The sequence below is a fragment of the Empidonax traillii genome, unplaced genomic scaffold (assembly GCF_003031625.1).
Source record: "Empidonax traillii isolate 1590-97213 ecotype Southwest subspecies unplaced genomic scaffold, ASM303162v1 scaffold816:size509043, whole genome shotgun sequence".
Classification (NCBI taxonomy): Eukaryota; Metazoa; Chordata; class Aves; order Passeriformes; family Tyrannidae; genus Empidonax; species Empidonax traillii.
Window position 1 is genome coordinate 417,020 of NW_020956009.1, and position 68,771 is coordinate 485,790.

The following is a 68,771-nucleotide window of genomic DNA, read 5'->3' on the forward strand; positions in this document are numbered from 1 at the left end:
CGGGCACCGGCACGAAGGAAAAAGAACCCGCACGTGTCTGGCAGACAATGAACCCTCCACCGTGCCGGGGGGACCGGGGTGTCCCCTGTCCCGGGGGTCAGTGGGCGTGAGGAGCTCTGCCCGGCGCCGCTGTCACCTCCGGGGCGCGGGAAGCTCTGCCCGGCGCCGCTGTCACCTCCGGGGGCGCGGGGACCTCTGTCCTGTCACCTCCCGCCCCCGGGCCCTGCCACCCGCGTCCCCTCACAGCCCCTCCCCGCTGTCACGACCGCCCGGGCCTGTCACCCCCCGGGCCCGCGCCCCATCCCCGGGAGGCGGCCGGGGCTCCCCCCGCGGGCCGGGCCCGGCGGGGCCGACACGGAGAGGGACGGGAGGGCCGGGCCCGGCCGGGCCGCGCTCCGGGAGGGGAAGAGCGAGCGGCAAAATGGCGACGCGGCGGGCGGAGCGGAGCGGAGCGGAGCGGGGCGCGGGGGGTCCCCGCCGCGGGGCCGGGCGGGCCGGGGGCCGCTCGGTGCTTACCTCGGCGGGCCGGGCCGCGGTGCGGGGCGCGCAGGGGTCGGCGCGCCCCCCGGCCGGCCAGGCGGTGCCGCCCGCCGCCCCCGGGCCGCCGTGCGGGGCTCCCGGCGCGCCCACACCCGCGGCGGCGCCGCGCTCCGCTGCCGCGCTCCCGCCCGCCCCTCGCCGCCGCCGCCGCGGCTCATGCGCGCTCCCCGCCCCGCCCGGCCCGGCCCGGCCCGCCCCGCGCCCCGCTCCGCCGCCGGCCCGCGCCGGCCTCGCCCGGCTCCGGCAGCGGCTCCGGCAGCGGCTCCGGCAGCGGCTCCGGCAGCGGCTCCGGCAGCGGCTCCGGCAGCGGGAGGGCGGGACGGGGCAGCGCTCCCCGGGCCGCCCTGACCTGCGCAGGTGCGGGCGGACCCCGGTGCGGGCAGGGCAGCGCTGCGCTGCCCGTGCGGGATGCGGGCAGGGTGCCGGCCTGCCGAGCCCTGCTCCGGGATGTCGCACCCTCCGGGGTGCAGGCAGTGAGCGTCCTGGCTGTCATCTGCCCCTCCGGGGTGTCCTGCCTGATGTCCTGCCCTCCAGTTTGTTGGCGGGATACCCTGCCCGTTATCCTGCTCTCCGGGGTGCAGGCAGGGTGACCTGCCCGTTATCCTCTCCTCCAGAGCATCCTGCCCATCATCCTGCCTTTCAGGGTGCTGGAAATGCCCTGCCTGTCGTCTTCCCCTCCAGGGTGTCCTGCCCATCATCCTGCCCTCCGAGGTGCAGGGAGGGTGCCCTCACCATCTCCATCAATCCATCTAACCCTGGGGTGCTCCAGGTTCCTTGTAAAGCCAATCCAGCCCCTGGGAATGATGCTGGGTGTGAGGCTGTCTCGATGCCCATGGGACATCACTGGACACTCTGCCTTTCCCAGCTCCCAGAGCCAGTGGCACCTGGGTAGGTACCACAGGGCAGAGCCAGCCTCGGTTAACTAGCACTGGGAATCCACAGCCGCACCAAGACTCACCAAAAACTCAGAAATGAGGGAAAACCACACAAATTTTGCCAGGTGAGAGCAAAACCCAGAGCAACCATTGCTGTTAGGGCCACCCTGCTTGACATCGCCAGCGCATGGCTTCTGTGGTGCCGCCAGGAATTGGGAGGTCCTGTGGCACCATCGTGCAAAAAAGCAAGCCCAACCCAAGTCGGGAGTTTCCCCGCGGTTTTCCCCTCTTTGTCTCCATTGTGGGGAAAGAGCTTAATTAATGTCTGCAGAGAGCAGGGAAAGCTTGCTGTAATTGCTAGGTATGATTATCGGTGGAGCGGAGGGTGCTCAGCGGGGTGGGAGGGACAGGCACAACCCACCTTCTTTGTATAAAATGAGGCATATCCGAGGCAGCTTCGCTTCCCAACCAGGGAGCTGCCTGCCCAGAAAGTTCAGCTGCCTGGAGGGGCTATCCCCCGGCTCCACATGCCCACTGGGACCAGGCAGCACCTTCGAGGTCTCCTCCTCACTGTGGACAGTGCCTATCACCCATCACTTGTTTCTGCAGCCTCCTGACAGCTGCTCCAGACACACGAGTGCAGAAAGTGCCACCATGTTAATATTCTGCATCTATAAAGCACAATTTTGCATCTCCAGGAATAGGATGAGAGTGAGGGGAGATGGGGTAGCCTGGCCACAGGGCAGGGGCAAGGGAGGGTGGCTGGCTGTGGGCTGGGTGAGGTAAGAAACTCTGAAATAACGTAGTTATGTTGCTATTTTCAGTCTCTGCTTAGCAGAGGGGGCCAAGAAATGGACTTGAAAAGAACAGCAAATGCTGAGCAGATGCTGAGGAGCGCTTTGTTTCACGTGCAGGGCTGTGATGGGATGGGCAGGAGGAGGAGGAAGAGCAGTGGGGGCAGCAGTGCTGCTTTTCTCTGTGTGCTCATGGGAAACCATCGCATCTCCTCTTGCATCATGGCATTGTTGCAGAGGTGGGTTGTGGATGAGAGCTCACGGTGTTGTGGAGGGGGCCAAACAGTGATTTCCCAGTGCTTTGGCCCTATTTGGGCCACCATTCCCGCCATTCCCACTGTTCCCACCGCTCAAGGCAGGAGGAGGCCAAGGAGCAGCAGCCCAGCAGAGACTGTGGCTGTAAATGCTGGAGAAGGTAGTTGGCAGCAGGGATGAAACAGTTCAAGCCACTGAGCATGTAAATTAAATTGATACGGACCCCAGGAAGAGGAGATAGGGGAAAAAACAATTACACAGCCAGGATCAGCGAGGTGCTGCCATCCTACACACACTCCTGACACTGCTTCTTCAGCCTCTTGTGCTGGTGTTGAACAGAAGATCTCCCTGGAGCTGCCCCATGTCTGCTGAGATGCAGCCAGTACAGTGACTCCCACCCTGACCCAGCAGCAATCTCAGGTACCCCTGACAAGAGTCAGTTCTGGCTTGTAAAGACCTGGCCAAAAATGAAGAAAAAACACCATCTTGCAGGAAAAAAATCTGATTTTCTGGATGCAGATCCTCACAGGATGTTGGGACCTAGGGGCAGGAATGTGCCCCTTGCCCAGAGTGGGACAGGCTGATGGGGCATTTACACTTTAAAAAGTAACTTTAATATACATATTAGAATCAAAGAATCATGAAATGGTTTAGGTCGGAAGGGACCTTAAAGACCATCTAGTTCCACTCCCCCTGTCATGGGTAGGGACACCTTCCACTATCCCAGATTGCTCCAAGTTCCCTCCAACCCGGCCTTGAACACTTGCAGGGATGGGGCAGCCACAGCTTCCCTGGGCAGCCTGTGCCAGTGTGTGACCCAGAGGCTGCAGCAGCACCTTTCAGACCCTTAGCACTGTTACAATAAAACAGATGCTGTGTCTGCAGAGCCTCTTCCAAGCGCCCCTGCTCTGGAGACCTCCCAAAAACTCCCACTAGCTGCTGTGCACATGGGACTGTGCCAGCAGCAGCATCTCCGCTGTCCGGGTGGTGGGATGCTCAGTACGTGGGAGCGCTGGGAGCCCAGACTTCAACCCATGTCTGCTGAGCCTCGTGCACCAGACACAGAGACAGGTGAGGAGGGAAAGGGCACAACCACAATGCCCAGACCTGGATGGGAGACTCAGCGTTCCCCGTCTCCCAGGGCTTTATCCTGGGATAAAGGATCGCAGCCCAGCTGCTCCGTCCCCTTTATCCTTGGAGTGGCAGGGGGGGACAAAGCCCCTTGGAGCAGCCACATGCTCACACATCCGCAGGACGGGCTGTGCAGAGGCTGGTCCGGCTGAGGCTCAGCTATTCCCGAACAAAGAGGGAATCACAGCTGGTTCGTGCGGCAGCATCCGGGCCAGCCCCAGCCTCCTCCCGCACGCGGCTCCGCAGCCTGGGCCGCTGATTGGAAACCCGAGCCCGCCATCACTCCGACAGCCGGGAATTATGCTGATGGCTTTTTTTATTATTTCCCCCCCCACCCCCCTCCCCCGTGCTTGAATGCACTCAGCAAATACAAGCCAAAGGGGAGGAAAAAAAGAGCGAGAGAAAATCCGAACAGGTTTAATTTTGGATATGGTGAGAAAGGAAATTGTTGCAGTGCAAAGAGGGAAGGTTTAGGGTGGGGAAATACTCCTGCCTCAAGGAGGAACGAAGCTCTCAGGAATTCCTGAGGCTGCTTTTTATGATTTACAAGGTCGTATTGACATGGGGGCATCTGGTCGTATCGACCCACAGGGTTCCATGGAGACCCATCCCAAGCCAGGGGTGCAGGTCTCTGGGGCAGCCACAGCCCCGTGGAGGATGGTGGGGATGTAGGGATGCGGGACAGGACTGGTAGTGAAGCTCTGTGGCCTCATCAAATCCTCCCTAATTTTTTGTGGCAGGTCCTGGCACTGCCACAGATCTGGCTCTGGCCCCGTGAAAGTGGCAGCACCACCGCCCTCCATCTTTGTCCCAGTGAAACCACAGCACCACAGCCCTTCCCACACCCACCTCTCTCCATCCTTCCCTGCTCCGTGTCATGTCCATTGACCCTGGGAGTGTTTCTGGCTCTGGGGAGGCAGAGCTCCCAGAGGGCATCCAGCAGCTGAGAACAGGGACCAAAAATGAAGGAAGTAATACGGGAGAACAAAATGAAATAAAGCAATTATCCCTGCTCTGATACTTTCTAATTAAGGGAACTGTCACCCTTATTAAGAGACCATTAATTCATTGTCATAAGTCACCACCAGAGTGCAAGTACCAAAAACATGCCTGGGCCGTGGGGAGTGGAGCAGAGTTGCCTCATTCCCACCCCCCTGGCTCCGGCACCAGTGAGAGCTGCTCCTTGAGGCCATGGGGCTGCTCGTGGCTTTCTGCAGGCAGTGGCTGTCCCCACACCCTGGGCTGTGCTTTGGGAAGCTGTCATTTGCCCCGTGGTGCTCAGGCTGTCCTGGATGTGGATGATCCCATCCATCTCCACCTGCATTCCCGGGACTGCACACCCTGCCCTGCACAGTCCAAGTACATTTGTCTGAAGGATGTAGCAACTCCTCAGCAGAGATCAGCTCTTGGCCACTCTGGGAGGACCAAACCCCCAAAGAACTCCTAAACTATCCCCAACCACATGGTCAAGGCCGGCGTTTTCCTCAGCACCACCTCCTGCTAACAGCCAACTCTGTCTTGGCAGCCTCTCATTACGTATTCTGCATGGAGGGCCCCACATCAGCTTAATTAACAAGGTAAGAAAAACGGGACCTTTGAGGAAATCTTAATTATATTATCCATCTCACCCTGAGTGGCACCTGATCCATCCCAACACTGTTCTCAAGTTCATTAGCAATGAATCAAGATTGATTAGTCCTGGATGTGCAGTAAGGACATGCTGGGGCAGAAGACTTGTGATGCTGTCGCTGTGATACCCTGCATGTCCACAAGTTCTGTCTTGTCCTCCAGCACCAGGCAGTGGGATGGGGACCAGGGCTATGGGATGGGGCAAACAGAGGTTTGCCAGTGCTGGGATGAGGCTGCTGGAGCATCCCAGGAGCAGCTGTTTCACTGTGCCCCTTGCAGGAGCTGGCATCTCATGCCTCTCAGGGTTGCCCTGATTCAAACCAGCACCTGGGCAGCCCTTCCAGGCTGCTGCTCACTTCCAGGGATGGGGCATCCACAGATTCTCTGGGCAATCTGTGCCCCAGCCTCACCACTCTCACAGGCAAGAATTTCTTTCTAATATCCAGGCTAACCCTCCCCTCTGTCAGTCTGAAACCATTCCCCCTTGTCCTGTCACTCCATGTTCTTGTCCAAAGTCCCTCTCCAGCTGTCCTGGAGCCTCTTTAGGTACTGGAAGGTGCTCATAGGTCTCGCCGGAGCCTTTTTGTCTCCAGGTTGAACAACCCCATTTCTCTCAGCCTGTATCCATAGCAAAGGGTCTCCAGCCCTTGAGAATCTTGGTGTCCCTATTCTGGACTTGCTCCAACAGCTCCACACCCTTCTGATGTTGAGGGACCCAGAGCTGGAGGCAGCACTGCAGGTGCAGAGCAGAAATGAAGAAACCCCCCTCACCCTGCTGCCCCCACTGCTGGGGAGGCATCCCAGGGTTGGCTTTCTGGGCCGCCAGCACACATTTCACACTCATGTCAAGCTTCCCATCCGATGATTTTGGGTGGTTTGTAATCCTCCCTGGGCACCTGATGGGATGACAGGGTCCTAATTGGACTGAGCGAGCAATCCGCTGGTGACAGGATTCCAATTTAAACTGGCTCCAGCTCAGCAGAGCCGGTGGCAGGAGCTGACACCCCCCTGCTCAGCACACTGTGTCCTCTCACCCCGTGCAGCCACGGACAGTGCAGGCTCCTCCAGCACCCGAGAGTGAATTTCAGTCTCAGAGGAATGGGGATCGTTTCCCGCATCAGAGCTGCAATCAGCAGCGTTTCAGAGCTGGAGGTGTCTGCATCATCAAGCCGGGCTCAGTAATTACTCAGACAAATTTGCATACATTTTCTATGGGCATCTCTGCTGGCTTTTTTATTTTCTGCTTGAAAACCTTGCTGGAATCTGCAAACCGCCTCTACCACTGGGAACGGATTGCTGGATTGTCCCTGTGTAAGACAGGAAGATGCTGAACATTATCCTTGATGCCAGTGATGCATTGTCCTGATCACTGTAAAAAATTTCCACCAAAAAAAAAGTGGTAAAAAAGTTTATCAGGGACAGGAATCACATGCTCTGTGAGTGGCCATTGCCCGACCCTGCGCCCTAGTGCTGCTGCCTGCATCCTCCTGCCTGCTGCAGGGGGCTGACTGATACTTGCTAGTGTTTTCTGTTTACTTTAATTGTTGTCTGGTTTTAATATTGCATGAATCTACGCCCAATTCATCTGTTTTTCATTGTCTGGCGCTATTTGTTTTGGGGCAGTGCCTGGAATACCGCTGGCAGATAAGAGCTGGACAAGTAGAAGGTATTTTTCTTGCTCAGCAAAAGCTGAGAAGTGACCGAGCTGTGCCTCTATCTGAGAATCTGAGCATTCATCTCCCTCCAGTTTCCAGGGTCCTGGTGCAGCACCCCCAAGGTTCTTGCCCATGGGGAGGACTGTGCTGCCTTGGATCCACCAGGCAGATGGATTTGTGCTGAGTGCCCAGAGCTACTGAAGGCAAAGCTGTGTCAGGGCTGCTCCAGGTGAATCCTCCTTCCCTGGGCAGAGTCCTGGGTGCCCCTCAGACAAGCCAAGGGGGTTAGATGGCACCAGACACTGGTCCAGAACCAGAGCTTTGGTCCACAGCCAGCCTGGAAGGATGTTCTGCTCTCACCATCACCATCCTCACAGAGCAGGGGACTAAGGGCAGGACAGCATCCACCTGCCTGTCTTATGAGTATTGTTTCACCTGGCTCCTCCAGCCCCATCCTGCCCTGGTGGGTCTCAGAGGGACACCCCAACAGGGCTGTTCTCAGGGCTCCATCCAAGTGCACTGGTGGTGTTTCTGCTTTCTTCTGTGTCTCGTTTCTTCCATGTGGATGAGGAGCTGGAGGGAGCTAGAGCACAGCCCAGCAGAGGTGGACATGGCACACGGGGACACCACAGCAAAGGGCAGCTGGGCTTTGGAGCAGGACTTGGGCGGGGACCCTGCCTTTCCCAGAGGGCCCGGGGCAGCCCCAGCACTGCTTCGTGTGCCACAGCTGCATTACAATCCAACTTACTGCATGAGCCCAGCTGGAGACTGGAGAAGCCATTTCTCCCCGTGCAGCTCCGACGCTCTGGAGAGAAGCTCAGTATCTCCCTCTAACGATGCGCAGACATTCGGCAGCCGTCCTTTGCTCTCGGGGGTGTTCGACACCCCAGTCACGCCGCAGCCCTCCCACCACTCCCACTGCCCCCCCAGTACCCACTGCCAGGGCAAAAACAAACCCCACGGCGAGGGAAGATAGGCTTTTTCCTGTCTTTTCTTTCCTATTCATAAAATTCAATAAATTCTCCCAGCTCTGTTGCTCATGAGTCTCTAGCGAGGTGAGAAGAGCCAATTTTGCTGCATATTTGAAAAGGTCAGTACGGGCAGAGTAGAAAATTCCAATTTCTGTGTCCTGGGGTGCTGTGGGCTGCACAGGAAAGCCCTGGAGCTGGTTCCCTGCAGATTGGAGCCAGGGGGTCACAGACCCCCGACCCCCAGGCAGAGAGGGGAGATGTCGGTCATGTGGCCTGGGTTGCTCTGCCGTGGGCACCAACCAGATTATGCCTTTCAGGAGAAAATTTGGATTTTTGGTATCTGGGGGCTTTGCCTTCAGACCAGCACCAAACCTCTGCTCTGAGGGTGACAGATGTGAGTGAGAAATTTCACTGGCAATGCTGGTGCTATTGGGACCACTCAGGTGCAGGAGACAGAACCCCCCTGCTTGGATCTGAGTACCATTTGGTGAATCTGTTATCCAAACCGTAATGGTTTGAGAACCAGATTTTGTTTCTGAGACATTTACATTGCCTGAACCTTGTACAACCCCTCTGAGGACTCATCACAGCCAGAGCCCAGGGATGCTCCATGCATCCTGCATCCTGCACTTCCCCACCATATCCCTCCCTCACAGCAGAATCGATGACCCCAAATCCCCCCACTGTCCCCATTTAGCCACAAGCCAGCAAAGATGAGAAGCTTTTTACTTCTCAGTGGTTCTGTGGAGTTGAGGGGGAATCAAATGCTGGCAAACCCCCAGCCTGAGGCTCATTCCCACAGGACTGTCATCAGGACCCCTGTCCCGCATTGAGGTGCTTGTCCCAGGGGATTGAGGGCTGCAGACATTTCCTGAGCATCCCCAGGGAGGGCTGGAGGGACCAAACTCGCGGTGCAAGTTCAGACGTGGGAAGAGTTGGAAGAACAGTGAGTTAAAATAACAGTCTGTAATTTATTACCAGCAGAGGAGCAGGTGGGTGGGTGCCCGGCTGGGGGGCACTGTGACCTGCCTCCACATCCCAGTGCTGCAAGGACTTTTGGGGTGCTGCTGTTTGAGGACCCCCACGATCCACAGCCCTGCCCTCATCACTGCAGGTGGAACGTGGGGACGTGACAACGTCCACCCCGCCCCCAAATCCTATTCTACACATGGGCGTTCCTTACCTGCCCACATGAGCCGTCTGTGACTCTGGACAGGGTGGTTTAGTGGGTGGAGGGGTGTAACAGCAAACACCTTCACCTTATTGATGGTGAAGGTCATCAGGAAGGCGCCTGGATTTGGTGGCACCACCGCCAGCCCCTGGGCAGGAGGTCAGGATGAGCACCTGGTGGAGCAGAGCTGTTCAGAGCTGCTGGGAGCAAGGACAGGAGCAGGGCTGGGTGTTGGGGCTGGGGGGGACCTGGCACCCAGTAATCCGCCAGCCTCACCCCAGGGCAGCACCCAGCACCAGCCGGCAGCCTCCACGTCAGCTCCCGCTGGCCCCTGCACGGGCTCCCCGCTCTGCCCGTGGATGAGGGACCAGCTCCTGGCACATTTCCCTCCAGGCCACGGCACCCTCTCGGCGCATCCACCCTGCCTTTACTTCCAGATTTTCCAGCTCCGATGACTCAGCTCCATTTTTAACTCACCAAGCTGGGGTCTTGGCCCCACTTTGAATTTTTTTGGCCGGTTGGATCGTCTTATTTGCTACTGATAACGTCACCTCCTCGGACGCTGGAAGACAGCCCAGTCTGATGAGAAAACTAAAGCTCCCTAAATAAGCTCCGAGGCACGGATACAAGTTGCCGAGTGCTGGGATATTGCCCATGTGCATAACGCTTCAGTGTCCTGCACGTGGCTCTGAGCTGTCCCAGGAATCACTGCGTTCCATTTCTCCACAGTACTGAGCTGTGCATGCTGCCATCTCCTTTTTTCCATCTCTTTCCCTCTGAACCATCAGGCTCAGGTGGGGGAAAGTTCATCATCTGTCCCAGCAGCTGCTTTGCTAATTTTCCTTCAGCCAAGAGCCATGTCTGCTGGAAGAAACATTCCATCCCTGCACAGGAATGTATTCCTCTAAAAGAAAGAGAAGGAAGAAGCAGGAGAGGAGCCCCGGAGTGCCTGGGAAGCTGTCTCTTCGTATTCCAAGTGTGTGGCTCAGGTCTCGTACCGACGGGGCACAGCCCATCCCAGCGGAGCTCGGTTCACAGTGTTGGTGCAATCTGCCAAACAGATGGATCAGCTAGGAGACATTTCCAAAAGAAGCTGGAACAAGGTGGGAGAGGAAGGAATAAACAGCCTGCAGGGTGGCGCATCCCAGCTCACCCACCTCCAGCCCCGCAGAACCTCCTCCCTTCCACGCAAAACGGTGCTGACGCATTTTTTGGCCCCGCTTACCACAACTCATCCCTTCGCACCCACAGCCCAGCCCTGGAGCCTCCCCCTGCCTGGCATCCCCCGCTCGCCCTACCTTGGCTGAGCAGCTGCAGGTTCCGGACCTCCTCGCGCACCTGGAGCTGCAGGACCTGCTGCAGGACCTCCTGCCGCTGCGCCTCCAGCGCGATCCCCATGCGCTGCAGCTTCTCCCCGTTCAGCCGCAGCAGTGCCCGGCCTGCAAACACCAAACGGCTCTGTTGGGGACCCCAGGGAAGCGCCACGCAAAGGGGAGCCCGTCAGTGTGCAGGGACGGAAGGAATCCTGAAGTGCTCTTCCACTGCCCAGGCTCACGGGGATGGGGAAGGGCATGGAGAGACAGGACAAGGGAGAAATGGCTTCGCACTGACAGAGGGCGGGGTTGGATGGGATGGATATTGGTAAGGAATTCTTCCCTGTGAGGGTGATGAGGCCCTGGCACAGGTTGCCCAGAGAAGCTGTGGCTGCCCCATCCCTGAAAGTGCCCAAGGCCAGGTTGGACGGGGCTTGGAGCGACGAAGGTGTCCCTGCCCATGGCAAGGGGTTGGAACAAAATGAGTTTTAAGGTCCCTTTCAACTCAGACCATTCTATGGGGCTGTGATTCGTGGCCTCACTGTCAGAGACAGCTCCATGTCCCCAGCCTCTGACAGGTACTGCCACCGCAGTCGTGTAACCCACCCCCGCGGGCAGCAGCTTTCCATTTCTCCGCTCCACCTCCCACAAGAGGAGATGTTTTTCCGAGCGTGAGGTCCCCACACGGGCTGGCCATCCCGGGGGAATGGAGGTGCCCATCACAACGCATTAGCACTCCTCTCCCCACCCAGCCACTCTCCTCCAGTCTGGGGGCTATTGGACAAGAGATTTAAAACCAGCTTTTGTCCTTGCTTCCCAGCGTACACTCGCTAATGCTGCCTTTGTTGCCCAGGCAAGGGCTGGCTGAGCTCTTGCATTAGGGCTGTGCATCCCTCCCGGGCAGCTCCGGTGCTCCCCTCCCTGTTGCCGTCCCCTGGGCCTGGCAGAGCTCTGCCCTCTTACACAGAGGTCAAAGCTACTGTCCCCAGGGAGCACAGAGGGGGGAGCAGGTCTGAGAAGTGGGTCAGCTCCAAGGACTTGGTTGGGAGTTGGATTCAGAGCTGGACAAAGACATCTGCAGCTTGGACTCTTGCTGGGCAGAGCTTTTCCTCTTCTGCAAAAATGTTCAGTATTTAAAAAAACAATAAAAATATTATTATAGAAGTGTAGGTGAGGAGAAGAGACTTCCCTAACCTATAAACCAATTTATCCTCCTTTACAACAACTTCCAACCCATCCTGGAGGTCACCTCAGTGGCAGATGCCTCCTGCCCAGGTCGGATCAGTGTCCCTGTGTCCCCTGCTCTCACGCTGGCTGCATCTCGTGGGCAGAAGGGACAGAAATGGGGAATATATCCATCTTCTGAACCATGAACCTCCAAGCAGCCCTTTCTCAGGAGCACGTTCTAAAGGTAATTAGTCCAGCTGAGAAGTGGAGGGCACACCGTACCTGTGATGGCGTGGTGGGAGAAAGCCTCGACGTAGATGAGATAGTTGTGTGGACAGTGTTTCTTCAGCCATTTGCACACATCCTGCTGGGTCCAGAGCACCACTGGCTTGACCAGGCTGCCCAGCGTGGGGCTGGTGTGGTAGATGCCATAGTGGTCACAGCCACGGCCCTGAGGGGAGTGTGAGGGAAGGGGGTTAGTGGGATTCAACCCTGCGAGGAGGAAAATGGAGGTCAGTCCACAGGGAGCGGGGAGAGGCTGGTTGGCTGCACAGGATTGGGGTGACACTGGCAGAATTCAGCTCTGCACCCTCTGGAGTCTCTGGGATCACCCTAAATTGGCAGCGTCAGAGGAACCCGTCAGGGAGGTGATGGGAGGGAGGATGGGAGGTTGAGTTGAGGGTCCTACCCTATACAGACCCCACACCTCACATTCCCCAGCCCTCCTGCTGCAGACAAGAGACCCAGTCCGGCTCCCCTTTGCATCTCCCAGCCCAACAGAGCATTGCTCAGGCTCAGGAGATGTCCTGGGGTGCCCTCAGGGTCCCCTCCTCACCAGGCAGAGAAAGGCTCTTGCTGGCAGCTCTCAGTGGGGATGGGGCCAGTGAGGTCCTGTAGGACAGCAGGAAATAATGCAAAGCCATGCCCAGCAGATGTTGATACCAGTGCAAATCCATCCCCACCAGAAATCCCCACGAAAGCAGCCAGCAGCCAGCTGGTGCCCCGGAGCAGGAGGGACTCTCCCTTTCTCTCCATCTCAACCCCCTCCAGTCCTGAGCTGACTGGCCACAATGAGGTCCTGCAGCCTCTCAGGTGCTAGAACCATTTCTGAACCCCACAGCCCATTCTTGGGGTGCTGCCCTGACTGGGGACACCCAGGATAAAGCAGGGTCACAGTCCTCAGCACCCCAGCACGGCCACGCTCCACCTCACATAGATCTATGCCATGCACAGTAATGAGTGATACCCACAGGGAAACAAGGCTTGTCCAACAGCATCCCTAAATCCCACCTTCCCTCCCTTCCTCCAGCTGCCTGCTGCAGTGGCCAATCTCCCTGTGAGCCACTCAGTCTCACCCTGAGCCACACAGTAGCTCAGTCTCCTCTCCCACATCACAACTACTCCGGCCTTGCCAGGTCATTGCAGCCTGGATTTGTCTTGTACAGAGCAACCCAATCATCTCAAGCTTTAACTGCACAGGGAAACAGGCCTGATTCTCCCAGGGAGGTTGCTGGGTAAGTGGGGCTGGAGGATGCAGGAATCTCCTCTTCCCTGATTTTAGCACCCAGGAAAGATTGGTGAGCTCTCTGCTGCTGGTGATGCTGAGACTTCATCCGGGAGCAGCACCAGCAAACATCACTGCTCCAAAGCACCTCCTTGTGCCCAGCTTCTGGGACTGTCCTGGGCTGGATCCCGGGCAAATGTGTGTGAAAAGGGGTCCCTGCTGCCCACTCATGTTCAGGACACGGCAGGGGCAGGGCAGGAGCAGCAGTGGATGCAGGGACACACCAGCACGGGAAAGGTTGACAGCGCGTATGCCAACATCGACCTCTGAGTGAGAACACTGGCTAATTAAGCATGTCTAATAGAGGAGCAGGGATAATTAGTGTAACAGGGACTCCAGACATCCCGCGGTTACTGAAGCTAATGACACGTTCTGGAGAGATGCTGGAGATGAGGCAGTGGAGGGCAGTGGAGGGTCTGGGATGTGTTCCCTGCCACTGTGCCCAGGGATGCGTTTGGGCTTGGAAAGGGGCTTTTCCTCAAGCAGAGCTCGCTGGGAACTTTCAAGCAAGAGGGAAGGAAGAAGGCAAAGTTGGGAGGCTGTGCATTAATAACCAAGGAGTCCATCTCCAAAGCAGTTGGAAAAATGCGATAGACAATGCACACGATTCGGTTTCCTAACCAAACCCTCACCCTTTTGGGGAGACCCCGGCAGCTGCCCGGCTCTCCCAGACGCATCCCGGGAGTCTCTTGCCTGCGGGAGCAGCCCCAGCCCGCGCCGGCTGCGCGGCTCCTTCACACTCGGCTGAGCGCGCCGGAGAGCGTGCCGTGGGGAGGAGGAGGAGGAGGCGATTTGCTCTGGATTCACTAACGAGTAATGATGAGAAGTAGAGGGGCTGGGGGGGAATAACAACCAGTTTCCCGGGAGCTTACTGCGAGCTTCCCACAGCTATTATCCAACTAACCCTCTGAGGCATGGGGGGGAAGAGGTGACAAACAACTGGCAATTTCCCTGAGCACGCACACGGCTGCACGTGCTTCACTCGTCAGACACAGCCCTGCGCCGGGGACCATCCCGGCATCCCTAAATCCTGCGCTGCCTGCTGGGGGCGCATCCTCCTCTCCCCGTGGAGGGTCCCCAAGGGAGGCCCTGAACTCCCCAGAGGGGCAGGGAAGGTGTAAAGGATCATGGGTTCGTCTTCCAGCCGGTTGAGCTGTGCTGTCTCTCTGATAAACTCTCAGCCATGAATATCGAGCGCCAGTGTGGAGGAGAGCAGGCAGGAGGGCTGGGAGGCTGCTCTGGTGGGGAAGCAGGAGGTGGCTGAGGAAGCCGGGGGGGGTTTGGAAGCCATCCCTGGGATTTGCAAGGAGCAACTTGCATCACCTCCTCTCGCTCGGGCATTTTTCCTTGCTTACAGCACATTGAAACCCTTTCTCTCCCTAAATCCTTCTGGTCTGCGCAGAGGTGGAGGGGGGAGAGCCATGATGAGCACAGATGGCAGTTGGAGTGCCCTGGTGCAGCAGCCACCTGGGCATCTGTGGGTGATGGGGACAGCGCCACCAGCACATGGGACATTGTGTCCACTGTAGGGTCCCTGCTCCCCTCTGATCCCAAATCAGCTGGGCCCATGCAGTGAAAAAGCATCTCCACGCTGAGGGCTGGAAGCTGGGCAGTTGGATTTTCCCCATTTTCTGTTTAGCAGTCACTGGCTGGACGTGCTGCCTCTAAACAGCACTCTGAGGGTGTTATGGAGGGGCTGGGAAGCACCAGGAGCCACATGCAGGGAAGATGCTCCTTCCTGTGGCTGTGCAGCAGTGAATGGATGGAAACCTTTGGCTCACAGCCTCCTTAATACAATAAAGTTCCAAATTTTAGGAGGACAATGGCCCAAACATGGCTGGGAGATGTACAAAAACACTCAGGCATTTTAAGGCACTATAAAGAATTTGGTTCTGGCACATTTACTGCAAAATTAAGTCCCAGCTACAGCTGTGGGGGGGGAGGTGATGCACAGAGGAGAGGTGACACACAGAGGGGAGGTGACACACAGAGCTCACCCCAGCACAGCCCTCAGCCTGATGATCATACTTAAATGATTACATTTATATGTATTCCTATAATCAAATGCCTGATAATCACGAGGGCTATCAGCAAGATGGGACCTGAAGGCCTGATCCTGCAGGGAAAGAGGAGATGCTCCTGCGGGGGAGTCGCTGGGTCGGTGGACGTGAGGAGCTGAGTTGCCCTTGGCACACCTGGGGTGGGATCCCAGTGGTACCTGCGAGCCCTCGGTGCCCGGCTGGCGCAGGAGTTTGACGGTGCGGCCGCCGTCGGGGCGCTGGCTCCGGCCGTCGTGCCAGGTGAGGCTGCTGCCCGGGTTCCTCTGCAGGCGGTAGCTGAGGTTTTCGGCCGACACCGTGTGCTCCAGGAGGCTGCGGCAGAAGCTGAAGTGGGCAGTGGCGGCGGCGGCGGCTGCGGAGGGAAGGGGGGTGAGACGTGGCCACGGGGATCGTCCACCCCATGCTTGGGCACCCAGAAATGCCTCTTCCGCCCCGCAGGACCTGCTAATCTCAGGCCCCTCCTCCAAAATCCCCCCATTCCTGCCTTCCTTTCCCATTGCCAGGGAGAAAACCCACTTGCCCAGGAACCCGCCAGCTGGCGCCAGGATCCAGCAGGCGCCCGACAAGATGTTTGCCCACACAAACCCCTCACAAGCCACGCTTGTTTTGACACCCGCCAGCCGAGCAGACGTGGGGCCTGCAGCTGATCCCAGCACGTGGTTAGAACCTCCTGCTCATCACTGCCACTCTGCTGGGACAGGCACTGGGAGGGGACTGCTTTCCGTGGACAGGCTGAGAGCAAACTGCCACCACTGAGGGAAGAGGAGCAGAGAAACCCACCCTGGGCAGCCCCATGGGGAAGGGGATGCAGGCTGGTCCCCCCAGCACAGAGCATGGGTGCTTGAGGAGCACCCATGGGACTCTAGGGATGGTCAAACTTGCCAGCCCGTCAATAATGACCACAAAGAGCCATTTACACACAACAAGTACTCTTTGTCCCTTATTCATAGAATATCCTGGTTCGGAAGGGGTGCACAAGGATCCTCGAAGTCCAGTTCCTTGTGTTTGAACAAGCTGGGGGGATTGGGGTTGCAACGAGGATGCAAAGCTTTCCTTTGGAGGAGGGTGAAGGGACCTGGCTGCTGTGGGAGGAGGGGTAAGTGGGTATTAGGGGCTCACGCTCTGTCTGCTCCGGATAAAAGCCAGACGGCTTGACATAAGCAGCTCTGATCCGTGGAAGCAAAGACCAGAGCATCCCCCAGCTCACCTGCTGCCACCACGGGTTGCTGGGCAAGTCACAACCCCCCTGCAAGAGCAGAGCAGCACCCAAAGGAGATCCACCCTCAGGGTAACCCACCCTGGGAGAGCAAAAAGGATGGAGAAACCCCGACGCAGCTCATTTTCCTAATTAGTGGGTTTTAAGAGGGAAGAGGTTTCAAAAAGATGGTTCGAGCACACCTTCATGCAGGAGGAAAACGACGGGCCAAAAGAAGTCAAAATAGAGCAAAAAAGAACTGTCCATGTGTCCCAGGATACCCAGACCACATCACACAACGTTGCTTCTCAAACACGCCGAGTGACAAGTGTTGCCGTGGGGAAACTGAGGCAGGGCTCCTGTCTGATGGCTGGGGAAGTGACTGCATGGAAAACATGCTGAAGCAAGATGCATGGAGAGGCTCGGTGGGGAACAGAGGCAGGACTGGTAGGGGTGGTCTCTGTGTCTGTCCCAGGGGATGGGGATGTCTCTGATGGCTTCTGAAAGCCCCAGACACCCTGAACCTGGTGGGCAAGGTCTACACCAGGCTGTGCTCCCTCCAGCCAAGGGTGCCCGATGCTCCCTCCATGCCACTGGCTGTCCTGTCCCCAGCAACCCGAGCACCCAGACCTGACACAGCCACGCTGGGATACCCCCAAGCTGGAAACTGTCCATCCCACCAGCTGTTGTGGTAGATATGGACACAGCAGGCCTGGAGGGGCTGGTGCTGGAGCTTCTTTTGGCTATGCCGAGGCTTCCCCAGGACTCACTGCAGGGAGCAGAGGAAAGGGGGATCTGGCCATCAGCAGGACCCATATCCATAGGGATCTATGGAGCATCTGCCTCCAGCAGCAGGACATGGACATGTCTGGTCCTCCAGCAAACACAGCTGGAGGTGAGAGAGAAGGAGTGGGAGCAGATGGGAGAGAGGGGTGAAAGACAAAGGGAACACAACAAGCCAAGCAAGAAGAAAGGCAGGGCTGGGAGCACTGCTGGCAGAGCTCCCCATTGGGGCAGGCAGTGGCTGTCCTGGAGCCCAGAGGCTCTGGCAGCTCCTCTGGCAGCTCCTCCACAGCCTCGTCCCCCCCAGGCCAGCCCTCAGGTCCCAACTTTCCCATTGCCAGGCAGCATTTGGCACGGGTGAGGGTAAGGTGGTGCCAAGCAGCGAGTGTTTTGGAGCACAAGAGGGAAGGGCACGGAGGAGCCCCTCGGCAGGGCAGCCCTGGGCTGGCTCTACGTGGGGACAAGCAGGGTGACATCCAACACAGGCTTTCCTCCCCTTCCCATGCCCTGCACAGGGAGTAACCACAGCATCCCCAAGAGCACTCAGCCACCCTCCATCCCCTCCGCTCCTCTGCCAAGCCAGAGGCTGTGCCCACCGTCCAGGGATGCACATGCAGCATCTCCCACCACACTCGCCGGCCCTGAAGCCCCCCATCCCTGCCCTGCACCCCCCCAGCCGTGCCCTGGAGACCCCTCACCTGGCTCGGGTGGTCCCTGCGAGCTGCGGATGGTGGAGACGCAGCAGAGGGATGGCCGGCCCTGCTGCATCTCAGCGGGAGGAGGGATGCGCGTGAGCGCTCGGCACCGCTGTCACGAGTGCGGCTCCATCCCTGCCTCCCCTCATACCTCGTCCACACCTGACTGATTCCCCCTCCCTCCCACCGCCACTGAGCACTGGCTGCAGGCTCATCCCAGCTCCGGGCAGCCCCGAGCCAGTCTCGAGTGGAGGAGGGGGGGGGATGAATTACGCCCCCTCCCCACTGCCCCGTGGGCGTTTGATCCGGAGAGATGTTCGGTGCTTTCCTCGCGTGCTCTCGCCTAATCCCGCTGCAGGGCCAGCTGGCACTGGGATGGAGAGGAGGCCTGGGGGGCTGCTGCAAGAGACACTTAACCTACTGGGCATCACAGTGCCCTGGGGCTGAGTGGAGTCGTAGCATGAATATGGCAGCACCGGGGTCACCGGTGGCTTGGGGCATTCGGGATGCAGGAGGAAAAGAAAAGGTGAAGAGCAGTCTTCCCAGGAAGGGGTTGCAGGGCTCAGCGTGGGCTGCACCTGCTCAGAGCCAAAGCCATCATGGTTATGGCCATGTTGGGGTCCAGGCAGAAAGGGGGTGCCTGCAGGAGCAGTGTGGGTCAGAGAGCAAAGGCTGTGCTGAACCCTGAAATGGAGATGTGGGAGTCTCCAGCCTGACTGGCTCCAAGCCATAGCGGGCGGGGAAGGGAGTGATCAGCTCTGGTTCCCAAACAGCCACTATGACCCCACTGTTCCAAGTCCACAGGAGCTGGTCCATGGTCCCTGCACCACGTTTGCCAGCCCCTTGCAACAGACACCCCACTGCCTGTTTGCCGCCAGGGAATCACTGCCGGCTCGTTTCCATGGCTCTTTGATCCATTTTGGGCATCTCTCCCGCCTCACAGGGAAGGATAGGGGAGGCCAGGTCTGGGTCACCACAAGGGGACCAGCAGCAGTGGGACAGGGTCAGCAGCAGTGGCAGGGACAGCCGCCGCTCCCTCCCCTTGCCAGGCTGCTCCCGCTCCCGTTCCCACTCCAGACACTTTCATGGCTAGTGAAACGTGAGCACTGGAGAGGCTCAGAGCAGCAGCCGCCGCTGCTGGGGAGAGGGAAGGGAAACCTCCCGGGGATGGAGACACCTCAGGGCAGGATTTGGCAGCAAGTACCGACAAAAGCATCTCCTGGTGACTTTCAGGGATGCTTCCCACTTGCAGGTGACCAGGAGCTGCCCAGGTGACAAGGCAGCAGGCAGCCAGGCTGCAGGGGGAGCAGGCAGGGGCACAGCGAGGGGAGTCCAGTGCCTGGACAGGCAGAGACTGCCTGAATCCTGCTCCCTCCTCTGCCACCGCTTCTCAGCATGGCCTCGGGAACATGCCAGTGTCTTTGATACTGACACACGCGTGGGTGTCCCGGAGACCTGCCCTCCAGCTGGGGACATGTCTGCAGGCAGCTGTGGCGGGGGCAGCCAGGCTTGCTGGGGTCAGACAGGCTTCCCGGGATTAATGGGAGAAGTTTGAAACGAGCTTCATCAGGAATGAAATCCCTTCGTGGGTTTTCCTGGTTCCCCGTGTGTGTCGAACCCTAAGGGTGGGTCGTCACACTGTGTTTGGGAGGAAGGAAGACACTGAGCACCAAATGCAGCCAGGGATTTGCCAGGAGGGGGGTTCTGGGAGCTGGTCATCACTCTTGTGTTCCTCCAGGCAGGTGAGGGGTGAATGGGACCAGAAATCCCTGAAAACTGCTCGGACAGGGAATCCACTCTGCTCACGGGGCAGCTTTGTGAAGGACTCATCTCGCTTTTAGAGGCATCTGCCCGAGCCATGAGCCTGGCTGGCATTGCCATTGCCCTTGCCCCCTCTGTCCCTTCCATGTGGCTTCACCCTGATGCAGGGCAGAGCTGCTGCTTGCACTGGCAGAGTCCCCAGGGATGATCATCCCAGTGACACTCTCTGGAATCTCCCAAAACATCCCATCTTTGAAGCCGTGCCTACAGGATGTCCTTATGGACCAGATCCTGCCCTGAGCCATTCCCTAAGAGCTGCTGGCCCCAAAGACTATGAAACCAGTTTCAGAGAGGACTGAGACCCCGTCCCACCCTTCCAGGTTCCCCTGCAGTGTATTTGGCTCAGGCCCTGGCTGGGAAGAGCATCAGCCCAGTGCTTCCCTCTGAAGGTGAGAGGTGGTGAGAAGGGAGCCTGGTACAGGGACAGAGTTCAGGCTGGTGGCTGCTCAATGCTGATGCCTCCTGAGGATGGAGGAGGAAGGGGGAAAAAAGGCAGTTGTCCTTTCCATCTTCCCAGTGCAGCATGATGGGTGCCCTGGGCACACACTGAGGGAGTGGACAGGGTGTCTAGGGTGACAGTGCATGTCTTGGGGGATGTCTGTGCTCCTGAGCCCTGCGTGGGTGCTGCCAGGAGGTCCCTGAGCACCCCAGGACAGAGGATCTCTGTAGGGTTGGGCACCCAGGAGAGAGTGGGGTGTGGGCAACAGGCAGGACCTCGGGTTGGCTCTGGGCAGGTTCTCCTGGCAGGAAGCTGGTGTGGGAGCCCACAGGCACAGACACCCCTGCCTGCAGTGAGCTCCCTTCCACCCTGACACGCTCTTCCCAGGGGTCCTGTCCAGCTCCAGCACCCCCAGGCCCACCTGCCCTGCCCTCACACCTGCATCCCTTCTCTTTAGCCAAATTTCCCAGCCCATTTCGCTGTTACCCACAATACGGGGGGTAGTGCATTGGTCCAGACCCTCTGGGTATGTTGAGGGCAGCGAAGGGGGATGTGGAGGGACTGACTGAGCCCCGGGATGGAGAGGGCAGCACTGGGGGGGTTGAGAGTGGGCAGACCCGCGGCGTGGAGGGGGCAGCACCGGGGCAGGGATGAAGAGCAGACCTCCCGGGATGATGGAGAGGGCAGTATCAGGGATGGAGGGCAGGTAGCCCCCCGGATGGAGCGGGCAGCCCTCCAGCTCCGTGCCCGCCGCGTTCGGGGATGGGGGAAGCTCGTCCCGCCGCGCACCTGAGCCCCCCCCCGCCAACCCCGCTTCCCTCGCCCGGTACCTTCCATGTCCTTGGGCCGGCCGCAGCTCATCCTCCGGCAGCGGGGCCGCGCTCGGGCGGGGACGGAGCCCCGCGCCCCCCGCGCCGCCGCCGGCACCGGGCGCTCTCGCCCGCCCCGCCCCGGTGTCCGCGCCGGGGGCGGCGCCGCGATCCGCCACCCCCGGGGGCTCCGCCCGCCGCCAGCCCCGCGATGCCGCCCTCCCCGAGCACCCCCGAGCATCCCCCGACCCCTGCCCGGGGCTGCGAGCATCACTCCTCCCTCTCTCTCTCTCTCCAGCTGGGGAACAGGTCCCTGGGGACACCAGGGTGCAGCGGGCACCATGCACAGGTTTTTGATCATGTTTGCGGTGGACACAGAGAGGAAAACACCGGGTTGTTCCCTCTCTCCCGAATTTCTCTTCTCCCCCCGACCCTCAGCTCCCCGGGTGGGTGCCAGCGGGGTGGGCAGGGGAGGGTGCTCATCCCCGTGGTATGCAGCGTGGGCTCTGGTGGGTGGCCTCAGCACGAGTGGGCACCCACTCAGCCTCCCTGGCGCTCGGCTTGCCAGCAAGGAGCAGAACAGCCTTGCCAGAACACATCACTCCCCCAGGGTGACAACCTCACAGGTATTTTTGGAGGCGCCTGCCTTTAGCTGTCACAAATGACTCCCAGGCAGGGACCAGCACCACCAGTACTTGCAGCCACCAAGGCTCCAGGATCTGGCTGTGCACCCTGTGGTTATCCTGGACCAGGTGGGACACGGGCACTGCTGGGTGCCCAGGGCATGGCCAAGAAGATGCCTGTGCTGTGATGCTCCACCTTTGCAAGGGGTTCCCTGTCACAGACCCACTGCAGCACAGGGCAGCAGCCTCAGCCTTGCTTAAAGATGAGGTTTAAGCACCTTGTGTGATGATCAGCTGCTGTGGGCCGGGGCTGCGAGGGTGCAGTGGGTGGCAGTGACCTTGCACGCGGCCTCCTGTGGCTGTGCATCACCCTCCTTGGGCTGTGCAGCTGTGTGTGTGCGTGTGTGAAGCGCTTGCCAAAATCAAATTCAGCTCCCCGAATCAATAGGAGCTTTCCAAAATTTTGGATGCTCAATCAGGAGCTGCTCTGGACGAGGCTCGATGCTGGCTCAGCTCCACACCGGGAGCCAGCCAGGGCTGCCACGTTCAGCGAGCCAACTCTGCTGCCACTCACAGAGTGGGGACATTGAGTCACAAACCATTTGTGTAGTGGGGACACCAGGCCACAAACCCTCTGTGTAGCCTGCAAAGAGTCTACTACTAAAATACCCCCTCAAGAATTCCCTGGGGAGAGTTGGAATTCCTCCTCCTCTTGCTGCAAGAGGGCAGGCAGGGCAGTACTGCTTGTTGCAGGCAGATAAGGAAAGAACGTATTCCCTATCCCTCTGAAATTCCCATTTCTCCCTCAGTCTCTGTCCACACATGGAGCTTTTGAGCCATGGCAGAAATTTTCCAAGAGAAATATGGTTAAAGAGGGGCCTTGGCAGGAAAAGGCTGGTGTCGCTTGAAAAATGTGTGCAGATTACGCCAAGCTGTTATTAAAAATAAGTGCTGTGCTGTTCCCAGCCTTTGCTTTCACTGATTTTTCTGGTAGTAATTGCACTTCTCCTGGAAAGGTTTCGTGTGTCCAGGGGAAGGAGTTCGCTTCCTCCTCATCTGCAAATGGGTTCAGTGCCAGCCCAGCATCCCAAAGGTGCCTGGGGAAACTCAGGCTGCTCATCCCTCTGAAATTCCAAAGGATTTTCAGAAAAACCTTGAGCCTCGGGATGCATGAGGAAGGCTGGGGAGATGGTGTGGTCCCACACATCCCCATGCCTGCTCTGTGCTCCAGCTACCATCAGCTTTACAGCCTCCAGCATCACTCCTGGGTTATCACTCAACCTCTCCCAAGGCAGAACATCTCTTAACCAGCCCCAGCAACTCTGTCTTGGGTTTTGGTCTGACTTTGGCTCTTTTAAAGCCTGACCGAGGAGTTTCCACAGTTAAAAGGGAGGGAAAGCCCTAAAGCCAGGCCATAGCTTGGAAAGTTCAAAGCACGGGAGAGGAGTTCGTTTTGTCAATGCATTGATGGGGTGGGAAGGAGACAAGCTGGGGACAGCGGCACCAGCGAACCCTGGACCAGCAGGCTGCCCCTCCACATGTGCATGGATCTGGGAGAGCACCAGTGTCCCTGTGGGTCCCTTCCCTCCCCACTGCCAGGCTCCGGAGAGGGTGCGAGGCTGGGATGATTCAGCACGTTCGTTTTCCAGAGAATAAAGGAAGTAATTAAACATCAGCTTTCCTCTCGCCGCGCCCCGCGAGGATGAGAGGGAGGAGATGAAAAGCCTTCAGACGGAAGTTATTTGTCCAAGGAGAAAAGTGGCTAATTTCTCTGGTGCTTTGCTTGTCTGCTCGCTAATGAAAAACGCTCGTCAGCAGGAAAAGGGAGCACCCGGCAAGGGGGGAGGAACCGGAATCTCGCACCCATCGGTGGCCACGCAGGTGGCCTCGGGACATCCTGCCTTATCGGGGTGTCACCTCCACAAAGCCCCCCACAGCACCCACCCACGTGCCTGGGGGCTGTTAATTCCAGGGGGGTGTTGGGAATCACCCCTCTCTTCTCACAGCCCCATGGGAACTGACAATCCCAAGCCAAGCACCACAGAACGGTTTTCCCAAATCCCCCTGCCCCCAATTTTTTTTGTGTGCAAAGAAGTTAAAATGGGTTCATTAAGGCGCTTGCAGGGAGACAGAATCGAAAACAGCTTCGTGCTGAAGCCTCCTGCCTGGTGTGGGGTGATGGATGGCACTTATCTCAACCAGGCATGGAAACACTTAGTGTTCTGAAAATCTCTCCCTGAAAGGAATTTATTTTCTTGTTGATAATAAAGCACCAAACCTCAGTGCTGCAGGGTGGAGGGTGGTGCAGGTCACACCAGAGCTCTGGTTTGTAGGGCCCAGGGAGTCCCTGTGCTCTCCTCTGGTCCCTGGTCGGGCAGGTGACGCTCCTGCCACTCCTCTGCACCTTCCCAAGGATGCTGATTTACTGGCAGAGGACATCCAAAATATTGCTCCCTGTCTGCTGCTCCCTGGGACACAGAGGGGGGTTGAAAAGACGGAAGCTCATCCATTTGGAGGTTTATACAGATATATTTCTAATTGGATTTTGGCATGTCACGGTTATTTTCAAGGCAGCCTGTAATTATTTGAGAGTGTAGCCTGATCACCTCCTTTCTCTCAGCACAGAGTGGTGGGTTTTTTTCACTTTAATATTGTTTCCCAAAATGAAATTGTGAATTTGCAGCTTAATCCAATGAGAGGACACACACACACAATGGCACCGTCCTCAAGGACACGGCGGGATGCCCGGATCCACCTCTCCCAGGTTCCTAATCAATTCCCAGCAAGGGTAGAAGATATAAAAATAGTGTTTTAATTCTTTTTGGTAAAAAAGATTAAAAAAAAATGTGTTTTAAGAAGGTGTTCATGGGCATTGGATGAGGTGGGGAGGTTTTGCTGGTCCTGCTATAGCTCTGCACCCCGTGCAGGGATGCTGAGACGATGCTGCCCCATGTCCAACTGCATCTCCGCAGGGCTTGGGGTGGTCAAATGCTGCTTTCTGACATTTTTCTCTCCCAACTGAAACCTGATGAAATTTCCATTAATTTGAGGTTTTTATTTTAACGTGTGTTGCAATTTTTTTTTTTTGGGGGGGGGTGGCAGGGAGGGCCAAAATCATTTCATCCAGATCCATCTGCTCTCCGTCAGGGAACTGAAGCTCAAGCAGGTTGGATCCTGCCATCCTCACCAGGGTTCCCCCCCTAGGGCCGGGCATCGCCACCGCCCCAGCACTGTGGTTGTTATTCCATGCCCAGAACGGGCACAAATGAAAACCATTATCCGAGCAGAGTTTGCCAGCATCTCACAGCTAATGACCATGCCACGGCCCTGCTGCATCTGAGCACCCTCCAGTTCTTATTTCCTCCAAGCCCGATTTCAGGGCTCGGGGCTGCATTCAGTCGCCAACGAATCCGATTTATTATTTACATTGCGAGGTACAGCCTGGCGTGAATTGATTTGCCGTGCTCTGATTGCCACTGCACGCTGCTCTGGGATCTGGGAGCTGTTTGCTCATTCAGGCAGGATGCAAAATCAGGGATTCAGAAGTTTGGGAGTGCCAGGGTTCAAACTGCCCGGGCGTCCCAGTGGTCTGTGTTGCGCTCCTGCCTTTGGTTGCATCTGTCAGGGGGTGCTGGTCCTGTTGGGGGTGGTGGGATGGGTTAGCTCGTGTACCCCCCACCAAAGGTTGTCAACCTAGTGCTGTGGAGATCAGGTGGTTGCAATATCTCACTTCTCATTTAAGCAGTTGGGTCTGGGGAATAAGAGAGGGCAAAGTGACATGGGCAGCACAGAGCAAATGGTGAGAGCAGAAATGATGGGGAGTAACAGAATTAGGAAACAATTGGGAGCCCTGGTGTTTTGAGGGATGTTTAGCAGGCCATCACCTGCACCTTCACCTCCCTTATCAACTTCACTTTCACCTTGACCTTTGTCTTTGTCTTTATCTTCACCTTTGCCTTTATCCTCATGCTTCACTCTTCATCCTGCCCATGTTTGGAGCTTGCAATGCCTTGGATGGCAGAAATGATTGAAAATCCCCCAAACCTGAGCCTGTTGCTCCAAGGTCACGGAGACCAGAGGCAGCAGGGGCTCAGGTAGCTTTGCCAACAGTTTATCATTGGAGATGGGCCCAGACCAGCAGGCTGGAGGACAGGACCATGGACGTGTTGCCCTGGGCCCGGGGAAGCTCCACACCTACCTCATCCAGCTGCCCAAATCACTGGCTGCTCTGGAAGACATTGATCCATCTCCCAGAACTCTAGAGACATCGGACATTCCTGGATGAAAAGACAGTTTTAAGGAATACCTTTTGGGTAGCATCATTAGCATGCCACTGGCAAGACACCCATGCCCTTGAGCTCTCTCCCACATTCTTCCCAGCAAACCCCCCAGCTGGTGCCAGCTCCTCTCTCTCACTTGCCAAGGCTGTGAGCTCAGTGGTGAAGCCCTTTAGGAGCCTCTTCTAATTGTCTCTGGGATCTCAGATGGCTCTGGGGGGGGGAGATGCTCAGAGGCACCTCGCTCCCTCCCAGCTGCTGTGGGAGCTCAGCACCTGCTGCCGCCGGCTCTGGTGCAGATCCTGCCGTGCACTGGAACTCGTCTTGGGGTGTGGAGGGGGAGCAGGCGCTGCAGATGCGTCCTCGGGGTGCCTCCGTATCGTGGCATGGGACTAATTAAAATTTCAGGATATATATTTACCTAATAGGGAGTTGATTTGTAAAGTAGGACATCCTGCCTTCAGAGGATTTCACGGCATCGGGTGATAATCAAGTGAGAACAGACTCCAAAAGTGTTAATTTAGGAGCTGAGATGGTAGGGATTGAAAATGAGCCCCTGTTTTAGTCTCCTCTCGCACTTCCATGTCTGAAATCCAAGTAATCATCCCATTTGGGAGTGCAAAGCAGCAGCACCACCCCCCATCAAGCACCATGCTGGCTGGGGGTGCAAGTGTGACTGGGGCTGTGGTGGCTCAATTTGGGCTCTTTAACCTCCCAGGGCTCAGCAGAGGAGCTCACACCGCTCTGAGTACTCCTGGTGCCTCTGGGATGTCCTGCCCCTGTGCATGGCACTGGCACACAGGCAGGGGCTGGGTTTCTGCTCAGGGCTTGCAGGCAGGAGTTTTGCAACAGGAATATTCATAGAATCCTGGCATAGATTGGGCTGGAAGGGACTTTTACAGTCTATTCCATCTCATTCCAACCTCCCTGTTATGAACAGGGACATCTTCCACTAGACCTGGTTGCTTGAAGGCCCATCCAGCCTGACCCTGAACACTTGCAAGGATGGGACAGGGCCCATCTCCCTGGGCAACCTGTGCTGGTGTTTTACCACCCTCACGGTGAAAAAGTCTTCCTTATATTTGATCTAAATCTCGCTTCTTTTAGCTTAAAGCCGTTTCCCCCTCTCCTATTCCGACAGGCAGGCACTGGGAAACAGGGCCTGGGATGAGCCCCGCACCCTGAGGGTGCATTCTTGTGATATTTAAAAGCATGAATTCCCAGCCTCGGGAGAGCCCAGGGGTTTGTTTTCCCGTCGTCCTGGGAGAAGCCGCTGCCGCCTCCGCTTTCCCCGGGGACACAGAGGGGGCTTTGTGCGAGCGCGGGGCCGCGGTGACCCCTCCACGGCCACGGGCTGGACAGCTCCTGGCTTGGGCTTCGGGCTGGATCCTGAGCTGCCCGTCCCTGGCAGGATCTGCCTCGGTGAGCTCGTCCTTGCGCCCCATCCAAGTGATTATTTTTCACTCTCAAGCCTTTGTGAGCGATTACCCGCGTGGCCATGCCGACGTGCCCAGCATCCCCTCCCACCCCGCTGTTCTTAGAGAGGCAGACAGAAACCGAGCTTGGAAAGTCCCAGGCCAGAAGTGGGATGACTCTGCATCCAGGAGAGGGGACAGACCTGCTGTCGGTGGTCCCATCCTTCTGGGGTTCCATTCCCCATCCCAAAAATGCTGTTGAGGGTGGTAGGAAGTGCTGTGCTGACATGCAGATCCAGCAGCAGCTCCCTGAAGGTGGTGCAGCATATTTGCACTGTTAACAGATGCTGTTACCCCCTTCACCCCCTCTGATTTTGTTGTACTGGGGAAAAAACCATCTCCTCCCTGCTTCCCATGCCATTTTAAAGTGTTTTGGGAGGGTAGAGCTCCCAGTGCCTCCAGTGCGGAGGCTCAGTGGGATGTGCAGCCAATGCTCTCCCCTGCACTCACCATACCAAACACGGGATCCGTGCTCAGAGGTGATTAAAACTCATTTGTGGTTGATTTTACTCAACCTGTAAGTTATTCTGAGTTTTCTCCTTGGTTGGAGTGTGCATGTGCTGCGAATGCTGGTCACCTGTGGGAGAGAGGAAACCTCCCTGCGTCTGGGAAGGCTGGTTGTCATCGTGTGGAGAGATTTACAGCCCTAACACCAGCCCCATGCTGGGGTCACCCTGCTGCCAATCCCTCACCTCAGCTCTGCCTTGCAGGAGACAGCCCCAGAAGCAATCTCCTGCTCCCAGGAGATTGGGCACTTCCCTGCTCTCCCCATCCTTCCATGAGTCAGGGAGGTCCCTGATGGGCTCCCATTTGTCCTCCATCCTCTTGAAGGATGGGGTGACTCAATTTGCCCTGGAAACCCCCCCCCCAAATTTCCCCCATCCAGCCCAAAGGGAAGACCTGTTGGTGCTCCATGGCACAGGATGTGCTGGAGCAGGGATGCAGCTCCTCTCAGGATATGGAGAGGAGGTCGGGTTTGCCGGGATAGGCTGGGGGGTTGAGGGGCCCCACACCCCTCCCTGGTGCTGAGGATGTTCCCGTGGGCTCTGCCCTCACTCCAGGGTGCCCATCCAGGATTGCTGGGATGCTGCAGCCTCCCTCCCCCTCTGCCACCCCAACTGTTTGGCAAAAGGGATTTTATTTTTTATTTATTTTTTTTTTTCTTTCCTCTCCAGCAAAACCCAAAAATAGATTGATGGGAAGCGGCTGGGGGCTGGGATGCCATTAGCATGCAAAATGGGGCTATTTATCTTCCCTGCAGCTGGTTTCTGCTCCCAGACCTGGCAGGGATTGGCAGTGGGAGGCAGGGCTGGTGCTGGGAGGGGGCTGTGGGACACTTCCCAAAACAGCCCCTTTGCAGCCTCTTGCTGCCCTTGCCCCTGTGGTCTGTGACCCTGAGCCTCTCCTGAGGGACAAGGAGCTTCTGGCTCTCTGTCATGGGCATGGTTGCAGGGTCACCTGGAGGCTTTCTGGGTGGCAGGTAATTAATCCTGGCACCGGCTGTGGTTGGGCAGGAGAAACCTGCCCAATGATCCAGCTGGGGAAACCAAGGCAGGAGCTCCTGGGACAGGCTCAGGTTCCTTGGGAAGAACCTGGGTTCCTCAGGTTCCTCTGGATGAGCAGAGGTGGTCAATTCATGCACCCCAAGGGGCTGGACCCATGCTCCCTGTCCCCTTGGGACACCCCGGTCCCTTGGCACTGCCGTCCCTGCTGTCACCATACAGCAAAGATGGGGGTGAGATACCCCAGGCTGGAGAAGGAATGAGCAGAAAACCTGCCCCTGCTCCCAGAGACAATTTGTCTTGGGAATTGTTGGCGGGAGGGAAGCGGAAGGAGGGGGGAAGCGAAGCTCACAAGTTCCATGACAGAAGAGCTGTATCCCCACCTTCAGCCCCATCATACCCATCACCTTCATCCACACCGTCCTCATGCCCACCTTTGCCATCATCCCCATCCTTACCATCCCCATCATTCCCATCATCCCCATCTCCACCATCCCCATCATTCCCATCATCCCCATCTCCACCATCCCCATCATTCCCATCCCGCAGCATTCCCGTTATTCCCACCATCCTCACCGAGGCTCGGGACCTCCGAGGCGCCAGGGGGCGCGCTGCTCCCCGTGGGAGCCCCGCCTACTCTCTCTGCCGCTTCCGCTTCCGCCACCGCCTCCCGGTCGTCTCCGTCGGCCCCGCTCCGCTCCCGCCTCGCCTCCACCGGCACCGGCACCGGCATCATGAACAAGAAGAAGAAGCCGTTCCTGGGCATGCCCGCGCCCCTGGGCTACGTGCCGGGGCTGGGCCGCGGGTGAGGCGCCGCTCGGGCCCGGCCTGGGCCTCCCCCGACGCGGTCCCTCCCCGCCCGTCTGGGTGTCCCTCTCCCGTCCCCGTCCCCTCTTTAACCGGGCGGGTTTGTGTTTAGGAGCGAGCCCGGCCCCGGGTGCTCCAGGCGCCGCTGCTGGGAAGGGTTTGTGCCCCTCCCCACTCAGTGCCCGTGGGACCCTCTGGAACACCGTCAAACTGGGGGTGTCCGTGTAGGGGGCAGTGAGGGGGGTTTGGTGGGGGCCGGGGCCGCCGCTGGGGCGTCCTTTGGTGGGGGTGAGTTGTGTTTGTTTCCCCCGACTTTGTTTGTGCCCTCGCCCGGGGAGATCCTGCCGGCTGTGCCCGGGAGCTGCGTGCCAGGCGAGCGTGGGGTTTCAGAGGAGCCCCAGTGGGCCCATCCCTGCGCCCAGACCCCCAGGCCGTGGTGCCTGGCAGCCTGCAGGGCCAGCTGCTCGCTGTGTCCCAAGCACCTCGGCTGGGTGCGGGATGGCAGAGCAGTGAGCCGGGTGGTTGCAGTGTCCTCGTGGATCAAGTTCTCCCTATAAAAGGTTGCCCAGAGAAGCTGTGCCTGCCCCATCCCTGGAAGTGTCCAAGGCTGGGTTGAATGGTTCTTGGAGCAGCCTGGTCTAGTGGAAAGTGTCCCTCTCCATGGCAGGGGTTGAGCTTTGAGTTTCTTTCCAACCTGAACCACTCCATGATCCTCAGGACGTTTTTCCCCCCAGACTATGAGCACGGCATATGGCCGATGCCCTTCTCACAAAAGCTCCGTGTTGTCCCCCGCCTGTTCCGAGCTGGGGCTGGGACAGGCTGGGGTCGCAGTGAGCTGAGCAGCCGCTGGTTTGTGTTCCCCCCCTCAGAGCCACGGGATTCACCACCCGCTCCGACATCGGCCCTGCCCGCGATGCCAACGACCCCGTGGACGACCGGCATGCCCCGCCTGGCAAGAGGACGGTGGGGGACCAGATGAAGAAGAACCAGACGGCCGATGATGACGACGAGGACCTGAACGACACCAACTACGACGAGGTGACGAGCTCTGCATCGCCCTGCCCGTGTTTTTTCCCCTGAGCTCCAAGGCCAGAATTTCCTGTGGTTTGCAGGCAGCATGTCCTTTTTTCCTTATGGATTTATTGAGGCCTCAGTGTGCGCAGTGGTGTGGTGCTTACAGGGTTTTGTTGTGGCCTTGGTCCACATATTGTGGTCTAATTATCTATACAAAGAGATAATTTTCTATATAATTTATAGAATTATATATATTATATATATATAAAGTACATAGCATATAATATATAAATATGTATATAAAATATATAACATATATAATTAAAGATGTAATAAATAATATTTAATATATAATATGAGGTATCTATAGTATACTATATATTATATTTTCTATATAATTTATATTTATTTAATTATTTAATCTAAACAGATTTTAATTATACAGATAATTTCCTATATAATTTATAGAATTGTATATTTTATCTATAAAATATAGATATATAATACTTTCTATATAATTTATATTTTTAATAATCTAATCTATAGAGATTTTAATTATCTATACAGATATGTCGTTTTTTATATAATTGATAGAATTACATATTTTATATAGGAAATATATATAAGTATGTATTGTACCTATTATATATTACATTAAATTTCTGTATAATTTACATTTATTTTATTAATCTAATTACCTGGACAGATTTTAATTAGCTATACAGAGCCCTGAGAATCTTGGGAAAACACCCATAAATAAAATTTAATTTAGGTGTTTCGGGTGATGTATTTTTTGGTTTCATTCTCCACAAATGAAATCTAAGCTTTTATGCCTTGACAAGGCTGGACTTTGCTGATCTTGGAGGTCCTTTTCAACCTAAATGGTTCTGTGACTTGTCCTTATGTGGCCTGTGTAGCCTTCCTGTGTTTAGATCCCTCTTTGGTTAGTTGAATGTTGTGGTATTCTTTCTGTTTGCTTCTGCTGGTTGAAAAAGAAAAAGTGGTTAATGGAAGAAAATGGCTTTTCTATCCTGGGATCTCATTTATTGCTTAATAGAAACAATTTTGAAAGAGAAGCTGTTTTGAAAGAGTAGCAATTTTGAAAGAGGAGCAATTTTGAAGCAATTTTGCTTCAAATGGTGTGGGAGAATAAACACTTAGGGTGGCAGAAGAAAGCTGCTTTTATTTAGGGCTGTGTTAGTCTGATGCAATGTTGTCAGAAATAGCCTGCTTGTGCAGTCTCAGTGCTCTGGATGACTGGTGGGCAGTAGCAGGAACAGAGCAGGAGCTTTAAACTGCTTTTTTTTCCTACTCTTTCTCTTTCTCTCCCTCTCTCCAAATTCACAGTTCAATGGCTACGCTGGGAGCCTGTTCTCAAGTGGTCCCTATGAAAAAGATGATGAGGAAGCAGATGCTATTTATGCAGCGTTGGATAAGAGGATGGATGAACGCAGGAAAGAGAGAAGGTAGGATGAGCTGCAGCACTGGGATGGGGTGTTTTCTGGTTAATTAAGGCTACTTTGCACCAGTTGCTTTGAGAGTGGATGTGGTTGAGTGACTTCACTGTAGTTAATTAAGAGTCTCTATAGTTCATTAAGGTGATGTGGGGAGATGCTGAGTGACTGGTTTTGGGCATGTCACGAGCTGCACAGTGCACTGGAAATTGTTAAAAGAGTCATGTAACGCCTTGTAAACAGTGGGTGTTACATGTAAAACTCACTGCCTGGTCTGTAGGTAAGAGGAGATGAAAGACTGAAGGTCCCTTGATTGGAGATGTCTGTTTTTACACTTTATTATTGTCTTATTTGATAAGGCATCTGTCCTCATGTTGATAATCACAGCTTGGAAAAAATGCCCTTTTTAATTCTTTAACTCTGATCAAACACATTTTTCTGTGTAAGCAACATTGATTAAAGACTTACCAACTGTTATTTGAGCATAACCTCAGCTCTCCTTTTCCTAAGGGAACAACGGGAAAAAGAGGAAATAGAGAAATACCGGATGGAACGACCCAAAATTCAGCAGCAATTCTCAGACTTGAAAGTAAGGACAAAAAGTGTCTGAAATGTGACTTTTTGTGAGATATAAGAGGTGGCTGTATGTTCTTTTTTGTGTGTGTTTCTGTGCTCAGATCTTGTGCGTTGGCAAACAACTGCTTTGTTATTCTCCAGAGTAGAATTAATTTGTGTTGGAAATCATCCTCTTCTTGTGGATACACAAGGTGGTGAAATTCCTACAAATTTTGATACTAGGCTTTTGTTTTGTGCTTTATTGAAGGTGTTATACTTCTGGTTTTGGGGGACTAATAACTTTTTGGTGTTGGAGGAGTCACTGAGCAGGATCTCCTGCCTCTAAATCTTCTTTTAAATAAAATGTATTGTTTAAGCTGTTGTCTGATGATTAGTAATAAACCATTCAAAGCTGCAGGCATTAGGATTAATCTGAATGCTTGTAGCACTGAATTTAATAACAAATTTGATTTGGAATCTCGGTCTGGACTGAACCCAAATTCTAATTAAAGGCATCTAATTCTTTTGTACATTGGATTAGAAAAAAAATCTGACCTTTAAGTCTTTAATTGATCTTGAGTTATTTCAAGAAAATAAATCTATTAAGGAGTTAGAGCAGTCAAAAAGAAATTTCTGCAGCAAATACTGACGACAACTCCTTTTTGAACAGAGGAAATTAGCAGAGGTTACAGAAGAGGAGTGGCTGAGTATTCCAGAGGTTGGAGACGCCAGGAACAAGCGTCAGAGGAATCCCCGTTATGAGAAGCTGACTCCTGTCCCCGACAGCTTCTTTGCAAAGCATTTACAGTCAGGGGAGAATCACACCACTGTGGACCCACGTCAGACAGTGAGTAAACAGCAAACCTGGGGGAGCCATGGTCAAGTTTAAAGTTAGAGATGAGGGTTAAACGGGAAATTTGAAAAAAAAGGTACTTGACCAAAAAACTTGGTGTGGTTTGTGAGTCTGTCAAAGGAACTCTGGGTGGTAAACTCCTGTGCTGGCTGGAGCCTTTCAGTGCACACTCATTGACAGAGAAAATGTGTGGATAGGCAGGGAGAGTCTGGTTTTTGGGGTAAAAATGAAATGTTTAAAAGAAAGTGTTCATTTTCTTTTCCTTTGGCTGTAGAATGGTGATAGGGAGTTTTGGTGAGCATAACCAGCATCCATTTCTGTTACATCAACATCTTGCAGAAATGGAACAGAAAATAAAAGTTTGGTTTCACCTAACGGTTTGCTCACCCCTGGAGCAACTGTGTCAAAAATTATTTGCCTTGCAAAATAATTGAATTACTTGAAAATTAAGTAATTTAGTTTGTTAATCCTGCGGCCATGGAGTTACAGGAGCAGCTGACTGTCCCTGGACCGGTTCCCTGGTGTCCTTGGGATATTCTTGTTTAAATATGCCAGGCTTAGATGCCTGTGCTTGAATTTTTCACTTTCTTGCCGCTTATTTCACTGACTTGACTGAACTTGAGTAATTACCTACAAATTTGCAAATCCTGTATGAGAAATATTTTGTGATCCAGGGAAGCCGTTTCAGAAGTTCTTGTTGGGGTTTGGCCTCTCTGTCCTCCAGCTGCTGGGGAAGAGCAGATCAGCCAATAGCCTGAATTATTTCTGAAATCTTAAAGATGTTTTAGGAATGAATTTCTCACTCTTGTTTTTAGCAATTTGGAGGGTTGAATACTCCATATCCAGGGGGTCTGAATACTCCATACCCAGGAGGAATGACACCAGGCTTAATGACACCTGGGACAGGCGAACTGGATATGAGGAAGATTGGCCAAGCCAGAAACACCTTGATGGATATGAGGCTAAGCCAGGTGAGGATGGTGGGAAGGTAGGATCTGGTATAGCTGGGATTGATGTTGTGCTGCTATTTAAACCCTGGTTTTAGAAGACCCAAGAACACCTGAAATAACCTTGTATGCCTCCTCCCCAAATCTCATGCCATCAACACGAGTAGAATTTCCTTAGAAATAACAATTTGTCCCTGGAATTCTTAGTCATCATGGGAGAATGGACTGCCTGGTTATACCAGAGGTGGACTTAAGGCAAACAGCACGGGTGGTGTTACCAAGGAAGCATCTCCTCCATCCTGTATAGGGATCCTGAAAAATATTACTCCTAAATTGCTGACTTCTGCTCTTTTTCAATGATTCTCCCATCTGAATGTGGTTTATACTAAAAAAGAAGGGCTTTCCAGTGTTTAGTGTTGTGGGGCTGTGAGTGGTCATTTCAGTAGCTCTGACTTGACTTTCGCAGGTGTCGGACTCTGTGAGTGGCCAGACTGTAGTGGATCCAAAAGGATATTTGACAGACTTGAATTCGATGATTCCCACGCACGGAGGAGATATCAAGTAAGTTTAAGAAGGATTAACAGATTTATCCTCTTAGTAGTGGCAGTGATCCTGCATGTAAATGGGAATCCATCGGAGCGGGCGCTTTCAGCTGGCATTTCATTTGTAGGAGATGCCAGGTGAGTTTTTGAGGATGAATTCTTTTAACGTGAGATCTGCTATAGTCTTTCAGCTGAGGTGTTTACTGTCTGACCTGGATGCATCAATTATGGGGGTTGTTTCCATTCTATCCCTATTTCCATGCCAGAGTGATGGCAGTGTGTGGCTGCCTGCCAGCCAGGAAATAACCTGGTTAATTGTACCTGTGTGCTGCTAATTTAGGCTTGATTGACAACCTGTGAAAACCTCTTTAACCTGAAGTTTGACACGTGTTTCATAAAGAATTGCCATTTCAGTCGAAGTAATATGTGCAAACGTTGATGCTAATTCTTGACTTGGGCTCATCAGCTTCCGACTGCAAGTGCCCAGCTGTAATTCCCAAAAATCTTGCTTAAGTCCTTAACCTGTTTTCACTGATCTCTCTGTGTTAATGTGTGTCTGTAAGTTTGTTTTGGTAGAAGGCAATTTGTGTCACCAGTGTGGAAACATTTGAGGTCACAGTTGCTGTGCGTATGAGCGTGGCTGTGAAGAACTGGCTGTAAAGCCACTCACTGGTTCAGGAGAATTGTTTGATGTTGTGCTGAAGATTTTCCTGCCTGTCTTTCCTCCTCCTTTAGTGATATCAAGAAAGCCCGTTTGCTGCTGAAATCTGTCCGAGAGACCAATCCTCATCACCCACCAGCCTGGATAGCATCAGCCCGGCTGGAGGAGGTCACTGGCAAACTCCAGGTGGCTCGAAACCTCATCATGAAAGGAACTGAGATGTGCCCCAAGGTCAGAATCGCTTCGCTTCCCTGCTGTTCCTGGCAGGATAGTAGGAAAAGGTTGTGGTTAATGAGCAGCAGACCCTCTGTTAAGCTTGATTCAGGCTGTGCCTGATACAGCTTTGCTGTCTGCAGTATTACAAAACACTTCTTTAGCCAGGAGCTCTGATTTTATGTTCTTGTTTTGATGTAAAGGACGGTTGGTTGTTTTTCCTGACAGAGTGAAGATGTTTGGTTAGAAGCTGCTCGGCTTCAGCCTGGGGATACGGCCAAGGCTGTTGTGGCCCAGGCTGTCCGCCACCTTCCCCAGTCCGTCCGGATCTACATCAGAGCAGCAGAGCTGGAGACGGATATCCGTGCCAAGAAACGTGTCCTTAGGAAAGGTGAGAGCTCCTGCGGGCTCAGGGAATGAAGCCTGAGCACTGCACTGTGTGTATTGCACTGTAAGTTGTTCAAGATGTGTCTGTAAGTTTAAGTGCTTTGCTTGCTTCCTTGGGGGAAATACAGTTGCTGATGTGTGCCCAAATGGTGGAACTTGCTGCTATTGGGTTGGAGTAGAGGACTGTAAAACACCCTTCAGCAGAAAGCTGTTTTTACTGAACAGTTCCAAAAAGACATTTCACACACCACAACCAATTCCAGCTTGATCAAAGTTTGACAAGTAGATGAAAGCAATTAGAAAACGATGCTCTAGGGAATAAAAGGGTGTTTTAGCTGTCACCTTGTGATACTGTTTGGAAAAGATACTGGACTTTGAGTTCCAACTTGCTTGTCACCTGTTAGAGACCACAGTGGTTCCTGGTGGAGGAGCTTTGGAAGCCTTGGGGTTCTTGCATCACTGAGCCTGGTGGGCTGGGGGCTTTGTTCTGTGTTCCTGACTAACAGCTTTTCTCTGTGGTGCTTACCTGAAACCTTACATCTTCTCTTGCATTGCACTGGGAGGTTTTCCTCTTTCATGGAATTCTGTAACAGCAGTTTGTGTTGTCCTGAACCCGCATCTTCCTCACGGGTTTATAGTATGAATTCTTCAATTACTTTAAGTAGCTGTGCCTGTATCATGACTATTGAATTGTATCAGTTGCATCTCCCGACTTTAATCTAGACAGGGAAAAGGGTCGGGATTTAGTGCATTTATGAAATCATTGTGAAGCAATCTACAGTGTCGAATGGCTTGGTTTCAAAGGAATCAGTTGCCTCCTACCTCTTAGTATTGCATGTAAAATTGGACGCCTCTGGTGAAATGACATCTTACTACATGGGGACTAAAGGCACTTCAATGTTCCTGGGTTTGAAGTTGTAAGAGTTCAGATATTGACTGTTCAGTATCTTCTTGAATTTCCATTGGCTCAGCAGTGCAACTTGCTGTGAAGTGCCACTGCTCTGACACTGTGTGTCCTTCTCAGGAACAGTCACAGGTGTTGAACAGAAAAACACTTTTACAGGAGCAGAAATAGACCTGTGAGTCCAGCTGAGGTACGGGAGAATCTTGTGTGAGAGCAGTGACTTGCCCACTGAGTACCGAGCTTTGCTTCAGACATGGTATTTGCAAGGAGAAAAACATCTTGCTTCAGTTTTTGAGCTACCTACTTAATCTCTGCTAAAAGCTGTTAGTGGAATGGAACAGGATTTATCATTCTCTTCCCAATTTCTGCCTGTTAACAGCTTCACAGTGCTCCTCTGCTGCCTAGGGAACATCAGTAACACAGTGCTTGGAGCTGTTTGTATATCCAGCCTTAAATAAGTGGCAGTATAACCCATTATTTCTTCTAAAATAAAAAAGCCTGACTGCCAGATAATGTCACTGAAGTGTGACTTTTCATAACATGTTTCTCCTTTCTACTGGCTGTGTGCATTCCTACCATCCAGCAGAACCTCTGGAGTTTTTCAAGCCTCAAATCTGACTGGGGAGCCAGCAAGCTGAGTGGTTAAAATGCATCTGGAGGTCTAAAAATCGAATGCTGTATTTATGAAAACATGTTCTGTCCTGCAGAGTGATGCTTTCAGCTCTTGGAAGCCGACATTATTCACTTAACTTCTTCAGGAAAATCTCCTGCTGCTGCAGACTCTGAGACAAATGGTTAATGCCCGAATCCTCGGTGCACGCTACCTGTAAATCTGTTTGTGTAGAGCTGGGATGTGCTCTGAGCTGAGGCTCAGCACTGTTCCTCTGCTTTTGCAGCAATGCTTCAAGGAACAGCCTGGCCTAGATGCCCAGCTAGTTTCAAAGGAGGTTTAGATGCCTTTTCCCACCCGTTTTTGTGTCCCTGTGATTGTGCTTTACTGAAGAAGGATGTGCTCAGTGCTCTGTTGCTATGGCACGCTTGTGTACAGTCGCCATGGGAGCAGGGAAACTAATGCTGCAATGCAGCTGATACCATTGGTCTGGGGTGCAAATTGCGATGTGACAAAAGGCTAAAAAACCATTTGGTTTCTCAGTCTCTCTTTAAAAGGTGAGGGTGGAAAGGGATGGGCTGAGTGAAGTTGTTGTTTGAAGTTTAATGTCTCAGACAGCACATGCAGGACAGGCTGCAGAGAATGCAGTTCTACCAGCAGTAGCTAACTCTTGGACAAGATTAAGGAAGCCTCAAAGAATCCTAATTAGATGGAGTCAATATTGGATTACCACTTCGTACTCATGGCTTAGGGTGTTAGAGTCAGCGATACCTCTAAGTTTTTGTGCATCCCTGTTTTATTTTTGCAGCAGGACGACTTTTTGGGAACCTGAGCTGGGGTCCATTAAGCTGCCAGGAGATGCTTACAGAAAAACTAAATTGTGAAGGGACAATTTCGACATCTAAGAAATGAGGTTGTGTTGTTACTTAGTGCTGAAGATGCTCCTTTTTTATAAAGGAGGACCCAGCATATTAAGCTGCCTGATTTTGAAGATCCTCATATGCTCATTTGCTGGGGCTGGAGGCTTTGTTCAACCAGGTGTTTTACTGAGGAGGATGCAATTACAGCTTGCGCAGCGAAAAAGCCCTTGGCTTTCCAAAACCTGTTTCCAATTAAAATGATTAAGTGTTTTATTTTCTGATTTTTAAATTCTCATTGTGGAAGCGAGAGCCAATATAAGCAAAGTTCCTTCCCTTCTCCCTTTCAGGAAATCTCATCTGTAACAGGACAAATCCTTTAGTATATCATCTTTAAAAAACAGGGCTCTCTTTGATAAACTACTTTATCATGACTGCCATAATTGTTTTGCCTCTCTAGCCCTTGAGCATGTTCCAAATTCGGTGCGTTTGTGGAAAGCAGCCGTGGAGCTGGAGGAGCCTGAGGATGCCAGGATCATGCTGAGCCGGGCTGTGGAGTGCTGTCCAACCAGCGTTGAAGTGAGTTTAAAAAAAAGTGAAATAAAGAAACCCCCTGCACACCACTTGGGGCTGGCAGTAGAGCTTTGCAAACAGAAGGCAGGGTGAGGTGCAGTTTCTCCACACGCACAAGGTTTTTCTACCACACGCTTCGTGCCACAGCAGGAAGGATGTGATGAGTAGTGGACTGTGCTTTTTTTCTCCAGAGTTAATTCTCTGGTGGTCATTACATGCCTCATTTTCCTGTGTAATTGTTAGGTTAGTCATGGCAGTGCACAGCTGTGCCTGCTGTAGGCACTGAGCCACATTCTCAGCCATGTGTGGTGCCTCGACAGTTGCAAAAACACGCGAACATGTAGCCCGGGGAATCCAGAAGTTGCTCGTTTCTGAAACACTGAACCAGGGTGTTAAATTCAGCTGTTTGAGAGGTGATGTGAACAGAAAATAGGAGTGCAGCAGCCCAGCAGATGGAGATGATATCTACAGGTGATCAGGACCTGAGCTTTAGGAGCAGCAGCAGCCTGTTTCTCCTATCCTCCCTTGGTATTCCGCAGACTGCTCGTAGCACTTGAGGACTGTTGCCAACCAGTAGCAAACAGCGTGAAGCCGCTTATCTCTGTGGGCTGACGCTGCCATACGGCAGCCTTGTCATCTCCTTGTTCTCCTCTCAAGTGCATCTTTTGTTGCTTCTCTGCAGCTGTGGCTCGCGCTGGCAAGGCTGGAGACATATGAGAACGCTCGTAAAGTCCTCAACAAAGCCCGGGAGAATATTCCGACGGATCGTCACATCTGGATTACTGCTGCCAAACTGGAGGAAGCCAACGGAAACACCCAGATGGTGGAGAAAATCATTGACAGAGCCATCACGTCTCTTAGGGCTAATGGTGTGGAGATCAACAGGGAGCAGTGGATACAGGTACGTGCTTGGTCTCGAAGAACCCAGGTCAACTCTTCAGGTTCTGTTTTGAAGGTGGATATATTGGGGCAGAGTAATTTTGCACCTGGCTTATCAGTGGAGTTCCCTGCGAAGGTACAAGAGATGAGACTAAGAAGCTGTGTAGGGTCAAGGCCATAAGTGATACCCTGGAGTAACACCATATGTGATTTTGTTGAGAAATGTCTGGTTTACTTCTGTCTTGGAAGATAAGCAGCTTCAAGTTGAAGCAGCTGCTGCCTTAAGTAGGACAGAGGCTTAAGGCCTCCAGTAAAGGATTTAGGTATCTTTTGCATATGTCTCTTTTGGCTTAAAAGGTATTTGTTTGCTTCAGAACTCTTTGTCAGATACTGTTGTGAGAAGTCAATACAAATACTGCATTTGCAGCATGTAGGAAATACTCTGTTAGTCCTGTACTGAACCTCTTTTCTCCTGAGTATGTCCTTAAGTCTTTAAAGCGGTTTTCTACTAAGATCACTTACAGTGGGTCAAGGCAGCAAAATCTTCTTGGCACTCTGCTTAGGAGCATTGATATTAATATTAAATGGATATCCTTGCTAACACCTAAAAGAATTCTGACCTTCTTTGCAGCAGTAAAACAAAGGTTAATTTCAATTTCTCTTTAAAAAAAACCACCAGCACATGGTCTTCTCGAGTTCCTTCCCAGTACTACAACTGTTCCATTTCTGTTATCTGATCAGAGGTCTTTCCAACAAGTTTAAGCAAGACATGCTTGGCTTTCTGAAAGCTTTGTGTGTCAGGAAACTCCGCTTTCTCCTACATGCTCTGTTGAGAGAACCTTTGCACCTTTGAATTAGCACTGGTTGGGGGATATTCATTTAAATTCACTGACTGCTTAGCTCATACTGAAACTTAACAATTATCTCAAAGCTGCGAGAAGGTCAGTAGTTTTGATGTTGAAATACTTCCTTGTGAAGTTTTTGCACTTTTTTTATTGACCAGGTCCCTGCCTGGCTCAGCCCAGGGTGGTGGAGCTGTAGGAAGAGACTTTTGGGGCTGGAAGAGTCACACATTATCACACTTACTCCTTTTCAGTGGATGCAGTTGATGTGCTCTGTTCCTTAACCAACTTCTGAATGACTGTGTGCAACTCCAGCACTTTCCTCGTGGGTGCAGGTTCTTATTTAGTGTCCAGATGTGTTTGAGTAATAAGATATTTGTGCCATGGCCCTGACCCGTGATGTCTCCGAGCATGATGAGTCGCCCCTGCCAAGTTTAACTCCTTGTGCTGAGCTCTCAGAATGAGCAGGGGTTTTGCTCTTGTTTCTAGGATGCTGAGGAGTGTGATAAAGCTGGAAGTGTGGCCACGTGCCAGGCGATCATGCGAGCTGTGATCGGGATTGGGATTGAGGAAGAAGATCGGAAACACACCTGGATGGAAGATGCAGACAGTGTATGTCCAGCTGGGATGCTGGGTTTTGTTGGTTTTGTCTGTTTTGTTGTGGGGTTTGTGTTTTTTAGTCAGAGGAAATTGAACTGGAGCCTGGGAAAAGGCTTTATTCAGTGAAAGTGGATGGGATTCCTACACCACCTGCCTGCCTTTGGCCACTTGGTACCTCAGGAAGTTATTAAACTATAGAGCTTTATTCAGATTTGAATTTTTACCAACCAAAAAGCTGACCTTGGGATAGATTGTTTGCTGGTTTTGGTGTAGATTTCTTTTGTGTATGTCTAATGTCAGCAGAGACTGAGGTCTGACTGAAGGAGCTGGGAGTTGAGTTTTAGGCCTAAACATTGTAACTCAAGAGTTAATGTAAGACTGGGAGTGGGTAAAGCTTTTACCAGGCTTTCTTTGCTTTAGGGGAATAGTTTGAACATGTACTAAAAACTAAAGCATTTTTCAGCATGAGAAATGTCCAACTTCACTGGCCTTGAATTGGGCTCTGAGCAGTGGGGGGCACATTCTGTGGTGCTTAGGGCTTTGCCTGTGAAATAACAAAATGAAGTGCAAACATGAGAGCCTTTCCATTGCCTTACTCATGTTTCAAGCTGGCCTGTGTGTGTCAGTCCCACTGAAAGGCCAAGGATACTGTGCTCTGTAGAGGGATGCTCGGAAATTCCTTCCCCTACTTCCTTTTAAAAAACTGATAGTAAATGTTCTGTTCTCTATAATGCCCCAATTCATGGATTACACCGAGTTAGTGAGTTCAGTGTTGAATTATGCATGTGTAATTCCTTCTTGCTCTCGATTCCACTGCACTCCTAAGCTGACTTTGTTCTGACTTAGTTCTGATAACGTTTTCCCTTAGTGTGTTGCTCATAATGCCCTGGAGTGTGCCCGAGCAATTTATGCTTATGCCTTGCAAGTTTTCCCGAGCAAGAAGAGCGTGTGGCTGCGAGCAGCTTACTTTGAGAAGAACCACGGAACCAGGTACGTGTGCTGCGTAATCCCTGCGTGGAGGGGCTCATCCCTGTGACAGGGAGAGAGGCTGGGGAGGAAGGGAGGCGACAAGATGATCCCTGAAGTGCTTTCTTGCACGAATTAGTGCAGCTGGTGGAAACTTGCTGATGTTGTTTGCAGGTCTGACCTTCTTTGTTATTGTTGTGCTCAGAACATCATTAGGTTTTATGAAGTCACGAAATGGTTTTTGGCAATAGGGATTACTTGGTAAAAATAGCTCTGAATAGGCTAGGTAGGAATAGTCATCTTTGAGAAGGCTTTTCTAGAAAAGCATGGGGATACAAATCACCTAAAATGTGTTTTATTTAATTTTCATAGATAAACTACTTCATTGCTGAAGTTGTCCAAGCATTTCTGGCATTTTCTGTTAAACATACTGTCAATGTGTATCATACCCTGAATTAAGATTGGTCTTACACTGTCACAGCTCAGGCTCTTTTCAAAGTTTATTCATAAAGCTTTACATGTCAGAAGCTTTCTGCCCAAAGTTTAGAACAAAGCAAACAATCTCTGCAGCAGGCCACTTATACCCATGGAATCATCCTTATTAAAGCCAACAAGGCTGTAGTGTGGAAGTGACTGCAGATGCTGAATTCGGCCTTGTTCAAGCCTTTTTTTAATTGGGAACAAACACACCTTTGCTTCTGATGCTGTTCTCCCACGTTTCCCAGTGGTGGCTGGCTTTTAAGCCCCGTGTTCTACCTGGAAAGTGTATTTTTCCAGAGGAGAAAAAAATAAATTCAGTAAGATCAGGCCAGCTTCATCTAATAATTCTGGAAAACTTCCTGTCTCAGTTTCTGCTCAGGTTTGTTAAACAAAAAGAGAAAGGAGCAGTTCGTGTGCGGGCTCTTTCCGCAGAGTCTGTCAGACAAAGGCGTCTGAACAATGAGCCGTTTGTGGAGTGCTGATTTCAGAACCCTTGTGAAAAAAGACCCCACCCTTTCCTTGTTATGAAACAACTTATCAAGGTTTACAACGCTGGACTTTGCAACAATATTTATAGCACTGAGTGATAGCGAAATTGGTGTGCGAGATCTCGCCTTTGGCAGTACCTCGAGGGATTTTAACTTGCTCTTTCTTGTCCCAGGGAATCCTTGGAGGCTCTTTTGCAGAGAGCTGTTGCTCACTGTCCCAAAGCAGAAGTGCTGTGGCTCATGGGAGCCAAATCCAAGTGGCTGGCGGGAGATGTGCCAGCAGCCAGAAGCATTTTGGCCCTGGCTTTCCAGGTGGGTCTTTTAAGATGTGTCAGCTGGTATTAAGTGTGACAGGTAAAGAACACAGAGGAGGCTTTTCCTGTCAACACCTGATTCCTGCTGCCTTTCAAAATGGTGGAGACTTCCGCTGTTCTTTGTTTGTGTGACAAGATGTTCTCCTGTAAAATAGCAGCAAGCTGGAAGACTGTGTTCTTCCTCTTTTAGTAGTACCACACCAGGTTCTGAGCTGGAACAGGTTGCCCAGAGAGGTTGTAGCTACTCCACTCCTGGAGATGTTGAAGGCCAGGTTGGATGGGGGCTCTGAGCAGCCTGACCTGGTGACTGGCATCCCTGCCCATGGCAGAGGGGTTGGAATGAGATGATCTTCAAGGCCTCTTTTAACCCACACCATTCTATGATTATATGAGTTTGCAAACCATCAGTTTTACTACCATGGCTCCCACCAACCCCAGTCACGGATCAGAATCTCCTTGTCTTGGGTCACCTCGGGGCAAGGGTTGGGGTCTGCCCTAATTAATGAGGTCACTGTATTACTTATGATTTAGACCCAACCCACTAATCCAATGCAAAATGGAGGGAATTGTCTGCTCAATGCTGTAAGAAAGATGGGCAGAGCAGCTCTAATACTGGGAATTAGGCTTAGAAGCTGTGATAGCAAAAAAAAAATAAAAAAAGACAGGTCCTGAGATGGAAGGTAAAAGATATTTAGCTCCTGAATTTGTTCTTGGTGCTCTTTGTTACCATCCTGAAAAGTTCTTGACATGGATGCCACTGAAGTGACTTTTATTGGAGGAGCTTTCACAGACCTCAGTGGGGAATTCATGCTGCATTTTTTTTTTGCTTGGGGTAATAAACTGAGGGTCTCATTGTGGCAGACCCTGTGATGTTTTCAGTATTTTAACTGGAAGTTCAGAAGATCAAGCATTAATTCTTTTCAACAACTGAGAAGCATCCAACTTCCAAACTGACATATATCTTTGTGTCGCCCATCTGTTTTGGAGAATTTCTATAAACTTCAAAGGTCAAAGAAGACTGTGGGAGGAGCTTGAACCGAAAACAAAACCAAAAAAAAAAAAAAAATCCTACTGCGGATTGACAAAGCTCTGATTTCAATTTTAATCTGGATCAAACGAAGGATTAAATCTGCTGTTGATTCACTGTGTGCATTTGTCTGTCATTTTGTGTTCTTGCAGGCCAACCCCAACAGCGAGGAGATCTGGCTCGCTGCCGTCAAGCTCGAGTCGGAGAACAATGAGTATGAAAGAGCGAGGAGGCTGCTGGCAAAAGCTCGCAGCAGTGCCCCCACAGCGAGGGTGAGGACATGGGGAGGGTGGAGAGGCTCAGGCCACTTGGCCACGGGGGATTTGGGACGGAAGGAGGAGTTCCTTCAGCTCTGTGGCCTTGGGGATTGACCGTGTGGCTCCCTGCCATTGCCTTTCGGGCCGTGTGGCCGCTTCGCCGAGCGCTTCTCCGGTGGATTGCAACACACGGTCGTGGCATGATGGGGGAGAAAAAAAGCCTAGGATAAAGTGAAGGGTTTCAATTTGTTTTTTACACAAATGGCAAAAGTCAGGAAATTCCCAGTTTACAGCTGTTTGTATAATGATTGTGTTGCATAAAAGCGCTCTTGGGGCAAAAAAAGAGAAAATACTTTCACAGAAGACTCACTTATGCTGTACTAAAGACAGCTCTGGGGTGGTTTGGTGTTTAAACCTACACTGTTGTGTTTATCTCCAGTTACCTCTGGTATGATAAACTTTGTCGATTTTCAGCTCTTCATACAAAAGCATTTTAACTTGTCCAAGTAAAAGAAAAATTAATTTGATCACTGTACTCTGTTCCTCCCCCTCGGTTGGTGCTTCATCTTAGACTTTTTAAACTGTCCTCTTTCTCTCTTGTCGCTGTTATTTCACCCTGATATTTTTATTTTTATTTTACTTCAAACTGTAGCTAATCAATGACATTCTAATGAATGTATGAAAGTGGGAGCCCACTGCTTTGACAGACTAATGGTTTTTCAGTAGCTGCTGGTGGTAAACAGCTCTGGTTTGCTCATAGGTCTTCATGAAGTCTGTGAAGTTGGAATGGGTGCTTGGGAACATTGCTGCAGCCCAGGAGCTGTGTGAGGAAGCCCTGAAGCACTATGAGGACTTCCCCAAACTGTGGATGATGAAAGGACAAATTGAGGAACAAAAAGAGCTGGTAGAGAAAGCACGGGAGGCTTATAATCAAGGGGTAAGATGGATGTTACTGCAGGTTTGCTTTGCGCTTCTGGTGTGGAGAGATGTCTGTCTTTGAGTCGAAATGGAGAGCCAAAGAGATGATTTCTGTTCTTTCTGTCGCTGGCTAAAACAGTAAAAAAAAAAAAAAATAAATTAGGACCCTGAAATAAGCAGCAAGAATTTCTCTTATCCATTATCCATGTGCAAAATTCACTTTCTTGCTTGAGAGAGTTTGCTGTATGCCTGAGTCCTCATAGGTAGGGAAAAAGGCATTGCACAGTAATTCTCTAAGACCTGTAAAGACTAAAAGGAAATCCTCCTCACCTGCTCTCTGATACACACAGTGAAAGGAGATGACCTACAGAGCACTCCTGTCTCTTTGAAATGGTAATTGGTGTCCTTGGGTATGAATGCTCAAAGTCAGACAACCATCAAAGTAATTTGGACACAGGTTTCTGCCAGAGTCGGTATTTTAATGACTTCCTGCACACTCTGCTGTGGTTTGGGGATGTGTGAGAGCCCTCTGTCTCCAGAAGGAGCACAGATATAAGGGAGATGTGTTGTTCTCTTTTTGCTGGTAGCTCAGTCAGGCTTAATGTTGACCCAGTTGTTTTGGACACAGGACAAACTTGACTTCTGTGCTGTAAGACTAATTGGAGAAATTTGAGTGACAACTTTGTCTCTCTTCTTCTAAACTCTCCAGGAGGATGTAGGGAGGGAATTTCTTTGCCGTAAGGGTGATAATATTCTTTTCAAATCTACCTATTGCTGTACCATTTTTTTTTTTAACAGTTGAAGAAATGTCCCCATTCCATACCCCTGTGGCTTCTGCTGTCCAGGCTGGAGGAGAAAGTTGGGCAGTTGACAAGAGCAAGAGCCATCTTGGAAAAGTCTCGCCTGAAGAATCCAAAAAATCCAGATCTCTGGTGAGTTGTGTGGAGATTAACTGAATTTGGGCTAAAAATTTAATGCATTCTCCAGGCCAGCTATTTCACATCTGCTCAGCCATTTGAGCCTGGAACTTGTGACCATGCCCATCCTGGAGTTTTTTCTGGACTAACAACTTCCCTGAGCGGACATTTCACCAGGCAGAAATGCTTTGGTGATCTTGGCTGTTGTGCAGCTACTCTGAGGATTTAGGGGTTAGGTTTTTTTCTTTAGTGATAGTTGTAGTGCACAAAGCTTGCAAACCCAGGGCTATTGCTTTTCTGTTACAGTCCCCTTTTCAGATTGTTTTTGATCTGAGCCATTATAGAATAAAAGTCACGTTTATTTTTAGATGGGAGAGGAATGGGAAGATGTCAGTCACCTACACATATTAGGAATGTGGGCAGATGTTTGCAGTTTCCAGTGACTCACAGTTTGTTTCTCCCTAGTGAATATGTTGTCGTAAATCTCACCAGAGTCTCTTCCCTCCCTCCCAGGTTGGAGTCTGTGCGATTGGAGTACCGAGCTGGGCTGAAGAACATTGCAAACACTCTGATGGCCAAGGCATTGCAAGAGTGCCCCAATTCGGGTGAGCTGGATCTCATTTCTACCTTGCACATGGTTGTTTTGCCCAGTTGATGGAGGCACATCTTTTCTCGAGATGCCCTTTCTGGCCAGGTCTCAAAATACGGTGTTTCAGAGAGAGGTGTCAGCTGCCTTTCTGCAAAGGAAATGTTGAGGGTTTTTGTAAATAGTCACAATTGCTCTGTGCTGTCTCACACCAGAGAGGTCACAGGTTGTGTTGTTCCATTTTTCCTGCAGTGTCCAGTGTATTGTTACATCTGTGGTCCGCAGTTTGTCCCCAGGTCTCCTGTGAAAGCATCTTTGGATACGGGCTGGTTTTCCTCTGAGGCTGGTAGAAGTCTGCCAAGGTTTAAAATTAAAGAAACACCCTTGAGTGTTTGTAGTTAGGAACTTCAGTGGAAAGGGAATGGTGTTTTCCCTATCTCCTGGAAGTACAGCTGGCCTTAGGAGATTCCCAGTTGCCAGTTTGCCTGTGCTGGTTGCACCACTGTGAGTTTAATGACTTGTGGTGGCAGCAAATTTCAGTCGCAGCCGTAATTAGGGGATCATGTACCATAAACGTGCAGTCCTGGGTTTTGATTGTTTTAGCTCATGTAAGAAAAGGCTAATAGGTCATATAATGTAAGTCAGCTGGTTCTAACCAGTGATGGAAACATTTGCCTTTTGGGATGGGAGGAGAAAATGCCTAATGTTTCCCTGTTTTGGGGGGAAAATTGCAGGAAGACTTTATTATTTAAACATGTTGACATCTTTTGGGGAGAAGATGTCACATAACTACAAATTGTAGTAACTTACTGCCGGGCAAGTCAGCTTAGCTTGCCTTCAGGCTGGGTTTTGAAAGGTGTTTAATTGGTGGCTGCCGAATCCCAGTGAAATAATTGGGAATTAAGTGACTTTTATGACATGATAAACTCATTGCAAGCTGCTCTCCATGCGAGTGGGTCACCAAAGCACCGCCCAAATCCTGCTTTGTTTTGTGAATGACCTAATGCTTAATGAGTGTTTGCCACCACAGGCTCTTTTACAGATCTTGCCTGTTGCTATGGAAATGAGCAGCAGGATCTCAGTCTTTGTTTAGAAAAAAATCACTTCCAACTTTATCTTAAACCTCAACAAACTGGAATCGAAGCCTGCAGGAGTTGGCTCGCTGGCCACCTGCAGACATGTAAACCGGAGGTTTGCGTCCATTGATTGCTGAATTGATTCCTCACGGCTTATGGCTGATGTGGGCAGGCTGTGCAAAGAGTAAAATTGAAATGTAATGGGTGTTTGTGATCCTACATATAAAGAGCAAGAAGGGGAGAGTTCCCCTCCAGTCTGTCACTGCAGTCAAAGCTCATGTGTGTTCCCGTGGTGCTGTTTATGGGAAGCAAGAACACTTTGAAAGAGTCCTGGCAGACACCAGCTCTCAGGCTGTGCTTTGAAGTGATCAGGTGTGGCTGGCTGACATGAGAAACTGCAGATTTCATGCTCCCCTGAGTGTATTTCCTTCCTTGCTTTTGGCAGTGACAGGAGCTAGGGATTAAACCCAGCTTTCCTGGACATACTCTGTCCTTCATCAGTGTGTGCAGAGCCAGCATCAATAAGACTGTGGTGCTGTCCAGCATCCCTTGAAACTGCTCCCAAACTGTTCTTTGCACCTTTTGAGACTTCTGCCGCTTCAGTTTCCTGTTCAGACAGATGGATACCTTTCCCTTTGGAAATGCAGGTTTGCCCTTCCTGTTCCAGAGTTTGTAGCGTCTCACAGTTTTCACTCAGTGAAAAGCCCGAGCTCTGGGTTAGGCAGCACTGGAGCTGCAGGAATTATGGCACAGAGGCCTTCAGAGCTGAAGGTCCAGCATTGTTGCACACAGGAGCTAAAAATTCAGAGTACTGAATGACGTGTCCATGTGCAAAGAGGGATCTGGGGTGAGGTTGGGGGTGGATAACCGCAGGGGTTGGGGGTCATAGTGCTGCTTGTGTTAGAGGGAGCACTGGCTGATGGCAGGGTGGGAAGGGTTAATCTCTAACTCTAAACAATCTTCCTACTTGCCTTGATGAAGGAATCCTGTGGTCAGAGGCAATTTTCCTTGAAGCGCGACCGCAACGGAAGACCAAGAGTGTGGATGCTCTCAAGAAGTGTGAACATGACCCACATGTCCTGTTGGCTGTGGCCAAGTGAGTTCCTGTGCTTTCTGCAGTAAAAATATCCGTGTCTGGTGTGTGGCTGCGTCCAGGATGAAACACTGCACTCCAGCACAGCCATGTGATCCTGGCTGCAGCAGCTCTAATAAGTCCCAAAGCAAGGAGCAGCTCTCGAGCTGTCTCCTAGTAACTGTGCAAATCTCTCCCTCGATTCCAAGGGGGGGGATGTAAGCCCTGCCCTCGGGCTCTTCTGGTGGGTCTGGGACTGGCACAGGCAACAATACACTCACACAGAGCCCTCTGCCAGGGCAGGGTATTGGCACCCTGCAGACTGCTTCCTTTCTGTCCCTTGAAAGGGATTTCACTGTGCTCTCAGGTGAACTAGGCTTCATTAAGTGGTTTAGGATGTGATTGAAGTATTTGTGAAAATAGGGACATTTTTGATGGTCATTTTTCAAGTTTTATGTGTCTGGCTGTGTATTTTTCTCTCTATCCTAGATTCTGTCAGGTGTTTTTTGTTGTTGTTTTTTTTTTTTTTTTTTTTTTTTTTTTTTTTTTTTTTTTTTTTTTTTTTTTTTTTTTTTTTTTTAATTCTGAGCTAGATTCTGTGCTGCTCCTGAATTTCTGCCATGTCAGTGTTCTTCAGTTGTGGCCCTTCCCAGAATTCTAACCACCAGCCATTCTGTAGTTTGCTTCTCTGAAATGAGAAAATGATCTACTAGGATTTCTCTTCTTGTCCAGATTGAGTTGTGAGGCTTCCAGTGATGAAAACTCACTATCAGAATTGACTCTTGCCATATCCTTCCTGCTCTGATGTGTGAACAGCTCTGCAGCAGCTGTGATGGGAACAAACTTAACTTTTCTCCCTCCGTGGAAAGCGGAAGAGGTTAATGCAGGAGGCATTTTGCTCAAAGTTGCCCAATTCTTTCACAACTCTACTTTATAAGCCAAAGAAAACTGTAGGATACACTCCAGTGACTGCAACACTGGGTTCTGCCAGATCCTGACAGCTGACTTGCTCAGCTTTAGCAGCAAGTGAGAAAAATGTTAAATTTTGCTTTATGGAAACTGCTCCCAGGCCCCTTCTGGTGCAACCTCAGGCAGTTTAACAGCTAATCCCAACATAAACAGCTTCCACCTCCCATCACGACTTGCCTGTAGGTGCACAGTGTCACACATCTGTGAAAAACTTTTGGTAAATATATTGCTGAAAATGGCCACTGCTTGCAGGTGTTCAGCCTCTGCTATCATCGTTCGTGCTCTTTTAAATCACAGTTTGTTTAACGTGGGACAATCAAGAGTATTATGGGGCTTAAAAACAATCACATAAGCTGTATAATTTTATGACTGGCTAAGCTCTTTATGAGCGCTGGCTGATTTGATAAAGACCTTATAGCTCAAATGAACTCTTTAATGCAAAGGAGTGAAACCAGGAGATTCAGCTGGTTCCAATAACTGGGGAGAAATTTTAGTGTTCAGCCAGTGCCTGGGTGAAATGGCAGCAGGTGGGGCAGGTGCCAGGCTGGGGTTTTGAGTGCAGAAGCTCCGTGCTCGTCTTTCCTTGGAAAGTGGGGCTGGCAAGGCAGGTCTGCTCCGCTGGATGGAGCAGGCTGTGGGGGTTGTGAGCATGTGACCACACAGCAGGCAATTACCAGCTTTCAGAAGTTATTTAATTGTTAGATGCTAAAACTGACTTGAAATGCTAAAAAATTGGAGGAGTGGGAATACATGTAGGCATGAAATCCTGTCTTTTTCCACACCAAATCTGGAACAGCAGAATTAAAGCCATTGAGTTAGGAAAGGTTGAGCTCAGTAATGCTTCCCCTTTCAGGAGAGTCTGTCTCTGCCTAGGGCTAAGTTATCCTCTAAGTTATCTTGTCTCACTGCTGGGCAGTGAAGAGGAAGTGCTGGTTGTTTTTTTCATCCCTCTCATCACTTCTCAGTGGCAGGATGGTCCACAGATGCCTAAAAAATCTGCTGTTTCCTTCTGGAGAGAGTGAAAAATTGGAATACCTGTAGAGCCTTTAGGTTGGAGCGCTTGTGGGTTGGCACCTCCCTCTAAAGTGAGGCTATTTGTCAGCTCCCTTTCGCTTTTCCCAACAGGCTTTTCTGGAGCGAGCGTAAAATAACCAAGGCCAGAGAATGGTTCCACCGGACAGTGAAGATCGACTCGGACCTGGGGGATGCCTGGGCGTTCTTTTACAAATTTGAGCTCCAGCACGGCACAGAGGTGAGTGTGTGCCTGGGAACGGGCAAGGCAGCAGCAATCCCTGGCTGATGAGGGTTGCCCAGCCCTGGTATTGCTGTGGTGTGCTGGGCTGAACACGCTGCTGCTGCCTGCATGGTCACAGGTGAGGCTGGCTGTCACGCCTGGTCACGAATGAGCATGAACAGGCCTGTGTGGTGGCTGTAGCTGAGCTGTCTTTCAGACTGCTTTGCTCTCCGCAGTCGTGCTGGTTCGTGCAGCAATCTCTGAAATGAATCTTCCTCCTGTAAAACGCAACCTCACTCGGAGGAGACTGTGCGGGAGTCGCGATGCTGGGTTTGTGTAACTGGTGCTGTTTCTCCCAAGTGTCAAGTGCAGGTTGCGTGTGAGCACAGCCAGAGGAACAGCCTGTTCTGATCTCTTACGGCAGTTTTTACTGCCTGATATTCCTGAAATGATGGGGGTGTTTATTTCTGATTCAGAGAGACCTCTCACTTGACAGAGCTCCTGCAGGCTGTAATGCACAGGAAGTTTCTGCTGCAGTTTCTCTGCCGTAGCCAAAACTTGCTGGGCTGTACCCTGGCCAGTTTGTTCAGCCAGGCAGGAGAGTTGCTGCTGCTGAATTTTGACTGGGGCTTCCACATTGCCTTTGAAAATAACAGACCCCAAACCCCACTGTCAGCTTTGGAGGAGTATTTGAATTGGGGCGGGGGGCTGTTAAATTTTGGGTTCTGTGCTAGAACAAACCAGGACAAACCGTCGTTTCTCTTCGCCGTAGGAACAACAAGAAGAGGTGAGGAAGCGCTGTGAGAACGCCGAACCTCGCCACGGAGAGCTCTGGTGTGATGTCTCCAAGGACATAGAGAACTGGCAGAAGAAGATCGGAGAGATTCTCGTGCTTGTGGCAGCCAAGCTTAAAAATACCTTCTAGAGTGTGCTGGCCCCACAGTGGTCTCTGTAGGACTTCCCTGCTTGTGGTGCGTTGGTCCTCGCAGCAGCACGGATTTTGGAGAACAGGAGATGGGTGATGACACGAAGGAGCTTTCTCCCAGAAGGAACAGCTCCTTCCTTCTTTCCCCAGCATGGCCATCAGCTTCTGCAGCACATCAGAGCGTTGTTGCTGGTGTCACATAAGAGACACAAGCAGTCTTGTGAGCCTCTGTTGGCGATTCCATGTTGATTCCCCATTTCCCCCCTGCAAACACAAGCTTTAATTAGCGCTTGTGTGGATTCTGGTATGCTGCAGTCCCTCTGCTCTCAGCCATAGCATGTGTTCCCTGTCCCCCTTTGGTGTTTGGCCCATCTGAGGCTGGTTCCTTGTCAGCAGATCTGGATTATTGCTGTTTGAAAACACTGAGTGTTCTTGGAGGAGATGAGTGGAGTTTGGGGACCAGCCCAGCAGCACCAGGAAAGGTCTGGGCTGGTTCCTCTTCTTAGCTCGTTTAGCTTGGTCTCCTCTGCTGACAAGCTGCCACACAGCTCTGAGATGTTCCTCCAAACTGAGCAGCTGGAGCATTTTGTCATATTCAAAAGCATATTTTTAGACAACTTTTCCTCAATTTTTAAATGTAAATGGCAAACCTTATTCTTTTAGGTGTCTGAGTTCATTAAGCACAGTGGTGTTTTAAAGTAACAAGGCAAAATCCAGCAATCCTTGGAAGCCCTTTGAAGGAAGAACCTTTATTTAGAGTCGTTGGGAGACTGTGAGCTGTTACACAGCTGTGACTGCCTGTGATTGGGGGGTGTCTCTCTTCAAGTGCAGATGGAGAAAAGTGAACTCATTAGAGGGAAAGCTTTATGTTTGGGACCCTTTATACACTGTCTTCAATTTTCTACACTTGTGATCTGTACTATTTCTACCCCAAACCCCTGACTTTCTTGTGATCATAGAATGAGAAGCTGTACTGTCTTACACGTGAGGATATAGCAGCAGTGTCCGGGTCTGTGGATGTGTGTTGTCCCATGTATTTAGTTGGAGGAGAAACTCCCTTATTACTTGTTGGAAAAATATGTATGAAATACAGCTTGTTTTTTTTTTGTTGTTTCCTTCTGTTCTCTTTGAGCGTGGTCTCGCCCTTTGACTCTGACTGGGAAGAGTGGGTCTGATAGCAGAAACCTTTGGACTTATCAGGCTCCCACCACTCTGGGAAGGTGTCTGCCAGTGGTGGCTGCACCAGGCTGGGCTACAGCCTTTTGCCAAAACGGAGATGCCCGTCTCTTAACGCTGGAGCAGAAACGGTTGGTCTGGAAGCAAAAACCTGTTTTTCTTTGGGTCCATAACGGAAACTCTTGTGCTTTCTTTGGAATAGCTGGGGAAAGGGTGTAGATCACGGATGTCCTGTGGAACTGTAGCTCTCCAAAGGTGAGTGAGAGGCGGTGGGAGTTGAGAGACTCTTGCTCAGGGATTTTGTGCCATCACTGGCATCATTCTGGTGAGTGGGCTCGTAGAGAGTGGAGGAGAGTTTGGGAAGAGATATGGAGATGATGTGAGAAGGAGAGGATAGACCCTGTGCCACCTCCTTGCAGCACCAGGCTCCTTTGGCCGCCTGCTCCTCTTACCTGCAGCTTCCCTTTCTCTGGGGTTACATTCCTTAGCTTCGGGATTATGTTTTTTAGATAAACGTAATCAAGATCATCAGTCTTCGAGCCTTTTAATGTTTGTAGATGTCTTGTTGGTTTTTAAGTGGATTATGGCACCCATGAATTTTAGCTATTATAAAGAGCTCAATAAAGAAGTTATATGGGTCCTGTCCCAGTGGAATGCTGCTGTGTGTGGTGGGTCCCACTTCCCAGGGAGGAATGTTCCTGGCAGCAGAGCTGGGTTATTCACCATTTGTTCTGTCTCTTACTCAGACACCCGTGTTCCACACCTCTGAGGAGCTTTGTTGGTGCGGTTCATTTTTTCCCAAAACCAATCGAAATTGAGTCAGTGCAGTTTCTGTGCCTGGGCTGGGTGTGAGGTCCAAAATACAGAGGGGAAGGAGGAGAGGGGCTTTGGCTGGAAGCAGGGGGACACTGCTCATGTTTGTTATTTTAGGGGAATCGCCCTGGAGAGTCACTTCTGCTGTAGGTGAGTGCGGTTGTGAGTGTTCACCCGCTGCCGACTGTGACTCCGGAGTGAAACGATCACCCCAACGCCAGCAGAAATCGAAACTGTCGTGGTTTGCGGCAACAGGCGCAGCCAGAGCCTTGCCCGGGGTAGGGACACGTGTGAGTCGGGATCCCCGAGTGGGTGCTGGCTGGACCCTCTCCCAACCCTGCCCGGCTGTCCAGCCGGGAGCAGGACCCGGCCCCGCAACCCGGGCACGACCCGCTCCCCTCTGCGCTCCGCCGGTGCCCGGGGGGGCCGCGGCGATGCCTCCCCCGCGGGGGCCGGGGCTGGGCCGGCGGCGGTGCCGTGTCCCGTCCCCTCCCACCGTGGAGCCAAGTTCAAACCGCGGTCCCGGCGGAGCGGGACGCGGGGCCGGGCCGCGCTCCCCGGGGCCGCCGCAGGGGCCGCGCCCGCGGGGCTCCATGGTGAGTGAGCCGGGACCCCCCTTCCCCCTGGGACCTTCCTCCTCCTCCGGACACCCTTCCCGAGGCACCACCGCTGGACCGGAACCCCCCGCACCGCAGGGACGGGGTCGGCTCGGCCGGGGTGGGACCTGTCGGGAGGTGGCTGGGAAAAGAGTGGGAAAGAGGCCGGTCCGGTCGGGAAAGAGGCTCGGACTGGTCGGGATAGGGCCAGACCAGCTAGGAAAGGGGTTGGATCAGTCGGAACGGGGCTGGCCTGGGTCAAGATGGGGCTTGAATCCGGCTGGGAGGGTCGCAATGGGGCAAAGCTGGGAGTCGGTGAGGAAGGGGCTCTGATCCGGCTGGGAAGGCTCGCCCAGCTGGGACCAGGCTACTGTGCCTGGGATGAGGCTTGGACTTGGCTGGGGTGGATCTTTTACCTGTCTGGGATGGGGCTTGGATGAGGCTGGTCCCGAGGGGGGACAGGGAGGGTCTGTCCCTGCCCCAAGCTGTGGCAGGTGCTGGGGGTCTGGGTGGTGGCTCTGGGTAGGAAGGTGTTGGGGACAGGGTCCATCTGGCTTGGAAGGACCTGGAGACCCTGGTGGGGTTCCTGGGCTGGCTGCAGGCATTGCCCCTCACTGCCCCACTGGCTGGAACTGGCATGAGTGCCACCAGGAGCTGCTCTATCAATAAGGGTGATTTCCCTTATCTCCTCGTGTTTGCTGGAGGATTAGAGTGAGGAAGAGATTAGCTGTGCCTGTCCTGCACCCGTGCTTCCCCAGGCTGTTCCTTCCCTGCCAGTCTCCCCCAGGAAGGGATGTGCCACCTGCCTGTAACTTGTTGCTGTGTGGTGGGGGCAAAGGGAGAAGGAATAACCTTAAATCAGCCGCTGAACTCCTCCTCCTTCATTCTAAAGGGTGGGAAGCAAGAAGCAGGATTTGCAAGTTTGATCTCTCCCTGCATCCCTCACTTGTCACTGCTGCTTCCCTGCTCTCTGTGGGGGGTGGGAAACACCTACAGAACCCTCTGAGCTCCTGCCCCAGGTACTCCGTGTGTTGCTCTGACTGTGCTGAGATGTGAGCCAGGCTTGGCTATCTGGGAATACTGGGAACAGTGTGCTTTCTCCTGGAACTGAGTCCCAGTTGCTTAATTAGCCACTTTAGGGAAGTCATTCCTAGTTAAATGGTAAAATTGCGTGGCCTTGTCTTCCCGGCGGAGGAGGCTTCCGGAGAGCAACCCTTAGACTTTGGACAGGGTGTCCTCATGGAAGCAGCGCTCTCCTTTGGTGTCCTTGGGGATTATACCCTTGGCTCTCTGCTGAATCACCTCTGGAGCGAGATCTCTTAGTGGGTTTGCAGGGAACAAAGCCAGCAGCACAGGATGCTCTTCCCTGCCCTTCCTGGCCCCTGAATGGAGCCCAGCAGGGCTCTGCTGGAAGGTGTGTGCTGATTAAGGAAGCTGAAGAGCCCAGTGGGATTTGTACCAGTTGCATGTGGATTTGCTCATCCCCTCCCACGCGCCTGTGCTCTGGGGTGACGGCTGTGTCCGTGGCTTCCCAGGCTTGCACTGTGTTGGGTTTTGCCTTGTGTTAAGCTCCAATCACTCCTGCTGAGCCGTGGGAGGGTGGGAAAAAGGTTTCTCACCCTTTTGGAGCCAGGTCCAGCCTGGCATCACGTTGGGAGCACGGAGAGGACGCAGCTTTTACAAACCCTCCAGGTTCCCACCGCAGGACAGGATGGATGGAGGCTGCCTAGGCTTGGAATTCAATGAGGGAAAATCTTCCTTCTGGCTTCTCGGAGCAGAAGATGAAGCTGAGAGCCAGAGGTGGCTGGGGGAGGGCAGTGACCCTTTTGAGCTGTGCCCTGGGCCAGCAGGTGCTGGCTGCAGGCAGAGCTGCAGCCCCTTCCTCCTCGCTCATATTTTGGCTGCAGAGCAGGACTTGCATATTTGGAAGGAGCTGAGCTACTTTCTGCCTGCCCAGACCTGACAGCCAGAGGGGGGAGAGGGGGGTTGTTTGGAGAGGATTGTGCTTAGGGGGGGGGGCTTTTCCTGGAAATGTGAAATGATAGAAATGCCAGGACGGGGCCCCAGTGCTGTGCCATCGCTCAGCGATGCGGAGACATGAGGCACTGTCAGGCTTCTTTCTTGGCAGAGATTTTGGGCTCCCCATCCTCACCCCTGCTGCGGGACTGCTCAGATATCCCTGGTCTTGGTCACTTGAGCTTGTGCTGGCTTTTTTTCAAAGCCTTGGGACTCATCTCTCAGAGGGTCCATCCCCACCCTTCCCGTGCCCCTCCACCAGCTCAGGTATCAGCTCTTGGGGTTCCCCTGGCTCAGCAGTAGCCAGGATGTGCTGGCAAGGGCAGGTGCTTGTGCTGCATCTGTCTGGCTCGTGGTGAGGGCACCTGGGCCTGGGATGAGTGAGAGCTGTGGGGGAGATGGAAAATTGTCGTAATAATTCCATCCGTGCAGCAGAGGTGTGGGAATGTCCTTCCGAGGTTGTTTGATTCTATTTGGGTCCAGGTGTCGTTGTTGCTGGTCGGGACCAGGCAGCTCCTACCTCCAGTTCCTGTCTGAGGAGCAGGATACATCCCTCTCTGCTCCTCTTGGGTTTTGGTGGTTGAGGTTCTGGCCTTGAAATGCCACAAGCTGGGGACCTACTGGAACCCTGTTGGGGCAGAGAGCTCAGGGATGGCAGAGAGAGCTCTGTGTGTGCCATGGGCAGTGCTGCTGAGCTGGGCTGAAGGTGGAGTAGTTTCCCAAGGGCTTTGCTCCAAGCTGAGATGGCTTATCTGGGAAGAGACAGTGGAGGCTCCTCCAGCACACTCTGCACCTTGAGGGACAGGTCTGAGGGGGCTTGTGACTAGGAGCTGAAGGCAGAGCCTGGAGCATCCCTTCATCCCTCTCTGACTCTGAGCCCTTCCCTGGCAGATTTTCCCCCGGGCTCTCTCCTCTGCTGTTCTGCTGCTCCTGCTCGTGGCCGTGCTGAGCAGAGGCAGGAGGTGCAGCATCGCCAAAATCCTCCAGCAGTACCGCGCCGTCATCTTCCATGAGATCCAGAACCTGGTGAGCTGAGGGCATGTGTCTTCCTTGGGGCCCCAGCCCTGGCTCTGGGGAATGCTGCTGAGCTGGATGCAGCCCTGCTGCGGGAATGTGGGGAGGGATGAGCTTGGAAGCTTAACACGGAGCTGGCTGCTTTGCCAGCAGTACTGGGGAGAGTGTTGTGTTTAAATGGGTGGTTCTTGCCCCAGGTGGGAGGCACCGATCCTGGGGGGGGCTGGATCTTCTTGCTTTTTTTTCTCTCCAGAAAAACCTGAGTGGGTCGGTGCACAGGAGCGGGAGGGCTGGGCCGGCTTGTCGCTCGGACAAGGTGAGCACTGAGGGTCCCGGGGCTGGGGCGTGGCATGGGCAGAGCCCCCAGGGAACCACAGACCCCCCCCCCCCCTTCCTGCCCGGGGCCACGTGCCTCCCTCCTCTCCAGGACCAGAAGATCCTGCTGTCCATCTACAACATCAGCATGTCCCTGAGGGAGGTGAGGGCCGGCGCCCTGCACAGCCATGAGGAACTGGCAGTCTGGAAGGTGGCCAGGAACACCGACTTCGTGCTCCGGGAGAACTGCAGGAAAATCAGCAAGGTGGGAGCCCTCTCCTTCCCAATCACCCCAGTGGCCCCCATTTCCCCAGGGCTGTGGGCAGAGCCTGCCCCACTGAGTGCTCTCATGGTGCCCATGAGGAGGCTCCAAGGCCCTGCCCGCAGCATCCCAGGAGCTAGGGGATTCTGATGGCACATCCATCCCAGTGAGCTCTATACAGGCCAGGGAGGCAAGTCCGCCTGTGGCAGTGTGGGACAGGCTGATAGGGTTTTGTCACCAGCTCTCAAGTGGGTTTTTCCACCTGTGCCATGATACTGTGGCTGATGGGGAACACAGGACCCTGTCCTGTTGGGATGCTCACCCAATGGGTGCATTGACTCAGTTCCACTCTTGCTCCTGGGTGCTCATAGGCAAGAACTGGGGTTTATCTTCAAAAGGCTGGGTTCCTCTGGCATCCCTGGGGCTCTGCCGGGGAAACCCCATCCAGGAGGATCCCTATGGCAGTGCCAGCAACTCATTAACCAGCAGGGAAACCGCAGGGCGATGAGGTGCCAACTCCTGGCTCCCAGCTCTGCCTGGCCCTGGGACAGTGCTGGGACTGCCCTCCCTGCCCCTGCTGGGGACATCAGCTGGGGACAACCCTGCCTGGTGTCTGCTGCTGTGGGATGGAGCTGCTGCTGCTCTGGAGACCTCAGTTGTTGTCTGTGGATGTGCTATGGGGTGAATGCTGCTGGCTCAGGTGGGGGCAACCACCCCTGGGGATTCGGGACCACGTCCTTGCCATGACCACGGGCAGCGTGGCCACCTCAGCCTGCAGCTCTGCCCACGCAGACCCCACGTGTGGTGGCTTTTGTCCCCTGACTAATGTCTGTGTGACGGTGGGGGGGGTGTGGGTTTCTGCTCCCTCCCTCGGCGCCATCGCCCGCAGACCCCGTTGCGCACCAGCCCGGCACAACCCCGGCGAGGGGGACCTGGCCGCAGGAGGAAGCAGCTGCGGGAGATTGGGAGGAAGACGGAGAGGCTGGCGACCTGCTGGGAGAAGCTCTATGCCCTGCACGCCCCCCACCAGGCCCACCAGGCACCCCGGCAGCGCTCGTAGGGACGCCCTCGCCACGCACGGGAGGGACGCGCTGCCCCCGCACCCGGGGCTGCCAGCAGCTCGTTTGGGAACCTGGGACAAACTCAGCCCCGAGGGCAACCACGCTGCAGATGCCCAAGCTGAATTCATCCTCCTGTTCCAAGCGGTACCCAGGGACTGGCTCCGTCGCCCGTGGTTGGGGCTGGCAGGTTGGTTTACTGTGGGACGGCTGCGGCGGGACCCTCCAACACCAGAAACACTGGGAAGAAGGGGAAGTGCTAAATACAGAAGGTGAGGTGTGGATTCTGCAACGCTCCCGGGCCTGCAGCACCTACTGCTCTCTTGGGGACAATGGTTACATTTTGGAGCAGAAAGAGGACATGTGGGGCCATGGCTCTGAGGGCTCTGCTGGAAGTGGGACTACAGTGCACCCACAAGGCTCTGAGTATGGATGGGCTGCGGAGAGGGACATGTGTCCCTGTGGCACTGTTGGGACACACAGAGCAGCTGGGCTCCTGCAGTGGACAGGGAAGGTGGAGTGCATCACTGGACACCTCAGGAAACCTGGGTAGTGCCAGTGTCCTTGGATATACAGCAAAATCCTAGGCAGGTGCTGGGGTTCAAGGCCAAGGCTCAGCCTTTGGGACGGGCAGCACTGTGGGGGGACCTGGCTGCTCAGCTCTGCGGGTGCCCCAGCAGGGAGGGGATGGTGGGATGTGAGGTTTGGTGAGCTGAGGACCATCTTCCCTTGTGACCGTGCTCTGCCAGCACCCCGTTCGTGGTCCCTGCTGCCCTGTTGGGTGGCAAACAGCCTCCGAGAAGCCAGAAATAAAACCTCTCCTTCCCTAGAAGCACTTAGGGTTCTTTATCTGGTGATCCAGAGTCTCTTGTGCTGTGGATGGAGCTGGCAGGGTGCAGGGTCTGGGCATGGGGCTGCGGCTGCGCATGTCCAGGCAGGAGCCTGCAGCAGGGGTGGGCACCGTGGCATCCTCCCTCTGCCCTCTGTGCCTGCATCCCTGGTCCTTGAGCTCCTGTTGGTGTGTGGGCGACGGAGGACAGGAGCTGCTTTCCTGGGAGCCCGTATCTCCTCTGGAGCAGCGACCAGGAGGGCCCACAGTGAGCCCCTGCCTCTGTTTCCCCCGCCTCTCCCCCTGAGTGGGGCCAGCCAGGCTCTGGAGGACACGAGATGGCAGCAGTGGGCTGTGTGTGCTGAGCAGAGCCAGGCGCTGCCCACGCCGTGTGTCCCCACGGCCACGCCAGCACTGCCTGTTCTTGTCCCACCAGAGCCTCGGTCACCATCCCCGGTCTGGGCAGGGCTGTGGCCAAGGGGGGAGCAATGGGGTGCTGCTGGTGAGTGGGACACCCACCCATGTGCCTTGGAGGGAACAGAGGGGCACGTTTCTCTGGGGGTGTCTGGGTGGGGTTCAAACATCTGGCTGGGGAGAGGGATTTAGGGAGGGGAGGGCAGGGGATGCTCAGGGATCCTTGCCCACCCTCTCCCTCTGGGAGCTGGGCTAGGAGGAGCTGGAGGGGCTGCAGTGCCGGGGTGGGTGATAGAGAGCCCTCCCAATCCCAGGAACACCGGAGTGTCCAGGGTATAGTAGGGTGCAGGCAGGACCCCTTGATTTGATGGGGCAGGACAGGGACTCCGATTTGGGGGCGAGAGCAGGGGGCTGCAACTTCTGAATGGTGCTTTGTGGGGTCCCTCCATGGCACATGGGCCCTGGGGGATGCCATCTGGGCAGGCTGGCACCAGGGGCCATCCAAGGAGCTGCAGTTCAGCACATCCCAGTGCCAGAGACCTCCCAGTGCCACGCTCCTCCCTGGCTGGTCCCATCATGCCTGGGCTACTTCCTCCCAGTTCCATCCTCCTCCCTGGGAGTCAGCAGTGCCCTTTCTGCTGCCTCCACAAAAGGTTTTGCACTGGCTTAGATTCTGGATTTCTTTCTTATTCCCCCTCCATTATCCCAACCACTCTCCCTCCACATCCCCCTACTCTTCCAAAAAAAACCCTTTTAATGCTGGATATCCCATGGATGGGACTGGGGGCCCCACTGGGACCCCGTAGCTTGAGTACCCAACAGGATCCGGACGGTGGCTTTGGACAGGGTGACTCACAGCCTTTTTCTTTATCAAGGCTGGAGCAAAGTCCCCCCTCCAGTGACCTGTCAGCACCTTCCCAGATAAACCAGAGCAATAACTGCCTCTGTTCACTACCCTTCCCTCCCAGGCAGCTGCTGCTGAACTGGGAACCTAGTGCGGCAGCGGGAATGAGTGCATGGAAAGGAAGGAAAGAGCGAAGGAAGAAGCAACAGGGAGGGAGGGGAAAAAGCGAGGTCGAAGCGATGGTGGAATCACAGCAAAAACAGCCGGAAAAAGGAAACAGGCCCTGAAAAGTCAAATAAAAATAGCAGCGAGGCGAACCCAAGTGTGCAGCACATGGGAGTGAGCGCATTTCCTTCGAGGGCAGCACCGCACGCTCCCAGCTGCTCCGGGGGGGCCGCTCTGATGTGGCTCCAGCTGCCGCCACGGCCCCCCACCCCCCTGTGCTGTGCCAGCCCCTTGGCAGCCGCTCGGCGCCCAACCAGCCCCCTCCTCGCCCGTGGTCCCTGTGTGCCTTGTGCGAGCCCGCCCGCCCCGGGGGCTGCAGGGGGGTGGGAGAGGTGCACACGAGTGTTAGAGCTGAGGGGATGCACAGGGTTGGGGAGGGCTCGCTGGCCGTGCCCACGCCCTCTCCTCGTGCCCTGTGCAGCCGGAGGGTTGCCTTGCCAGCTGCATCCGAGCGCGCTGTGAGAGCAGCGCAATCTCGGCTCCCTCCCCTCCCTGCTTGTTTTGCAATCACGGCAGGGTCCCACTGGGAGATGGGGACTAGGGGGAGGGGGGGCTGTGGGGACAGGGATGGGGACAACGATGGGGGCTGGTACTTCTTGCCAGCACCAGTGGGTTGCATCCCAAGCCAGCTTTGGGCTGAGCTCGGAGGCAGCAGCAGAACCCAGCTTTGGGCTGGGGCACTGATCTGTGGGACAGCGCCGGGGGATCATAGTGAGGTACCATGCCCAGGGACCATGGTTTGGGACCACATGGGGGTACAATGCCCAGGCACTAAGCTGGGGGACCACACGGGGGTACCATGCCCAGGGACTGTGCCTGGGGAGCTCTGCCAGGGCTCCACACAGGGACACCGTGCCTGGGGACCAGGCAGAGGGACAGTGGCTGCTGAAGTTCCACAGAGGCACATTTTGCCCCCTCACCACTGTCCCACTGAAGTGCAGCTGTTCCCAAGCCATCTCGACCGGTGTCCGGGGGACCCTTGCCCACATGTGCCCCCTGCTTCAGTCCTCACCCCCCTGGCACTGGGGCTGGGGGCCCATCCCCTGGCAGCCCCGGCGCTGGGGGCACTGGCACACGCAGGCTGTGTCTGACGGAGCAGAGCAGTGTTTTGTTCTCTCCCATCTCCCTGCAGCATTGTGAAGCTGCTGAAAGGCCAGATTTACAGTGTGATAAACGCTGGAGGCTCTGCGGAATATCTGACTGCTCCATCCTTTGGAGAGCGGCTGGTTTGGAGGAGCGGGCAGCACACCCAGCGGCAGAACAGCGGATCCTGGGGGGCAGGGATGGCCGGGAGTGGGGCAGATGGAGCTGTGCAGATGGACCCAGGCAGGTCCCAGCACTCCCAGCCGTAGGTCACCGGGCGCCCGAGCCTCTCTGGGCAGCGGGAAAGCGCTGACCCCCCATCATCTCTTGGGCCTGTTGCTGGTTTTGAAGCATCTGCCGACCAGATTGTGCCGCGGCGTGCCGGGGTGCCCGTGCCAGGACATGCCAGCCGGGAGGCGGGGTGTGCCCAGGCCCGGCTCCGGGTGTGCTCCCTCCCCGCGCCCCCATTGCCCGCTCCCCCGCTGGGTGCCGCGGGCTGCTCGGCAGGAGCCTGTGTCCTCTTCCTCGCTGGGTAGGGCTGGGAGATGCTGGAAAGCGGCTCTGCCTGCGCCGCTGCCTCCAACAGCAAGAGATTTTCAGCCTGGGGGCTGCGTGTGCATGTGTGTGTGCATGTCTGTGTAAGTATATGCGTGTGCACGTGTGTCTGGGCACACGCATGTGGTTGTGTGTGCACACACGTACGTGTGTGTGCAGTGGTGTGCGCACACGTGTGTATGTGTGGGGTGGGTGGGTGCATGTGGTTCCACGTGTGTGCATGCCTGTGCATGGGTGGGTGCATGTGATCCCTCTCCACAGCTGCTTCCCGACAGGGTGGCTGCAGCCCCTGGTGCCACTGACCTCGTGACCCCTCTTCCCCGTGCTGGAGCTGGAGCCGGAGCCGGCGCTGGAGCCAGCAGGCCTCGGCATGGGGGCAGCCAGGGGGACCGGGATGCCGGGCTCAGCGGGAGCAGCAGCTCTCATGGAGACTGGATGCTGCCGATCCAGCACCGATGGTATCACCGCTCCCCGGGCGGGTTCTGGCTCCGGCGGCTCTTGACACCCAGCGGGAGCCGGGCAGTGGTGAGGGGCCTGGCCGGTCCCCGCTCCGAGTGGGCGCGCGATGGCTCCCAACACCGTGGTGGGGCACATCCATACCGAGCTGCCAAGAAGCTGGGAGCCTACTGGGGCTTGGCTGGGAGCTGGGGGGACCAAGCTGCCTCCTGCCCCCATGGCCCCTGGCCCCACTGCTCAGCCCGCAGCATCCTGCGCCGGGGCCCATTGTTCGGCCGCGCCGGGCTGCGGGGCAGGATTTCTTTGTCAGAGCTCGGCAATATTTTATTCTAACAATTAACCAAACACGCCCGGGCCCCCAAGCCTGTTTGTGATTATTGGAGGGCGAATTCCCCAGCCTCGCTCCCTCTTGGTGTTTGCTCCGCCTGGGGCTGCACCGGGCGGAGGGGATCCAGCCCCTCTCCCACCCACTCAGGGTTGGGGACCCCCAGCTGTGCTGACAGCCCCCCTACTCTGCAGACAGTGCTGGGGGCCTTGGTGGCCTCGACCCCCTTGTGAGCCCATGAGCATGGCCTGCATTGTCTCAGCAGCAGCAGGGTCCGTGGGGGCGCAGGGGCAGCGGTGATTCATGGCAGGGGGGATGTGAATCACAGCCCTTGCTCTCCAGGCAGGATGCGGCCCCACGCTCCCAGCTTGCCTCGTGCCAACCATGGACTGCAGGCTTTGTCCTCCGCAGGGTGGAAGAGGCTCACTGCCTGTGGTGGGATGGGATGGGGCCACTGCTCTTCCTGGGATGCTGGCGCAGCTTTCCCAGCTCCAGCTTTGGCATGGGATGAGGGTGCTGTGGGCTGCGGGTGCCTCCTGCATCCTGGCTCTCTCGCTGTGCTTGGGCTGTGTCCTCATCACAGCATCAGTGGTAAAGAAAGCCCGTGCCTCCCTTTGCAAACTCTCCTGGGGAGTGAATTGCCCAGCACAAGTTATCAAATCCCTGTAAAATCCTTCACTTGGGGCCAGCTCATCCCACCTCTCTGAATCCCACTGCTGCAGTTCCACCCTCCAGGCATGGGATGCTGAGTTCTTGGCATGGAGCTGTGGCCTGAGCTGGAATCCCTCTCCAGGTGTTGCCCACTGAGGGCAGGGAAGTCCAGAGTGAGAGCTGGAGCTGAGGGTCAGGGTGGGCACTGTGGGTGATGCCGCCTGCTGAGAGCGAAGCAGCCGGTGCCAGTGCCCTGCAGCAGGGCCGTCTGGATTAGTTGTAGGTTTTTAGCCATCCCAGGGGAGACACCCTGAGCAGGTTGTTTCTCTGGCTGCTGCTTGGGATGGATGGATCCAGGGGGTGATTGGAGCAGAGGAAGGGGTTCACAGCTGCAGAGTGGGAGGATGGAGGACGGACCAGTGCTGTGATGCTGACCCAGCTGATCCAGGCGGCTGGAGCCAGGCATGGGGCAGCAGCAAGAACAGGCAACATCTCCTGCCTGCTGATCTTGGCTGGTGATGTTCCATGGCTCTCCCAGCAGCTGCATGCTCACCAGTGCCTAAACCTGCTCCTTCAGAGCCAGGGCTCCTTCCTCAGTCGTACTGCCTGGCCCCAGGCTCTCATCCTGACCCTGGAACTTAAAATACAGTGAGTCATCAAAGCAGAGCCGCTCAGGTGGCCGGGCCAGGCAGGGCAGCCGGAGCGCAGCACCGGTGAACAACCCGGCGACAAGTGAGACCCCGATGGCCACCGCCAGCCCCGCTGCCTGGCACAGCGCCTGCCTGCTCACCCCACCGTCCCCCTGCTGTTCTCCCACCACCTCGATGGCATTGTCCCCAGCGGGGGACAACTGGGAGAAGTGGGGCCCAGGGGTGTTCTTGGGTGCCACCAGGATGGCCACGGCGCTGGCTGCGCCGCCGAGGATGCCGGGCAGGCCATGGAGGTTGTGGATGCCGCACTGGTCCTGGAGCCCGAGCTTCCTCCCCAGGAGTGGGGTGAGGAACCTGAAGCCGAGGACACACGCCGTGGCTGAGAGGCTGCCCAGGGCAAGAGCGGCCACTGGTGGCATGGCCATGTCGGCCACCGCGCCGATGGCCACCCCGCCGGCCAGGCTGCCGTTCTGCAGGTGGCCAGGGCTGAGCTTGCCATCCCTCTCCAGCAGGCTGGAGGCAACCACGGTGGTTACGGCGCTGGCACTCATGGCCAGGAGGGTGTTCAGGATGGCACGGTGCTGGGCATCGCCCGGCTGGCAGAGGACAGCCACAAAGCTGGGCCAGAAAACCCAGAGGATGAGCATCCCCACCAGGGACATGAGGTCGGAGCGGGGCGTTGGAGTCTCCTTGGGGTGCAGTGGCTTCTGCCCTGTCCAGAACAGAGCCTTGGACACGCCGAGGCCAAAATAGCAGGAGAAGACGTGGATTGTGATGGTGCCACCCACATCCAGGACGCCCAGACAGTTGACAATGACCCACTCACTGGCGAGGTAGACGGGGACCTCACAGGTGGCCACGACGAGCAGCTGGCAGGGGCTGGTCCTCCCCAGGACGGCCCCCACAGAGATGAGCACCGTCACGGCGGCGAACTCAGCGAGGAGGAGTTTGTGGAGATCCAGGTGGATCTGGCCGTGGTGGAAGTGGTGGATCAAGCCCTGCAGCACTAGCGCCCATTGCATGGAGAAGTTGAGCAGGAGGAAGTTGTGGGTGAGGGCACTGAGCCCATAGCGGGGCAGGAAGGTCAGCAGGAGCCCCAGCCCCACCACCAGCATCACCTGGATGTCCTGGAAGAAGGGAAAGGTGCTGTAGACCCGGTTGGCCACCAAGTTGGCGTCCTCTGCCTGTGCTGAGGGCTCATCATAGGTGACGAAGAGGGCAAAGAAGAGGAGCAGGGCGCCCTGGAAAAGCCCCAGGAAGAGGGGCAGGAGGCAACGGGGCCGGGTGAAGGGACGTGTGGCCATCCTGGAGTGAACAGGAGGGGATGGTGACCAGCAGGCTGCTGTCATGGGGCAGCAGCCCAGCAGTGCTCACAGGGTGAGCTCTGCTTGCTCCTACATGGGGGGTTTTATGGCCATGGTTAATTTTTAACCGAAGATCTAAGTTTATGTGCCAGAAGAGGAGGGTTTTGTTCCTCCCTTCTTTAAATACAGCACCCATAAATTAGCCACTTGCTCTTGTTTGGCCACCATAAAAGTGGACATTATGATTTTTCGAAGGAAAACAATAAAACCCTGCCATGGGGCAGAGAAGGGAAAAGAATGATTGTTGAGGAGCTGGCCAGGGATGGGGGTACCATGGCCCTCACCCGATTTAACCTCTCCCCTTCCAGGAGTGGAGACCTTACTGCAAAACCCCAGAGTGATGTTGGCAGCTCACACAAACCTCAGATCCCAGTCCAGCTCTGCCACAGCCCACTCCAGGTTGGCTCTGGCACTGCCACCATCCCCTTCTGCAGAGTGATGCTCGTTTTCCCCAGCGAGCTCTTGGATTTTGGGAAGTGCCACGAAGCTCCAAAATCAGGGCTGAAAAGATCATTTTCTCACAGGTTTGCGTTGGCTTAAATGGCTGGAAATTCATTAACAATTAGCGCGCGAGAAAAACAAAGCCCAGAGCAGCCAAGCAGCTACCCCGAAGTTTCTGGGTTGCTGCTTAGTGTGACATTTTGCCAGTGAATGTCTGGAAAAAAAAAAAAATTAAAGAAAAAATATATGAGAACCACAAGAACAAAAGGCAGAAGGGTTGGTAAATATTTGTTCCAGAGAGGAGATATTTTTGTGCTGTCCCTGATCTCAACACCCCTGCCGCGGGCGCTGGCTCCGCGCCGCTCTTCGTCATTGTTACTGGAGGATGAGGCAGGCGAGGGCGCAAAATGGGAAACAATTGTTGAATAATCTGCGCGAGGCTCCTCTGCCAAACCCTCCCCGGCCATTTTTCAACCCAGAGATGCTGGAAATGGGGTAATGTATAGGAGGAGGAGGTGCTTTGAAGGCAGCGCCTTCGGCGGGAGAGGAGGGGTTGTGTTGCACCCAACAGAGGGGTGGTGGGAGCAGTGAGGGTTCTGGGATGGGAGACGGGGTGCTTTGTCCGCCCCTGATATGTCTCTGCTGCATGGCTGGTGATGCTAAGGGCAGTGGATGCTCCCTGGGGATCCCTCACCCAAGGAAATGTGGGGCTGGGGTGCCCAGAGTGCCATTATGGCTCTCTCCAGTGTCCTCAGGGTGGCTGGGGATGGGATGGGATGGGATGGGATGGGATGGGATGGGATGGGATGGGATGGGATGGGATGGGATGGGATGGGATGGGATGGGATGGGTGAGTTGGCAGGATACTCCCACTGCTCCTGCTTCTGCCCGCACAGGGACACAGCCCAACCCACCTCCTGTGGCTGCTGCTGGCTCTCACCTCCCTCCGCCAGGCATTGTGGATAAGCGATTAGGGGATGCAAGCAGAGCCTTCCCCAACCCTTGCTGGTACA

At 53.9% G+C, this 68,771-nt stretch overlaps 4 protein-coding genes and 1 pseudogene across 6 annotated transcripts in view; 2 read left to right on the forward strand and 3 right to left on the reverse strand.

The window, feature by feature from the left end:
• The window catches only part of ZNF512B (zinc finger protein 512B), a 26,130-nt gene extending 25,467 nt beyond the window's left edge, over positions 1–663 (reverse strand). For all 3 annotated transcript variants that reach the window (XM_027901849.1, XM_027901850.1, XM_027901846.1), the window contains exon 1: positions 517–663. The gene's annotated coding sequence lies outside the window, so the exon portion shown is untranslated. The remainder of the gene's footprint in view (positions 1–516) is intronic.
• An 8,138-nt stretch (positions 664–8,801) lies between these two features.
• On the reverse strand, positions 8,802–17,947 carry SAMD10 (sterile alpha motif domain containing 10). Its single transcript, XM_027901807.1, is given in 6 exon segments — positions 8,802–10,071; positions 10,320–10,460; positions 11,784–11,952; positions 15,284–15,477; positions 17,802–17,908; positions 17,910–17,947. Coding segments are annotated over 6 exon segments (714 nt in total). The 3' UTR covers positions 8,802–10,006.
• Positions 17,948–29,395: 11,448 nt separating this feature from the next.
• Positions 29,396–53,786, forward strand: PRPF6 (pre-mRNA processing factor 6). Its single transcript, XM_027901806.1, has 21 exons — positions 29,396–29,549; positions 30,421–30,589; positions 31,913–32,031; positions 32,530–32,608; positions 33,245–33,421; positions 34,243–34,398; positions 34,841–34,935; positions 35,652–35,808; positions 36,019–36,181; positions 39,009–39,127; positions 39,804–40,022; positions 41,332–41,454; positions 42,311–42,432; positions 43,550–43,688; positions 44,870–44,989; positions 45,735–45,911; positions 46,691–46,824; positions 47,323–47,414; positions 49,453–49,567; positions 51,638–51,764; positions 52,519–53,786. The coding sequence occupies exons 1-21, from the start codon at positions 29,479–29,481 to the stop codon at positions 52,669–52,671; spliced, it is 2,826 nt and encodes a 941-aa protein (XP_027757607.1). The 5' UTR covers positions 29,396–29,478; the 3' UTR covers positions 52,672–53,786.
• A 1,764-nt stretch (positions 53,787–55,550) lies between these two features.
• Positions 55,551–60,741, forward strand: CUNH20orf204 (chromosome unknown C20orf204 homolog). Its single transcript, XM_027901860.1, has 5 exons — positions 55,551–55,571; positions 58,164–58,298; positions 58,540–58,602; positions 58,714–58,866; positions 59,753–60,741. The coding sequence occupies exons 1-5, from the start codon at positions 55,551–55,553 to the stop codon at positions 59,921–59,923; spliced, it is 543 nt and encodes a 180-aa protein (XP_027757661.1). The 3' UTR covers positions 59,924–60,741.
• Positions 60,742–65,862: 5,121 nt separating this feature from the next.
• LOC114066835 lies at positions 65,863–67,257 on the reverse strand (annotated as a pseudogene).
• Positions 67,258–68,771: the final 1,514 nt, after the last annotated feature.

Coding starts and splice junctions, on each gene's coding strand:
- CUNH20orf204 (XM_027901860.1), top strand. CDS start 55,551: ATGGGGCAAAGCTGGGAGTCG. Junction 58,299..58,539: donor TCCATGAGATCCAGAACCTG/GTGAGCTGAGGG, acceptor TTTTCTCTCCAG/AAAAACCTGAGTGGGTCGGT. Junction 58,603..58,713: donor CGGCTTGTCGCTCGGACAAG/GTGAGCACTGAG, acceptor CCTCCTCTCCAG/GACCAGAAGATCCTGCTGTC.
- PRPF6 (XM_027901806.1), top strand. CDS start 29,479: ATGAACAAGAAGAAGAAGCCGTTCCTGGGCATGCCCGCGCCCCTGGGC. Junction 33,422..34,242: donor CTGTGGACCCACGTCAGACA/GTGAGTAAACAG, acceptor TCTTGTTTTTAG/CAATTTGGAGGGTTGAATAC. Junction 39,128..39,803: donor GCTGTCCAACCAGCGTTGAA/GTGAGTTTAAAA, acceptor GCTTCTCTGCAG/CTGTGGCTCGCGCTGGCAAG.